Source organism: Myxocyprinus asiaticus, chromosome 3 (assembly GCF_019703515.2).
Source record: "Myxocyprinus asiaticus isolate MX2 ecotype Aquarium Trade chromosome 3, UBuf_Myxa_2, whole genome shotgun sequence".
Classification (NCBI taxonomy): domain Eukaryota; kingdom Metazoa; phylum Chordata; class Actinopteri; order Cypriniformes; family Catostomidae; genus Myxocyprinus; species Myxocyprinus asiaticus.
The window spans coordinates 26,888,495-26,960,583 of NC_059346.1; the positions used below are offsets into that span (position 1 = coordinate 26,888,495).

General features: G+C 38.6%; 2 protein-coding genes and 1 pseudogene across 3 annotated transcripts; 2 read left to right on the plus strand and 1 right to left on the minus strand.

The window, feature by feature from the left end:
* Positions 1 to 6,293: 6,293 nt before the first annotated feature.
* LOC127420520 (myosin heavy chain, fast skeletal muscle-like) lies at positions 6,294 to 42,752 on the plus strand (annotated as a pseudogene).
* Positions 35,086 to 45,564, minus strand: LOC127422325 (uncharacterized). Of its 2 annotated transcripts, none has more exons than XM_051665762.1 (2): positions 45,324 to 45,564; positions 35,086 to 37,787 (listed from the first exon to the last, which is right to left on the minus strand). In XM_051665762.1, the coding sequence occupies exon 2, from the start codon at positions 37,525 to 37,527 to the stop codon at positions 36,574 to 36,576; it is 954 nt and encodes a 317-aa protein (XP_051521722.1). In that variant the 5' UTR covers positions 37,528 to 37,787; positions 45,324 to 45,564; the 3' UTR covers positions 35,086 to 36,573. The 2 variants fall into 2 exon arrangements, with proteins under 2 accessions (XP_051521722.1, XP_051521733.1); XM_051665773.1 differs by lacking the exon at positions 45,324 to 45,564 and adding an exon at positions 41,511 to 41,538.
* Positions 45,565 to 59,176: 13,612 nt separating this feature from the next.
* Positions 59,177 to 69,946, plus strand: LOC127422430 (myosin heavy chain, fast skeletal muscle-like). The gene is made up of 39 exons (XM_051665949.1): positions 59,177 to 59,383; positions 59,498 to 59,641; positions 59,726 to 59,882; positions 59,984 to 60,011; positions 60,115 to 60,226; positions 60,402 to 60,494; positions 60,645 to 60,708; positions 60,799 to 60,897; positions 60,987 to 61,090; positions 61,653 to 61,791; positions 61,912 to 62,030; positions 62,137 to 62,286; positions 62,365 to 62,535; positions 62,626 to 62,926; positions 63,318 to 63,388; positions 63,476 to 63,563; positions 63,676 to 63,793; positions 63,881 to 64,004; positions 64,105 to 64,241; positions 64,336 to 64,591; positions 64,720 to 64,962; positions 65,075 to 65,251; positions 65,332 to 65,477; positions 65,583 to 65,673; positions 65,767 to 66,156; positions 66,258 to 66,384; positions 66,503 to 66,621; positions 66,735 to 66,931; positions 67,013 to 67,196; positions 67,287 to 67,452; positions 67,576 to 67,700; positions 67,842 to 68,150; positions 68,259 to 68,462; positions 68,541 to 68,666; positions 68,771 to 68,941; positions 69,062 to 69,166; positions 69,291 to 69,386; positions 69,495 to 69,626; positions 69,833 to 69,946. The coding sequence occupies exons 1-39, from the start codon at positions 59,177 to 59,179 to the stop codon at positions 69,845 to 69,847; spliced, it is 5,805 nt and encodes a 1,934-aa protein (XP_051521909.1). The 3' UTR covers positions 69,848 to 69,946.
* The last annotated feature ends 2,143 nt before the right edge of the window (positions 69,947 to 72,089 follow it).

Here is a 72,089-nt window from a genome sequence, read left to right on the forward strand (position 1 = left end):
GTAAATATATTACACATTGCACCTTAAAGGGACACAGTTTTCCAGCAACTGCAAAGAGCATCAAAAATTAGCACTTGTGAAAAAACATGCAGTATTTTCACAAATACGTCAGAAATGAATGTTCTGATTGGTGGATTAGTTTAGTCGGACTGTCTGTCACGTTCATGCGTGTTTAGAGAGAAGCTCTGTACACTTTTAAAATAAAATAAAAAACATAATTCACTCAACGGTGCTGTGGCATCGCATTAGTAGATTGAAAGTTCCGGGTCATCACTGGTGACTATAAAGATGGTGCCACCAATTCTTTTGTTGTTTTTGTTTGTTTGTCCTGTGTTTAGCAATCTTTTTCCAATCAGTATTACCAGGGATGAACTGCTGAACATTCAGCAGCACATACCAGACAATCTTTTCCCGGTTTTTGACTATTCGGATGCTTTGCTGGACATTAAGTCGGTGGCGCAGATGTGTTGTTTAAGAGACACAGGCAAGGGAAACGAGCTGGCGCACTGGTCAGGCTTCATCAACGTGGCTTTGGAAGAGCGCTGCCGAGTATTCATCTAGCGAATCTCCACTCTCTTCCTAACAAAATGGATGAACTACATCTCCTCACCTGTACAAACAAGGACTTTTCAACCTCTGCTGCCTTGTGCTTCACAGAAACCTGGCTGAGTGAAGCCATTCCGGACAGTGTGTTACATCTGCCGAGCTTTCAGCTGTTCAGAGCAGATCGCATCGCGGAGTTAACGGGAAAACGAGAGGCGATGGAACATGCTTTTACATCAATGAAAGTTGGTGTACAGATGTAACAACGTTAGAGAAGATGTGCTGTCCTAATTTAGAAGCACTCTTTATTAACTGTAAGCCTTTCTACTCGCCGCGGGAGTTTTCCTCATTTATTCTGGTGAGTGTTTATATTCCTCCACAAGAGTGTGTGAACGCAGCGCTGCAACAGCTGGTTGATCAGATCATAGACATGGAACAACAGTATCTGGACTCAGTTATTATTATTCTTGGGGATTTTAACAAAGCAAACCTCACACGTGAACTGCCCAAATACAAACAGCACATTACATGCCCCACCAGAGACAGAAATACACTGGATCATTGCTACACAACAATAAAGGATGCATATCGCTCTGTCCCTAGAGCAGCTTTGGGACTCTCTGATCACTGTCTGGTTCATCATCTTCCAACCTATATGCAGAAACTAAAACCAGCTAAACCTGTAAAGAGACTGTAAAGAGATGGACCAATGAAGCAGAGCTGGAACTACAAGCCTGCTTTGACTGCACTGATTGGAGTGTTTTTTAGGCTGCAGACACCAATCTGGATGAGCTCACAGATACTGTGACATCATATATCAGTTTCTGAGAGGATATGTGCATTCCTACTAGGACTTATTTAACATACAACAATGACAAACTGTGGTTTACAGCAGAACTCAGGCTGCTTTGTTAGGCAAAAGAGGATGCTTACAGAGGTGGGGATAAAGCCTTGTACAATCAGGCCAGGAACACACTGAATAAGGAAATCAGAGTGGCTAAAAGAAGCTATTCTGATAAGCTGAAAAACAAGTTTTCAGCTAACGACCCTGCATCAGTGTGGAGTGGCCTGAAACAACTTACTAACTACAGGATTCCTACCCCCAACACTGTAGAAAACCAACAACTGGCTGACGACCTGAATGTGTTCTACTGTAGATTTGAAAGGCCTAATCTCACACCCCACACCCGCTCTGACCTTCACTTCACACAAACATCAACACCTCCTCCAACCCCCCTCCTGCTACTCAACCTGCACTTAAGATCTGTGAAGAAGAGGTATGCCATGTTTTCCGAAAACAAAATACAAGGAAAGCACAGGGCCCATACAGTGTTTCACCAACTTGTTTAAAATCATGTGCTAATCAGCTGGCCCCCATCTTCACACTGATTTTCAATAGATCACTGGAGCAGTGTGAAGTCCCATGCTGCTTCAAATGCTCAATCATCATTCCTGTCCCACAGAAACCCAAAATCACAGGACTTAATGACTGACCCATCGCTCTGACGTCTGTGGTCATGAAATCATTTGAGAGACTGGTGTTGGCCCACCTGAAGGACATCACTGGACTTTCTAGATCCCCTTCAATTTGCTTATCAAGCAAACAGGTCTGTGACTATCCTGCAACATCTGGCAGACCAAGGACATATGCAAGGATCCTTTTTGTGGACTTCAGTTCAGCTTTCAACACCATCATTCCAGCTATTCTCCAGACTAAATTACACCAACTCTCTGTTCCCATGTCTATCTGTCAGTGGATCACTAGCTTTCTGATAGACAAGCAGCAGCTAGTGAGACAGGGGAAATTCACTTCCAGCACATGTACAATCAGCACTGATGCCCCCCAGGGATGTGTGCTCTCCCCACTACTCTTCTCCCTGTATACAAATGACTGCACTGCCAAGGACCCCTCTGTCAAGCTCCTGAAGTTTGCAGATGACACTACTGTCATCGGCCTCATCCAAGATGACGATGAGTCTGTATACAGAAGGGAGGCTGAATAGCTGGCTCACTGGTGTAGTCAAAACAATCTGGAGCTGAACACGCTCAAAATGGTGGAGATGATTGTGGACTTTAGGAGGAACACCCCAACATTGAACCCCCCTCACCATTCTAAATAGCACTGTGGAAGCAGTGGAGTCATTCAGGTTCCTGGGCACTACCATCTCACAGGACCTGAAGTGGGAGACCCACATTGACTCCACTGTGAAAAAGGCCCAGCAGAGGTTGTACTTCCTTCACCAGTTGAGGTAGTTCAACCTGCCACAGGTGCTGCTGATACAGTTCCACTCAGCAGTCATTGAGTCTGTCCTCCGCACTTCAGTAACTGTCTGGTTTGGTGCAGCTATGAAATCAAATATCAGAAGACTACAAAAGGACAAATCGGAATGCTGAGAGGATTATTGGTTGTCCCCTGCCCTCCCTTCAAGAACTGTACACTTCCAGAGTGAGGAAAAAGTCTGGAAAAATCACTCTGGATGCCACTCACCCAGCCCAGTACCTTTTTGAACTGTTGCTTTCTGGCAGGCGCTACAGAGCATTGAGCACCAGAACCATCAGGCACAGGAACAGTTTTTTCCCTCAGGCTATCCATCTCATGAACAGTTAAAACTGCCCCATTGAGCAATAATTAATGTGCAATACACAGCTTAGTCTATTTATATTTATCCAACATACCACACTTCTTCTGCCATTACATTCACTTGCTTCTGTATATAACAGATTTGTATACTGTACATACGTGTATATATATATATATATATATATATATATATATATATATATATACACAGTTGTGCTCAAAAGTTTGCATACCCTTGGAGAATTGGTAATATATGTACCATTTTTAAAGAAAACATGAGTGAGCAGGCAAAACATATTTCTTTTATTTCTTATGGGATTCATATTCAACTGTAGGTTATAACAGAATGGCACAATCATAAAACAAAACATGGCAACAAAGAAAAAAAATGAAATGACCCCTGTTCAAAAGTCTGCATACCCTTAGTTCTTAATACTGTGTATTTCCCCCTTTAGCATCAATGACAGCATGCAGTCTTTTGTAATAGTTGTCTATGAGGCCCCAAATTCTTGCAGGTGGTATAGCTGCCCATTCGTCTTGGCAATATGCTTCCAGGTCATGCAAAGTCTTTGGTCATCTTTCATGTACCGCACATTTGAGATCTCCCCAGAGTGGCTCGATGATATTAAGGTCAGGAGACTGTGATGGCCACTCCAGAACCTTCACCTTTTTCTGCTGTAACCACTGGAGGGTCAACTTGGCCTTGTGCTTAGGGTCATTGTCATGCTGGAAAGTCTAAGAGTGTCCCATGCACAGCGTTCGTGCAGAAGAATGCAAATTGTCTGCCAGTGTTTTCTGATAACATGCTGCATTTGTCTTGCCATCAATTTTCACAAGATTCCCCGTGCCTTTAGAGCTCACACCCCCCCCAAAACATCAGTGAGCCACCACCATGCTTCACAGTGGGGATGGTATTCTTTTCACTATAGGCCTTGTTGACCCCTCTCCAAACATAGCATTTATGGTTGTGACCATAAAGCTCTATTTTGGAATCGTCACTCCAAATTACAGTGTGCCAGAGGCGTGTCAATGTGTTGTCAGGCATATTGTAACTGGGCTTTTCTGTGGCATTGGCGCAGTAAAGGCTTCTTTCTGGCAACTCGAACATGCAGCTCATTTTTGTTCAAGTATCGTTGTATTGTGCTCCCTGAAACAACCACACAGTCTTTTTCCAGAGCAGCCTGTATTTCTCCTGAGGTTACCTGTGGGTTTTTCTTTGTATCCCGAACAATTCTTCCGGCAGCTGTGGCTGAAATATTTCTTGGTCTACCTGACCTTGGCTTGGTATCAAGAGATCCCCGAATTTTCCACTTTTAATAAGTGATTGAACAGTACTGACTGGCATTTTCAAGGCTTTGGATATCTTTTTATATCCTTTTCCATCTTTATAAAGTTCCATTACCTTGTTACGCAGGTCTTTTGACAGTTCTTTTATGCTCCCCATGGCTCAGTATCTAGCCTGCTCAGTGCATTCATGTGAAAGCTAACAAACTCATTGACTATTTATACACAAACACTAATTGCAACTTAAAAAGCCACAGGTGTGGGAAATTAACCTTTAATTGCCATTTAAACCTGTGTGTGTCACCTTGTGTGTCTGTAACAAGGCCAAATATTCAAGGGTATGTAAACTTTTTATCAGGGCCATTTGGGTGATTTCTGTTATCATTATGATTTAAAAAAGAGCCAAACAACTATGTGATAATAAATGGCTTCATATGATCACTATCCTTAAATAAAAGACAGTTTTTTTGCATGATCAGTCATATTTTCAAAATCAATGCCAAAATTTCTGCCAGGGTATGCAGACTTTTGCAAAATATATATATTGTCCTATTGTGTGTTTATATATATATACACTTTATTTTCTATTCACTTTTTATTTTTATTCTATTTTTTATTATTATTATCTCTTGTTGCTGTATTGTTTGTGCACAGGACGCTTCTGTCACCAAGACAAATTCCTTGTATGTGAATGCATACTTGACAATAAAGCTCATTCTGATTCTGATTCTTATTTTAGGTGGGCATACACAAAATCCTAAGAAAGATATGTTTGCATAGGGCGTATGTCTGCATCTGCCCTAGACTACACTACTGATTTGATACAACTTTTATTGCTTAGAGGATAACACTGAAGAGATTAGACATTACCTGAATGAGTTTGGTGAACATTAGACATACTTTCAGTAGTTTGTATGTTAATGTCATCTTGTGTTGAAGCAGTAAACATATTTGGCTTGCTGTCCGTACACTGGACGGCTCGGAGCTCGAGACTCGACTCGAGTCCTGATTACCCCCCCAGACTTTACTTATTTAGATAATGATCTAGAGAATATGTGGAGATGGGGTGGAGGTGGGATGTCAGGAGAGTTCTCACAGGAAGCAGGTAAGCAGTGGTTTATATACTCCTGCTTGTGGACTGTGATTTGTCAGATTAAAATTAACATGCTCATCCCGAACCTCTGTTAATTAACTCCATTAGTTGAGAATAAAGAGGGGTAACCTCTAGCTTTCAGTAACCTCTAATGTACTGTCAGATTTGGTGACCCTGCTCTTTCTCTATACTTCACTATATACCATAAGAATAAATCTATTACAGGATAACACAGAAGAGATTAGACATTACCTAAATGGTTTTGGTGTTCATTAGACACATTTAGTTTAAATTAAAGAGGGGTAACAGATTTCGGTAAGCTCTAATGTACTGTCAGATTTAGTGATCCTGCTGTTTCTCTATACTTTGTCATACAACAGGAATAAATATTTAAGAGGATAACTCTGAAGAGATTAGACATCATCTGAATAAGTTTAGTGATCATTAGACACAGTTGAAATTAAAGAGGGGTAACAGATTTTGGTAAACTCTAATATCAATATAATTTAATATTCCACTGTCAGCATTGGTGTACCTGCTTTTCATTGACCAATGTGGATATATTAGCAGAGTAAGTGTGGTGAATAGATGTAAGATGAAGAACAAAGACAATAATACAAATAAATGTATTTCGTGCATAAATAAACGATAAAAAAAACAGGATAATACAAGTAATTAAGAACAACAATAATAAAAGTAAAATACACAATGGCATATGGAATGCTTGTCGTGGCATGCGCTGTTTTGGCAGCACAAGGGGGACCTACAACATATTAGGCAGGTGGTTTTAATGTTGTGGCTGATCTGTATCTACGTAAGCCTGAGAAGGAGAGAACTGAGGCTCAGAGCAAGCCCTTTGCTGCTAAGACCACCTGCTATGTGGTTGATAATATAGATCTGTACGTCAGAGGAACAATCAAGAGCAGAGATGGTGGCAAAGTCACCGTTATTGTGCTTGACACTAAGGAGGTGAATTGAACTTATTGCATGTAAACAAGATGCTCAATACAGTACTCATTGCCATTTTTCTCTGGTAAATCTAATATATGCTGGATGACATTTATAGGAGAGAGTTGCTAAGGAGGATGATGTGCACCCAATGAATCCTCCCAAGTATGACAAGATTGAGGACATGGCCATGATGATCCATCTCATTGAACCCTCTGTGCTGTATAACCTCAAAGAGCGTAATGCAGCATGGATGATCTACAGTACATAAATATGAACATAGTTTTATACCTGCATTTTGCTGGGAACTTGCTCTTTCTTCTTGTCACCCACCTCTGCAACTGTGGCAAAGTACTGGATGACACGTTTGGTGTTCACAGTCTTTCCAGCACCAGATTCTCCACTGGTTTATGAGAGATAAGACAGAAGATGATTAGACGTGCAATTTCCATGAGAAGAAAATATAATTGTTCTTTTCATCTCATAACAGTAGATACATATGTAATCAGGACAGACAGGTTTTATCTGTCTGTAAATTCAAAGATAATCATAGTGACTCACCTCAATCTGGGTGGCGGAGGACGAATCTCAGTTGCCTCCACGTCTGAGACCATCAATCCGTGCATCCTATCACGTGGCTTGTTGAGCGTATTACCATGGAGACATAGCATGTATGGAGGCTTCACGCTATTCTCCGCGGCATCCACGCATAACTTACCACCTGCCCCACCAAGAGCGAAAACCACATTATAGTGACCACGAGGAGGTTACCCCATGTGACTATACCCTTCCTAGCAACCAGGCCAATTTGGTTGCTTAGGAGACCTGGCTGGAGTCACTCATTACGGCCTGGATTCAAACTCACAACTCCAGGGGTTGTAGTCTGCTTCAAAACTTACTGAGCTACCCAGGCCCCCGATAATCATTTTTAATAATTGTTTTAGAAAAACTAAAATTCAGAATTCCACAGATCTTACCAGTATGCATGAACTGATTGTCAGAGACAGAGAAGATGTGGGTGGGGCCTCCATATGCCTTTTGCCTCTGTTGACAGACACCACTTCTGCATCATACACTGGGAGCCACTTGTAGGGGTTCACAGTGGCACAGAACAGTCCAGATTAGGTCTGAAATGAGCAGAGAAGTGGTCAGATTATAGCATCACAGTCAATATGAACTTGAAAACATTTTTGTCTTTTATTTTTGTTACTTACGTACAGTGCATCCGGAAAGTATTCACAGCGCTTCACTTTTTCCACATTTTGTTATATTACAACCTTATTCCAAAATGGATTAAATTCATATACCCCATAATGACAGCGTGAAAGAAGTTTGTTTGAAATCTTTGCAAATTTATGAATTAAAAAATAAAATAAAATAAAATTAAAAAAAACACATGTACATAAGTATTCACATCCTTTGCTCAATACTTTGTTGAAGCACCTTTGGCACCAATTACAGCCTCAAGTCTTTTTGAGTATGATGCTACAAGCTTAGCACACATAATTTTGGGCAGATTCTCCCATTCTTCTTTGCAGGACCTCTCAAGCTCCATCAGGTTGGATGGGGAGCGTCGGTGCACAGCCATTTTCAGATCTCTCCAGAGATGTTCAATCGGGTTCAAGTCTGGGCTCTGGATGGGCCACTCAAAGACATTCACAGAGTTGTCCCGGAGCCACTCCTTTGTTATCTTGGCTGTGTGCTTAGGGTCGTTGTCCTGTTGGAAGATGAACCTTCGCCCCAGTCTGAGGTCCAGAGCGCTCTGGAGCAGGTTTTCATCAAGGATGGCTCTGTACATTGCGGCATTCATCTTTCCCTCGATCCTGACTAGTCTCCCAGTTCCTGCCGATGAAAAACATCCCCACAGCATGATTCTGCCACCACCATGCTTCACTGTAGGGATGGTATTGGCCAGGTGATGAGCGGTGCCTGGTTTCCTCCAGACATGACGCTTACCATTCAGGCCAAAGTGCTCAATCTTTGTTTCTCGTGGTCTGAGAGTCCTTCAGGTGCCTTTTGGCAAACTCCAGGCGGGCTGTCATGTGCCTTTTACTGAGGAGTAGCTTCCGTCTGGCCACTCTACCATACAGGCCTGATTGGTGGAGTGCTGCAGAGATGGTTGTTCTTCTGGAAGGTTCTCCTCTCTCCACAGAGAAATGCTGGAGCTCTGTCAGAGTGACCATCAGGTTCTTGGTCACCTCCCTGACTAAGGCCCTTCTCCCCTGATCACTCAGTTTGGCCAGGCGGCCAGCTCTAGGAAGAGTCCTGGTGGTTCCAAACTTCTTACATTTATGGATGATGGAGGCCACTGTGCTCATTGGGACCTTCAATGCTGCAAAAAAATTTCTGTACCCTTCTCCAGATCTGTGCCTCGATACAATCCTGTCTCGGAGGTCTACAGACAATTCCTTGGACTTCATGGCTTGGTTTGTGCTCTGACATGCACTGTTAACTGTGGGACCTTATATAAACAGGTGTGTGCCTTTCCAAATCATATCCAATCAACTGAATTTACCACAGGTGGACTCCAATCAAGTTGTAGAAACATCTCAAGGATGATCAGTGGAAACAGGATGCACCTGAGCTCAATTTTGAGTGTCATGGCAAAGGCTGTGAATACTTATGTACATGTGATTTTTTTTCGTTTTTTATTTTTCATAAATTTGCAAAGATTTCAAACAAACTTCTTTCACGTTGTCATTATGGGGTATTGTTTGTAGAATTTTGAGGAAAATAATGAATTTAATCCATTTTGGAATAAGGCTGTAACATAACAAAATGTGTAAAAAGTGAAGCGCTGTGAAAACTTTCCGGATGCAGTTCTTTTACATAATATATAATTATTATATTGAAAATTGCCAGCTGAATTAGTAAAAAATCTGCACCTTTTGTAAAATATTTGTAACTATACCCTTTGTAAAAAAAAAAAAAAAAAAAAAAAAAAATCCTGACTAAATTTAGACACGAAGCGTACAATACATTAAAACACTTCACACAATACAGGGATCTCTTGAAGACCAGATCGCTGCCGCCAACCCTCTGCTTGAGGCTTATGGTAACGCCAAGACTGTGAGAAATGACAACTCCTCTCGTTTTGTAAGTTCACCAGTTTTTATTTATACAGAGCACTTGGTCAGTTGTGCTGGATTTGCACAGTAACAACGTTATTTTGTTTTAAACTGGGTAAATTCATCAGAATTCATTTTGGCACAACTAGAAAACTGGCAAGTGCTGATACTGAGACATGTAGGTGGACATGCGCTTAATTTATCAATCGGTATATTTTTCTTTGTCTATCGCTCTTCAGAACATGACTTTATTACTTTCTCTGAACAGATCTCTAGAGTGACATTCCTGCTCCCAGATGAGAGAGGCTACCACATCTTCTAACAGATGATGACCAACCATAAACCTGAGCTGATTGGTGGGTGGACACATTTCATTCAAAGCCATTTTTTAAAAATTGAAAATAATATTGTTAAATACTTTGTCATAAATGCTCTGCGTATTTTACAGAAATGACACTCATTACCACCAACCCCCTATGACTTCCCCATGTGCAGTATGGGTCAAATCACTGTGGCAAGCACTGATGATAAAGAGGAGCTGGTTGCAACTGATGTGAGTCATTGTTAATACGATTACTGACATACAGTATTCCACGTAAAAATGGCAGATCTAAGTAAAAATATATATATATTTTAATTTCCAGACTGCTATTGACATTTTGGGCTTTAATACTGATGAGAACATGGGTATCTAGAAGTTCACTGGAGCTGTGCTGCATCATGGTAACATGAAGTTCAAGCAGCGTGAGGAGCAGGCTGAGCCTGATGGCAATGAGGGTGAGAATACATTTTTTGATGTGTAATCCCATTTAAGAATGCTTTGATTGAGATATTCCTTTCTATTTGCAAAAAGGAAAGAGTATTTCCTATAGTTTTCGGGGCAATAAATGGGATGCATTTTAAAATTTTGAACTAAAAATGGCAGAGGCTGACAAAGTTGCCTACCTTCTGGTCTTGAAATCTGCTGATATGCTGAAGGCTTTGTGCTACCCCAGAGTGAAGGTCAGAAATTAGTATGTGACCAAAGGTATGTAGTAACTTACTTAGTATGTCCAGCTACGTATGTGTTAGACCTAAAAATTATGAGTGAATCTGACTATTATTGCAAAAGCAGAAGGATGTTGGAATAAAAATAACGGTATTTTATCCACAGATGTACAACTCTGTTAGTGCTTTAGCCAAATCTATATATGAGAGTATGTTCTTGTGGATGGTCGGTTGTATCAACCAGATGTTGGACACAAAGCAGGCCAGACAGTTCTACATTGGTGTGCTGGATATTGCTGACTTTGAGATCTTTGATGTTAGAATTATTCTTTTATCCAATTTTAATGAAAGTTGACACAAATTCAGTGTTCAGTAAATGTTTATCTGTCTCTCTCTCTTTCTCTCTCTCTCTCTCCCCCCAGTATAACAGCATGGAGCATGGATCATCTTCACCAATGAGAAACTGCAACAGTTCTTCAACCACCTCATGTTTATGCTGGAACAAGAGGAATACAAGTAGGAGGGCATTGTTTGGGAGTTCACTGACTTCGGCTTGGACTTGGTTTCTTGCATTGAGCTCATTGAAAATGTTTTACTAGCTTACTTCTAATTTTTTATAATTTACAGTTCTCAAAATGTGAAACTTTTAGTAATAATTGTCTTTCATTTACAAATAACCCATGGGTATCTTCTCCATCCTTGAAGAGGAGTGCATGTTCCCCAAGGCTACAGACATTTCCTTCATGAACAAGCTGTATGATCAGCACCTTGGCAAAAGCCTGCCAAAGGCAAAGCTGAGGCCCACTTCTCTCTGGTTCACAATGCTGGAACTGTGGACTACAACATCATTGGCTGGTTGAACAAGAACAAGGATCCACTGAATGAGTATGTTTTGCAGCTGTACAAGAAATCTTTGGTCAAATTTCTGGCTACTCTCTTCCCGCCTGTTGTTGAGGGTAATTTTATATATTACAAGTGCATATTAAAAATACAGAATGAATGAATTAGCTAATTTCAATTGGCAATTTGGCTTATCATTTTACTGTTTGTAGAGACACTACCAAGAAGGGAGGCAAGAAGGGTGACTTCATGCAGACCGTGTCCTCCCAGTTCAGGGTATGTATAGATGATGTTGAAATTGATTTAACAACAATATTGCTGTATTTGAAAGTAAGTTCCCTATCTGTCACTTACTCGACGTTGTGTCGTTGTAGTGACACTAGGGGTCGCCCTTGGGAGCCCCAAACAACTCTGATCTTTGAGAAAAGGCCAATGGGAATTAGCGAGTGGAATTTGCATGCCACTCCCCCAGACATATGGGTATAAAAGGAGCTGGCTTGCAACCACTCATTCAGATTTTTTTTTCGGAGCCGAGCGGTTGTGTTTCAGCAAGCTGAATTCCTTCGTCAATCCATTCACCTCGAAAACTGTTGGATTTACAGCGCATTACAGCGGCTTCTCCCCCTCTTGCACCGGTGGTGTGCAGAGAATGCCCCTGGGCACTTCAGCAGCTAAAAGAGTATATTCTTCCTAATAAAAGAGTATATCTGCCTACTAAAAGTGTAGCACTCACGGAGAGCGTCTTTTTAAAGATGCCTTTCTGTTTGTGTATAATTCCTGGTTGCGGTCATTACCTCTCCGCTTCCAACGGCCAAGATCGCTGTCTAACATGCTTGGGCGCTGCCCACGCGGAGACAGCGTTTGTGGACGGGTCATGTCCTCACTGCGAGAACATGACCATGTTCAGAGGTGTTTGGGGCTGCCAAGGGTGACCCCTAGTGTCACTACATCGACACAACGTCTCGTTCCCTCCATCAGGGAACGGAGGTTATGAAATTAACCAGGACGAACTCCTTTTTATCCTCCACAGGAGAATTTGGGCAAGCTCATGACCAACTTGAGGAGCACTCATCCTCACTTTGTGCATTGTCTAATTCCCAATGAGCCCAAGACTAATGAAGGACTTTCAGATTTTTAAATGTGAATTGTTTATAAACAAAGCTCTTCATATAAACTATTTTTATAGGTCTCATGGAGAACTTCCTGGTTATCCACCAGCTGAGGTGTAACGGTGTACTGGAGGCTATCAGAATTTGCAGAAAGGGCTTCCCCAGCAGAATCCTCTATGTTGACTTGAAACAGAGGTAAATAGGACTGCATGAAAATACTACTTCCTGTCGCTTGCCATCATGAAGTTTTTACTTGCAGTGCCCCCACATCAATTTTATTGGTTACCTGTGGCATTGTTATTAATCCCACAAATAAATCTTAAATTACTACTTATACTGTATACTGTGTCACTGTTTTCATACAGCAGAGAAAAAAATTGTTCAGCATTGTCTACAGTATACTAAACCTCTTCTGGTAGTAAATGCAGCATGCTACTCTCTCAGTTACAGTTAGATGAAGAGCAGGGGGTGAATGCCAGGGTTTAAGGCAGTTTGATGTCTACCAGAACAAAACTAGGGCGCAGATGGAGGCCCAATATGAGTGTGAGGTGCAGAAGTTGGAACACAAGGTGTCCTTGCATCAGGCTCACTTGGAACAGAAAGTGGGTTGATGTTTTTTTTTAGATAAACCTTTATAACTGATAGGTTAGATTTATAGGCCCATGTACTGGTCGCTTAGTACACCAACATGGTAGTGCAACTAGCTATTAAAAATTAGAAATCCTGTCTGAAATACTTAGCAAAATATCTATCCAAACCTCTGACTGGAGGTACAGGCCAATGATGTCTCTATTTTGTTTACAGAAAGGGGCAGATCTATAATTTTTGTTATGGGGTGGCAAGGGAGTGGCATGCAGACTATGAGGGGTGGCAACACCAAAGCAAGGGCCCATGCATAGTTCTTATGGATGAAGGTACCAAGATTCATTGCCACAAATACTAGTTCATTACTTGAAGTCACTATCAAATTACAAATGTCCATTAATTTGCGATACAACTGCATTTCCATAGTAACCATTTTTATTTGCCAACATTAAAACATTTTTTTTGCAAAATAAAAAATAAGTAACAAAATGCATATCTCCAGAGCACCAAGACATTGTCTATTAAACACATCAACAAATTCTAAACGTTCCTAAGCTTCACATATAGAACTGGTAATCTGGACTAAACATCACCACCAGTAGTGTAGTCTAGAGCATACGCTGTATGCCCACCTATCTTTCTTAGGATTTTGAGTATGCCCACCTAAAATAGGTAATGATAAAAATGGCCGCCAGAACAACGACTAGGCTTTTGACCCAGAACTTTGCAATCTACTAACACGATGACACAGCACCGTTGAGTGAATTGTGTTTTTTTATTTTATTTTAAAAAGTGTACAGAGATTCTCTCTAAACGCGCACGGAGCTGCGGGAGTGCAGCTGATGGCAGGGGCAAGCCAGACATTCTAACTAATCTGATCCACCAATCAGAACGTTCATTTCAGATGCGATTGAATATTTGCTAACCAATCATATTTTCTGTTTCAGTAAGGGGTGGGACATTTCCAACATCTAATGCTGTAAATGTATTTCCCTGCTAAATGTAAAAAAAATATATATATATATATATATATATATATATACACTGCCAGCCAAAAGTTTGAAATAATGTACAGATTTTGCTCTTATGGAAAGAAATTGGTACTTTTTATTCACCAAAGTGGCATTCAACTGATCACAATGTATAGTCAGGACATTAATAACGTGAAAAATTACTATTACAATTTGAAAAAAAAAAAAAAAAAATTCAGATATTCGTAAACTACTTCAAAGAGTTCTCATCAAAGATTCCTCCACGTGCAGCAATAACAGCTTTGCAGATCCTTGGTATTCTAGCTGTCAGTTTGTCCAGATATTAAGGTGACAGTTCACCCCACGCTTCCTGTAGCACTTGCCATAGATGTGGCTGTCTTGTTGGGCACTTCTCACACACATTACAGTCTAGCTGATCCAACAAATGCTCAATGGGGTTAAGATCCATAACACTCTTTTCCAATTATCTGTTGCCCAATGTCTGTTTCTTTGCTCACTCTAACCTTTTCTTTTTGTTTTTCAGTGTCTATTTCTTTGCAGTTCTTCCCATAAGGCCTGTACCCCTGAGTCTTCTCTTTACTGTTGTACACAAAACTGGTGTTGAGTGGGTAGAATTCAATGAAGCTGTCAGCTGAGGACATGTGAGGCATCTATTTCTCAAACTAGAGACTCTGATGTACTTATCCTCTTGTTTAGTTGTACATATGGCCTTCCACATCCCTTTCTGTGCTTGTTAGAGCCAGTTGTCCTTTGTCTTTGAAGACCGTAGTGTTCACCTTTGTATGAAATCTTCAGTTTTTTTGGCAATTTCCAAGCATTGTATAGCCTTCATTCCTCAAAACAATGAGTAACTGATGTTTCTTTTTTGCCATGTTTGACCCAATATTGACCTTAAGACATGCCAGTCTATTGCATACTGTGGCAACTCATAAACAAACACAAAGACAATGTTAAGCTTCATTTAATGAACCAAAGAGCTTTCAACTGTGTTTGATATAATGGCAAGTGATTTTCTAGTACCAAATTAGCAATTTATCATGATTACTCAAGGATAAGGTGTTGAAGTGATAGCTGCTGGAAATGGGGCCTGTCTAGATTTGATCAAAAATGACTTTTTTCAAATAGTGATGGCGCTGTTTTTTACATTAGTAATGTCATGACTATACATTGTGATCAGCAGTATGCCACTTTGGTGAATTAAAGTACCAATTTCCTTCTGAAACAGCAAAATCCATACATTCCAAACTTTTGGCCGCCAGTGTGTGTGTGTGTATATATATATGTAAAAAAATAAATGTCTCTTTTTTTTTTTTTTTTTTTTGGCCTTTTACTGCTGTTGGTGGTGCCTTTTTCTTGTGATACCATTTCAATTTATATTTCTAGATAGTAAAACAATTTTACTGTACTCAGAAAAGCACATTATAGTACACAAATAAAACAAAAAACCATTAATGTGTATGTAGGCTCTATGGTAATCCTAGATAACTTGTTAAAGTGAATATTACCACACTCATATTAGCTATACAATGCAGCAGTTTATTGCATACTATGTATGTATTAGTTTTAAAGTATTAACAATTTTCATAGTAAAGATGAACACAAAGTTAGGTCTAAATAAATATAAACTGTACTGAAAATCTTACTGTGGGGGGGGGGCTAGTGCTGCAAAACTCATGAATATTAATTATGCTATGCACAGTAAAAGATTATTTTAAAATACCCGTTTCAATCGAAGGTCATTCTTAATGACTGATTCAAGCACCCAAATATTTCACATAATGTGGTAATTTCATCTCTACATCAGCCACTGTCAGCCTTGGGATTTTGTTAGTCAGTAGATGAATATGTAGATCAGCACTTTGATTAAGAACATGACTGACTGATCTAGTAGTAGCTTTTTGCCTTTAGTTTTTAGAGGTTTTGGATTCTAATTCACCCAAATATAACTTTTCAATAAAACAAGATTATTTCTGTACGTCAGTGGATGGATGTTACACTTTAAAAACGCAATAACAGATGCAGGGAGATGAGACACACAGACACATTTATAGAAAGTTCTGTATATGAAAAACAGTGAACTACGAAATTTAGACAGCGACAACCACAACCACAACCACAAACGCTCCGCTCCGCTCCGCTCCGCTCCTCTCCTCTCCTCTCCTCTCCTCTCCTCTCCAGCAGTAGGAACCTGGGGGGAAAATCCCGTCAATATGAACCTGAACGCCCGTGACCGAGATGACGCAGCTCACGAAGACACGACACAGCCCTGAAACACTCAGTTTATATAGGGAGGAACCGCACTCGCACCGGTGCGCGCCATCAACAATCAGCTCACCTTACCGCACATCTGAGAGCAATTAAGAGAGAGGGAGAAAAGAAAAAAGGGCAACACACACACTCTAAATACACACAAACAATACGGCCAAAAAGGCCATCACAATGGGGGACACGGAAAAGAGCACGAGCTGCTGAAAAACCACCGAAACTAAACGACACTGTTAACAGCCACAACAGACCTTTATAATAACATTCAAAATAACACATTCCAGAGCCGGATCGCCAGTCGAAACACACACAGATGAAATAGAAACTCCTACTCAAGAACTGGAGATGTTTCATCTGGATTATACACATACCTGACAAAAGTTATTACAAAAAGAGGTGAGGACACGTCCAACCCATCTCAACCCATAACTGTCAGCGATGTATCTAATAATCATTAAGTGAATACTTGGAAACAACTGAGAAATTAATCTTTTACCTCTTTTTTTCCACGTATTTGTCCATGTTGTCGTTGTTGAGCAACTAAGCTCATCAACCCGCGAGAGCCCAAATCACAGTACACATTTTAGCATCTTCTGAAATTAGTTGAACCTTATATTATTAGAAACCTTATAAATAAGAAGTTGTGACAATGGGTCTATTTTTATTTTTTATTTTTTTGTTTCTAATTAATTAACGTGTGACCCAATTTTACAACCCTGCATAATTTATCGCACATTTGCCCCCTTTGAGACAAATCATCTGACATGCAGTCCCTCTATTGACCACAAGATGGTGACATTCCTTCAGTGGTTCTCAACCTTTTTGACTCCAATGACCCCCAATATTCAAGACTACATCCACACTATTCTGTTTTTGTTGGAAACTTAAAACTGAGTTTTTCTTACCTCCAGAGTATTCTAATAAAACCTTTTTATGAACAGAATCTAGGTGTATCAAAATATAAAAATTTTTGAAAAGTAATTGTGAATAATTTTGTGATTCCAGAAGTTAAAGTGTGTTATTTAATAAAAACAACAGGGAGTTGCATTAAAATAAGATGTAGTACATCTTGATTCTAGCAGTTTTTAACATTTTAATAAAGTTAAATTATTATTAATTCCAGTCATCTTGGGGCCCCCTTGGATGTCTTCTGAGGCCCCCAGTAAGCCTAGGCGGCCTGGTTGAGAACCACTGCCTTAAATAAACATAGAGTGCATTCAGAAAGTATTAAGACCCCTTCATTCTTTTCACATTTTTTTGTTTCAGCCTTATGCTAAAATGCTTTAATTTTATATTTGTTTTCACATCAATCTACACTCCATACCCCATAATGACAAGCAAAACCCAGATTTTTGATAACTTTGCAAATGTATTAAAAAGAAAAAAGTGAAATATCACATTGACATAAGCATTCAGACCCTTTGCTCAGGTGCATCCCATTTCTCTGGATCATCTCTGAGATGTTTCTACACTTTGACTGGAGTCCACCGGTGGCAAATTCAATTGATTGGACATGATTTGGAAAGGCACATACTTGTCTATATAAGGTCTCACAGCTGAAAATGCAAATCAGAGCAAAAACCAAGCCATGAGGTCAAAGGAACTGCCTGCAGAGCTCAGAGACAGGATTGTGTCGAGGCACAGATCTGGGGAAGGCTACAAAAAAATTTCGGCTGCATTGAAGGTTTCCAAGAGCACAGTGGCCTCCATAATTCTTAAATGGAAGAAGTTTGGAACAACCACGACTCTTCCTAGAGCTGGCCGTCTGGCCAAACTGAGAAATATGGGGAGAAGGGCCTTGATCACTCTGGTTGAGCTCCAGAGACCATGTGTGGAGATGGGAGAAACTTGCAGAAGGACAACCATCACTGCAACACTCCACCGATCTGGGCTTTATGGCAGGGTGGCCAGATGGAAGCCTCTCCTCATTGCAAGGCACATAAAAAAGCACCTAAAGACTCTCAGACTGTGAGAAACAAGATTCTCTGGTCTGATGAGATGAAGATTGAACCGTTTAGCCTCAATTCCAAGCATCATGTCTGGAGGAAATCAGACACCACTCATCACCTGAGCAATACCATCCCAATGATGAAGCATAGTGGTGGTAGCATCATGCTATAGGGGTGTTTTTCAGCGGCAGGGACTGGAGGACTGGTCAGGGTTGAAGGAAAGCTGAACGCAGCAAAATACAGAGATATCCTTAATGAAAACCTGGTTCAGAGCTCTCAGGACCTCAGACTGGGCCAAAGGTTCACCTTCCAACAGGACAATGACCCTAAGCACACAGCCAAGACAATGCAAGTGTGGCTTAGGGATAACTCTGTGAATGTTCTTGAGTGGCCCAGCCAGAGTCTGGACTTGAACCCAATTGAACATCTGGAGATACCTAAAAATGTCTGTCCACCGACGGTCCCTATCAAACCTGACAGAGCTTGAGAGGATCTGCAAGAGTTCAGAAATTTTACTATCTTCCCTCCACTGGGTTCAGCTAATTGCAGAAGATGCATTGGTGACACTTGGAAGGATATACTAAATTAAAAGGGTGTTGAACTTTTGCATATAAATAGTTAATCATGTCATTACATTGCGTATGTTTCATCAAATTAATGCTTTACTTTTTAAACTTCAATAAGCATGCCAATTGGCCACTTTTTGATTCACCCCATTGAGTCGAGTTTTTTTAATCCTTTCAACAAAAAAGTTAGTTCAGTCACCATTTCTGCAAATTACATCTTTTACATCAGTAAGTGGCTAAAAATGTATGTCTTTTATGTGTTATGTGAGTCATTAACCCTTAAATGCATGGGAATTTCACCAAACACTCTTTTTTATTTGAGTCTTTAGAGACCCAAAACTTACCTGTCAGTGGTTATCTGTCACAAATGGATATACAAATTGTCCAGAGAGTGTCAATGTTTTTTTTTTTTAAAACAATTAGAAAATAATAGAATAAAATATATTTTGAATATATTTTGATGCTTTATCATATGTCAACGAGAAAATGCAACAAATCAGGACAAATCTAGAACAGTGTTACTTTAACACTGAAATTTCATGAGACGTAACTGGCTGACAAACACATATTAAGCTACATATAACATATATGATATGCAAAAGATACACATAAGATAAACATGTATTTTTTTCAGGCACTTATTGAGTCTAAATAGATGCACAACTTACATCATTTCAGAAGTACACCCAAATGACAATAGCCAAATCATACTGTTCATGTGTTACACTTGCTATAGTTTACGTTCATGTTGTTTCTTCATCAAATAGCAATGTCAAATGTAAATCAAGTCAATCACTAATACAACAGCGCCACCTTGAGTAAGAAATAACATATGAAATAATGATAATTCACCATTGTTAATAATTCATTGCTGCACAGAAAATCAACATGATATAGTGTTTATTTGTATGAATATAGTACTCATTCCTCTTGTAATAAACAAAGAAATAGATAACCTGTGATAGTAAACTTATATAGATATGAAATAATCATAAACATATAATTTATAGAAGTGCAAAAAAATAAAAAAATAAAATGACACTCTTACATACCTAGGGTCTCTAATGACCCTATACACTTTTGGTATAAACATTTTATTTTAATTTTTTATATTTTTTATTTATTTTTTAATTTTTTTGTGCAATTTTACAGGGGGTGGAATGAGGTCCGGGGTCACTAAAGACCCGAAGCAGTGATCTACTATAACAACCTCTGCGTTTTTACCATAGGAGAGAGCTTAACGGTCAACTAGCGTGTTACGACAGTAAGTCACCGTTTGCGGATACCATACAAATGAATGGGGAGAGCCATAAACTACCTGTTGCAAAATTGTCCTTGACTTCTCTTATAAAACAGCAATTTTATCTTAGTAAACTCTACACATAGTTCATTCTAAATGGATTGTTAAGAGTAAAACATGTTGAAGATTAGTGGAGGGGGGTCAGGGGGTCAATTCATGAACTGTGATGAACTGTTTCCTCACAAAAGCAGTTTATTTAGCGTCGGGAAGCATCTCCTCCATAGACACCCATTCAAAAAGAACGGCCACTTGTCTCCTCACCAGTGTACCAACTATTGAATGTCTAAGGGACCACCGCATTATGCTATATTATGCTAAGCTTGTAGGCTGACCTATGTAGAAGGGCTCTGTCCAAGGTATGCTTTTAAAGGAATAGTTCACCGAAAAAGGAAAATTCTCTCATACCCTTATGCCATCCTGGATGTGTATGACTTTCTTTCTTTAGCAAAACACAAATGAAGATTTTTAGAAGAAATTCTCAGCTCAGTAGGTCCATACAATGCAAGTGAATGGGTTCCAACATTTTGAAGCTCCGAAAATCACATACTGTATGTCCACATAAAAGTAATCTATATGACTCCAGTGGTTAAAATTATGTCTTCAGAAGCGATTTGATAGGTGTAGGTGAGAAACAGATCAATATTTTTGTCAATTTACTATATTTACTATATTTTTACTATTTACTATAAATTATCCTCCCTGCTCGCTCAACCTCCACTTCAACTTTCACTTTCATATCCTTCTTGTGTTTTTGGTGATTCACATTCTTCATGCATACGCCACCTACTTGGCAGGGAGAAGAATTTCTAGCAGAAATAGACTTAAAAATTGATCGGTTTCTCACCCACACCTATCATATCACTTCTTAAGATATGGATTTAAATTGAATGGCATCTATGCTAATATTATTTTATTTGTTTCCCTGTCTCACCCTCAGAACTCCTATCCTGAGGTCACCAGATCCGGCCAGATCCAGCTCCGTTCCTGCTTGGTGTTGGACTCCACTGCTACGTGTCGCTGTGTGATAATGACTAATAGCAGCCGGTGCCAGCCAAACATCACTTCAGTCTATTACAATGGACTTCAGAGGATGAACTGATGCCAACTCCAACCATAAGACATGGGATACTTCATATGCCATTGCCTGAACCTTGGACTTAGTATAGACCTCACCGAAATTACCAGCCAGGTTGAACTGCGATGCACCTAACTGATCTCTGCCTGCATCACCTCGGTCTAATGATGGATTACACTCTTGAAATGGAATACATAGACTATCAATTAATTGCAAACAAAACCCTTCATCAGCCAACTAACGAGGACAATTGCATCTATGTGAACTTCTGCAGTTAATCCAGGATGGACTACAAAGACATTAGTCATTAATCTTACAGTTCATACAAAATCTTTGTTTTAAACACTGGCCCTTAACACTTACTTAGTTTAATAATTTTAAACCATGACTTGCACTATACATAATAATATTGGCATTATATTCATGATGTTAGCCAGAGGGGAACTGGCCCCCACAGTGAGCTTGGTTTCTCCCAAGGTTATTTTTCTCCATTAACCAACATCTTATGGAGTTTTGTGTTCCTTGCCACAGTCGCCTTCGGCTTGCTCACTGGGGTTATAAATACAATGATTATTTAATTACTTATTTTTAAACAATTCACAATCGTATTTTATCAAACTACACAATGATGACTTTAAGACATTATAGATATTACAGTTTTATCTTCTGTTAATGCTTGATCTTCTGTAAAGCTGCTTTGAAACGTTGTGTGTTGTGAAAGGCGCTATACAAATAAAAATGACTTGACTTAACTTGACATTGAGTCAACTGATTCATTACAAACAGCGATTCGTTCACGCCGTAAGAAAGAAAGTGAACAAAAATGATTCATTCATTTGCTAAATAACGAACCACGTCCAATGTGTTGTATGTTCTGATGTGCTTGCAACTGACAATTTAAAACATGTGAAACTTATAAAAACACCAAACACTCCTGTTCATAGATAAGACCGTTGACTTCTGCCGTAAACAGTCCAAAACAATACGGTAAGTTAAGGTCTATTAGTGTGTATAATAACTTGTTTAAATTGTAAGCCAAGTGTGATAGCATTTCTTTTGCAATTGATTAAAGGTTGAGAGATGTCCCACAGTAGACAAACAGAGGGCGGCGGCGCATGTCCTGAAAGTTTGAAAGAGTATATTTTGGCATACTTTATAGAAGGGAAGAAGGCATATTTGGACGTTGTCACATGGTACCTGCTACTTTTCTCAGGGTTGGTCAGACTGGACCTAATTATTTTTTTCAGTCACATCAGTCACAAAAACAATGGAGAATTCAGTTTTCAGAGCCCCCATGCACTCCATGGAGGAAGACAACTTTGTGTCCCATAAGAAATAGTTATAAGCGAGTAACATTTGCCAACCTGTGAGATGGACCCAATGAGTTCTCGTGCAGTTACACTTATCCCCCACACGAGGGAGCAGGGTAAGCTTTTAAAACACACACACACACACACACACACACACACACACACACACACACACACACACACACACACATAATAATAAAAATAATAATAACAATAATGCTTATTTGAATTTACTATTGGCCTGTATATGGTACCAGTCAAAAAGTTTGGACACATCTGAATGCAAGAGTCTTGTGATCTTCAAGAACTTTTCATCTAAAGGCAATGAACCCATTCTGATAGAATAACTTATCATGCAATTACATAGATCGACCGCATGAGGGAGCAGGTTTAGCTGTTTGACCAAACAGTATACATGCATACAAATACTAAGAAATAAAAAATAATATGGCTTATTTTAATTTACTATTGGACTATATGCTGTACAGTACCAGTAAAAAGTTTGTACACCTGATTTCACATGATCTTTAAGATTTTTAATCTGAAGGCTTCTGTTTAAATTCCTGAATTTGCTTAAAAATAACTATTATTTTTAAGTTTTTAAATAATATATTAATTAATAATAATGTTTTTTTGTTTTTATTGTTTTTTTTTTTTTTTAAAGACAGCTTCATCATGAAGTTGTTTAATTGAATGCAAAAAGTGTTATCAAGGCAAAGGGGAGCTACTTTGAAGAACAAAATAAGAAATACATTCAGAAAATTAAGAATGAAAACTCAAATGGAAACTTTTCTAGGAATAGGTAGTGTTGGTAAAGTTATTTAATATCATTCTCCATTTTGTGGACAGTGTCTCCCTATTATGGGCCTGAGCTATTAAATGTTAATGTATGCTGATCTTTGCATTTTCAAGCAGCAGTAAATGAGAGACACACTATTGAGGCCCCTATCATGCATAAATTACTGAATATGTTGGTACACTGCATGTGTAATTGTATCACATGCATGGTTTAAAAAAATAATGCCAGAACCTCTTAACTCCCTTCATTTCTGCACTTTATAGAAACTGTGATCAAATTGAATACATACATATGATCAAGGTGACAATTCTTGTTATAGAAAATATATTTGATGGATCCATAAACCATCAAAATGTAATCTCATTTGCATTGCAGCAGTCCACTTAGTACCTCTAATAAGTATTGAAGTTATAGTCTTTGAAATCTAGAAGTTTGCACTATTAAAGTTTAGCTAAATTTACACCGTTCAATACTGCAGTTAACTAAGTTATGCCATGCGCATGTATGGCAATCAGTTGGTGCTGAACTAAGCTTGCAGCTGTTTGTTCGGTCTCCTTATGTTTGTTTTAGATGTTAGCAGTTGACATGGTCGGAAATAAATGTAGCTGTGACAGCGAAAACGTGATAGGCAAAAGTGGGTGTCAGGTTCACAGGCTTATTGATTTTATGGGTCACTGGGTGCAGTGCTAATTCAATACCTTGTATGGAAAATGACCAATAAATACAAGCCCTGGACATCTTAAGGACAGTGTTGAATAAGAACATATACAACCTTTCCCTTCAAACATGCAACAGAATAAGATAAACAAAAAATATAACATCTAAAACTTGTAGAACATTTTTAACGTTTACATAACATTAACATGGTAATGTTCATGTATATACAGTATATATCAACTCTAAATGAGGGCAGTTTCTTATTTTAACTTCTTGGTTTACACATTTCAGTGAAAATGGTTCAATAAAACTCTATAGAAATTATAATTTGAATAAGCTGTTCATGTTGAAGGACTGTCTGAGCTACTGATCTCTAAGTATTTTCAGAATCATAGCTATTCCAAATGAGAGATAAACATAGTAGGTGGGAATTTGTCAAATGTGTTCATTAAACTTTAAGAGTCCATGAAGCTAAGTTGACAGACTGGACACTTCTCCAATGATTTTTGGCATGTTAGGCTACAGATGTACAGCCTGAGATTTCAGCTGGAGAATCACTGAGAGTGCTTTCATGGTTCATTACAGTAGATTCTGACACACACACAAGGGAATTTAAACGTTAGGACTTTTTGTCCAAGTGCATTTTAATCAAGCCTCATTGTACTAGTACAAATATCTGGTCACCAGGTAAAATTGCTTTACTCACTTTATAGCCTCAATCAAAACAATTGCAAAGTTTTTTTTTAGTTTCAGATGGGGCTGTAATCACCATAGACCTTTGGCAATACTCAGAATAGTGGTCATCTTGTTAACAAGGGCTTTACCGTTACAAATAATCATATGCAGTCCTTTAGTACACACATCTGTGCAAAATTTGTCCTATCTATTGGTCAAAACTATTTTATGGTTGTAGTTCTATTGATAATAAATCAACAAGAATTCACCCCACCCTCCCACCCTTTTGGGGCACTTGCATCACATGTATTTTACATGGAGATCCTGTAATAGATACTGGCCAGAGAGCTAGTATATAAATAGTGCATGTTTCTGTAGACTGTTTGGCTCAGACAAGACTGAGCTACAGGGCACAGGAAAGTTACAGCAGATTATGGCCCTGAGGTTGGCAACATTTGCAGGAAGGTGCAAATAGGATGCCAAGCAAGTTTTGTGAATGTTAAGAACTGTTCTGCCACAAGATTTAAGGAAATAGCTTTGAATGCGGTAAAGAGCTTAATGCTTTAATTTCTTCAAAAATGTTTTGTCAACTTTTGCATGTAATGAATGTGATGATTGTATTATAATTGTAAACCATTGCATTAGTATTGCATGTATGAGAAAAAAATATTATAAAACAATATTTTGCTGTAAATATTGAAAATTATTCTGTAACTGCACCTCATCAAAATATGGGGAGACAGGGGAAAGATATTACACTTTTTACTCCAGTAAATATTTTTCAGGGTAGTTAATTTCTGTTTAGACACATATCCAAGTCTTGCCAACAAAAAGGTTATTGAAAAATGTCCATTGCACAGGAAAAAGATACAGTTCATTTAGCAAATGGTGACCTTTTGCGACATCATGCCCCATATTAACTGTATGGGGTAAGTTGGAACCTGCCCATCAAACTGCTGTTTATTGACACTGATTGAAGAAAAATATCTTCTTTTTTAAAAGTAAAAAGTAAAAAAAAAAATTATTATAGAGGGTTTTGAAACATGAAACAATTTATGAATGTTTTACATAGAAAAATAATTACACAACAGCATGTATGAACGCAAAAACAGGCATTTTGAAATAAGAGTGTGAGGTATTTTATATGTGTGTGATAAGGTCAAAACATTATGTCCAGCCCGAATGTGGAACTGAAGTGGGAGTTAATATGTTGGTTATTGCAGCGCTTTTCCTGTAAATGTAATGATATTCGTTTGGCGCTTTAAATGCGCTAAATATGCTTCCTCATCTGAAACAAGCGCTACTCAAAACCACTCGCGTTCATGCACTCTGCTAGTGCTTTGAGCTCCGAGCACCCGTGACATAAACAGTTAACAGCTTTCAACTGTTTATTAAAGTCTAACATTAATCTCCGACTGTGCTCCTAAATTTTTGACTGTGCTCCTAAAAAAAATATTTTAGGAGTACGAGCGCGATTACACACAGATTTTAGCGTCGAGCCCTGGAGTCTTTTAACCTTAACTATTAATTAAATGTGTGTTTTATTTGTATGGTTTTATTGCATTTGCTTCACATTTCCCTGTTTGTCATGATCGATCGGACCCTTAACATTGAATTTGATGATGTTTTACCGCGTAAACCCCGAAATGTTATAAGAGTCCCATTAAACATGACGGCACCCGCCATGCCATTTGTGCTCACATTTGGTTGTGCCCTCAGAAGCAGAAACTTCTGGAAGAACACATTCCCAAAGGTTATTTACATTCAGGGGCGCACTGGCCATAAGGAGAACCGGGACTTTTCCCGGTGGGCTAGCCGCGAAACGGTGCCGAAATGGGCCGACAAACCCGCCTCAGTGGAGTCAAACGTCAGCTGAAGATAATGACATTGGCTAAATTTATTCAAAAAGAGGTCACACACCTTATGTAGGATTAAATCCTAAACTTAGTGTACTTTAAAGATAGCTTACCCTATGGAATTTACTTGTAAACAAACAAGTTATGTTTAATTCATTCTTGAGGTCTAACAAACATGGGGAATGCAGTTCTGCCTCCATTAATGATATGAACTGTACAGTATATATCGTGATAAATATTGATATCGAACGATATGAAAAAAATATAATGATGTTGCATTACATTGCATATGACATATTGCAGGGTTTTTTCAAAGTCTTTGACAGTAAGCCCCCACTCTGAGAACATTTACAAGATCAGGACCCCCTTGACCCCCCTCCCCCCAGTTTTTGGTAATTTTCTTTTTCAGATTTACAGACATACAATAATGTTGTATAGGCCTTTAAAATAGCAAAGTAAATAATAAATAAAAATAATAATAATAATAATAATAATAATAATAATAAAAATCTAAATATGAGACAGCAGGTACATTCTGGCCACTTATTTTAAGTTTTATCAGGTATTTTCCTAGTGTAATATTATCAAAATGCATCATATTTCAGGTGTTGGAGCATTTCACCAATGATGATCAATAACCTTTAATTCAGTCTGACAGACCAATGTGTTAAACACTGATGCTTGATTAACAGCTATAAATGTTTCTATTAATAATATGAAACCGTATTCTGCATTATGTTTTATTAAAAATACCTGTTTGTCCTCATGACAATGGGATTACTTAGCCTAACTGTTTTTAGTCTATATCTGTGATAACTCGCAGCACGAGCCAATCTCAGTCTCTATGTGAAACAGCACTTGTCACAAACACATGAAGACACATCATCCCGATCATGTTGAACTCGTAATGGACACGTGTGATTTTGTTCTGCTTATTTTCAGATTTTCTGAGCCCTAGATTAACTTGTGCAGCTGTTTTCCACTGAGGTGACAGAAGATGTCAGTTGCAACAGATGTTTAATTGATGGTTTTATTTGCTCACATCACTTACATCATCAACGAGAATCAGAATATCATTCTTACAATATGAATTTAACCAGTGCTTTAAGTCCTGCACACATGAATTTGCACAGAGGAGCCATATACTTGTGCAGATAATAAATAATCATAAGAAACGATGAACAAACTGATTTGATGATGTTCAGGATTGTGAACGCTGACACACATCTGTATACAACTAAACGCTGTCAGGATTTATGCATAGGAAGGTTCCGTGACACTTCACAATCTTTTTACGAGCACTAGAGGAAAGAATTGAGAATAAAATGCTAATTTTCCTGTGTATTTTCTTTGAAGCTTCGGTTTTCATCATCGATTTATTTTTTGTGAAAAAAGATTGTGCATATGAGCTGATATCAGCTCTGTAACAGCTTTGACAGTTTTTTAAGTATGTAGTTTTGACTGCACCCAGCTGCTAAACAATGTGCATAAATCCATTTGATTGAATAAGACGTGATAAAATGCGCTCACCTAAAAGTTGCTGGTTCATGTTTTGGAAAAGTGTAAGTGATGGCCAGACAAGCTTAAACACACACGCTCCTTCGGAACTGGACCATGGATAGCTTGATGGCCGCTGATGCTGTTGCACGTGTCGAGTGTTGTTAAACTCACCGCTGAGTTTTGCCCAGAGAGGGCTCGGATGTTTACCACCGCAATTTTATTAAAATAATTTGGAAGGTCAGATAAAACTGATTGGCTGGCCTAGTTGGATAACTGACTTACATTAAATAAAGACATTACATTGTACCGGGAGACTCTGAGAAGTGGTGGTACGCAAGAAATACTGCCAGTAAACTGTAGAGTAAATTAAGGAAGTGTATATACCGCCCCACTTCAAGCACAGAATTGAACCATATTATGCTGCATTTTCTAAAAAACAAAAAATGTTATCAGCCAACTGATGAGTTGATTACTCAAAGTCCGGTATCATTTCTCCCTTGATATAACACATCTATAGAAGCAGAATATGAATGAATGAGAGAATTTTTAGGGTGATATGAGCTGAAGAAGAACAATTTATAATACCATTCTTGTCAGATTTAACTTGTGAATTCTACTCTCAAAAGTACATTTTCCCCATCATCATATTTTTGTTATGGCTTTTGGATAAACAAGCAAACATAATCAAAACACACTGCCATACATTTCAGGTATAGGTCAACTGTATGATGAAGAAAGGTTTTTAGAGAGAGGTTTATGTGTAGGCATTTGTGGCATAATGTTGATTACCACAATAATTAATTTTGACTTGCCCCTCCTTTTCTTTTAAGAAAGCAAAAATCTGTGTTCCAGTGAGGCACTTACAATGGAAGTGAATGGGGCCAATCTGTAAACTTTAAAATACTCACTATTTCAAAAGTATGGCCACAAAACATACACAATATGTGTGTTAACATGATTAAGTGTGTTAAAATCACTTACTAAACTTTGTGTAAAGTTTTTCCAATTTTACATTTTCGTTGCCATGACGATTTAATGTCAACAAAAATTATGATTTAAACAACTTTACAGCTCAAATAATACATGAGTTTTAGCAGATGAATTAATATAAGTGCTTTTATAAAATTATAAGCTTCACATTTCTGCTTTTAAACTCTCCAAAATCTGGCCCCATTTACTTCCATTGTAAGTACCTCAATGTAACCTCAATTTTTGCTTCTTTTTTTTAAAGAAAAGGTTGGACGAGTCAAAATTATTTTTTGTTGTAATCAACATTATTCCACAAATGCTGTCGACTGAGCTTAACTTGTATTGAACCTGAAATATTCCTTTAACCTACTCTTACACTTCCAAACTATATTTGATGAGTGCTTTAAACTTTGATCATTATTTTCAACTTTACAGTTATTAACAGATTTTTTCTGACAGAGAGTTTACTGAGTGCAGAAGAGTTAAGAAGAGTTAAGAACACTGCCCCATCACCATCAATGGAGCACCAGTGGACAGAGTCAGCAGCTTCAAGTTCCTGGGTGTCCACATCACTGAGAAACTCACATGGTCCATCCACACTGAGGCCATTGTGAAGAAGGCTCATCAGCGCCTCTTCTTCCTGAGACGGCTGAGGAAGTTTGGAATGAACCGCCACATCCTCACACGGTTCTACACCTGCACTGTAGAGAGCATTCTGACTGATATTTTCCCTGTGTTTTCTCCCCCTTTTTCCTCTTTTGCTCCTCCCACACACTCTCCAGCAGGTAGCTGCTCAATAATGAAGAGGGAGGCAGCTTAAAAGCAGATGAGAAACTCACAAAGAGTGAGAACCTTTCCTTCAGAGAGTTCTCCAGAGCGGTGTTCTTTGTCCTGTCCCAGCTCAGGGTGTTGTGTTGTGTTGTGTTGTGTTGTGCTGTACTGCATTGCTTAGTACTCTGTTGATTGAGTAGCTGGAAAGCTTAGTTGTAGCTTTCACAGTTATTATTACTTTAATTACTGTTGATGGTGACTCCAACTTCTAAGCTTGTTGTAGCCTACACGTGGCTTATTTATTGTTTCCTTTGTTTACTATTATTAGTGATTTTCCAACATTTAAACCTGTTGCACAGCTTAAAACACTTTTCAGTTGTTCATGTTTAACTTTTCTATGGAAGCTGTAGGGAGGTGGGAGCCAGTTCTGTTTGTATTACACTGTTTTCTCCTGTTTTTGGCCAGTCAGGGAGTTAGTGTACATTTCTGTTGTTAAGTTGTTTTTCTTTGAACAGTTTAGTTATGGTTTTACTACTGCTAGGCAGATCTCTCTTATGTTTGTTGTTTTGGCCTTTCCCCCACAAGTTGATGCTTCCTCTTTAAGTTGTAATTTAATACTTCTGTTTTCTGAGCCAACAAAATGTTTATAAATAACTCTGTTGACTGTGGTGCAGGGGCAGGATACAGATCATTGCTGTTAAAAACACAATCCTGTTACTCTAAAACCACTAAATATATTACACTGAGGAAGTAACACTAGTGAAAAACAATGTCAGTTTTTTTTTTTTTTTTTACACTTTTTGAGTTGTTTCAGAAAGCAGTAAGTCAAACCAATATGATGCAACCAAGTTGTTTTTAAATATTTTGTTCCATGCTTTGTCATACTATTGGGATAAATACATAATTGGCTACTGTATATAGTAAAGTCTCAAGGTTTACACTTAGTAGTTTGTATGTTTCAATAGCAAGAGTTTGTTCATTGCAGTTTCAACCAAAGGTTGAATACATCATAAGCAATATTTTTATTCATCAGTATTGCATTCTGCCTTGCTTGAAGTTCTTTTTCACATGAGCTTCAAGCTACTTGATTATTTTCAGAGGCAGGAAAGCTTCAGCAGAGATGAACAATGATGAAGCTACAGTAGTTTTACAAAGCCAGCAAGATGTAACTGTACTTTGGATCTCACTTGTATTCCTTTGAAACTTCGAGCCTCTGATTTTTAAAGACACTTTGTGGTTTTCCTGCTTAGCACATTCTTTTTCCATCAAGTCAATGCACTTTTCTTTTCCCCATTCAAAATAATTTCCATTTTAATTCTAATTCCATTGCTAACCATATGCACCATTGGGTAGGATATTTTTAGTAAAGTCAACGTTGCTAATAATCACGCATGGTACCTAATAATTGTGATGGAGGCAATAAACAATACTAACCAGTACTGATCTCAGTTCAACTAAAAAAAAACATTATTAACTATTCAATGAGACCAAGCATTGCAGAACAATCTAAAGTGATGACCTTTCACAACAATTACTGGTATTTACTTTATGCAATCATTTATCAGAAACGCCAAACAACAGCAAACACTCAGTCTGCATGAAAGACACATTTCCTACCAACTACCAAAAAGAGAAAAGACCAACAACTCCTTGTCTTGTATGACACTTAGGTAAGTGTAAACGAATATTCCGTGTTCAATACAAGTTGAGCTCAATCAACAGCATTTGTGGCATAATATTTATTAAAAAAAAAAAAAAAAAAAAGAAGCAAAAATCTGGGTGTGGAGGGGGACGTGGTTGTGTCTGTCAGTGGGGAGAGAGGAAGCGGTAAGAGCCGTCACCTGGTGATTACTGACTCTAAACACCTGTGTCTCATTTCAGTGATGGCAGAGACAAGCTTTAAAAGGCCGGCGGAACGCCAGACTGGGAGAGAGAGACACGCTCGGTTGCGAGCGGTGATGAACACTGGTTTGTGACTGGAGCATTGATGATGGGAAGTGATGCAGAATCAGGAAGTGAGCAGGAAATGGAGGATGAATGTTGTGGCGGTGGAAAAAGGGAATAGTGGTAATAGTAAATGGACCATAGTAGAAAGCTGAAAAAGATGGAAGTCTTCAGGATCGGATAGTGAAAAGGAAAAGCAACAGGAGAAAAAAAAAAAGGAGGAATTCGAGGTAATGATAAAATTCTTGGCAGAGTGTACAAATATATTGAAACCATTGAAAGTGACCAAAGCGTTGAAGGATGCGATAGGGAAAATTGAAAGCGCTATAATGTTAAGAAATAGAAATTTGTTGCTCATTTGTAAGGACGGCAGCCAACAAAAAGTGGCATTAGGTTTAAAGTCATTACTAGGACAGAAGATCGTGTGTACTGTGTTAGATGAAAAGAAATGGGTGAAAGGAGTTATTACAGGGGTTCCAACGGATGTGACAGAAGAAATAATCAAGAGAAATTTAACTGGGGCAAAAGTGGAAGATGTAAAGCGATTAAAGTATGTCAGAAATAGAGAAAGAATGGACAGCCTTTCTATAATGCTGCACTTTGATGAAGAACAAATGCCTGAAAGAGTGTTTCTAGGCTTTGTTAGTTATGCGGTTTGACCATATGTTCCACCTCCGCTTAGGTGCTTTAAATGCCGAAAGTATGTACATGTGGCAGCTGTATGTAAGGGGTAGAATCGATGTGCAAGGTGTGGTGGAGATCATGATTATGGGAAATGTGGACATGATGTGAAACCCAAGTGTTGTAACTGCGGAGAGGAGCATAGTGCAGGTTATGGAGGATGTCAGGTGAGGAAAGAAGCAGTGAAAATCCAGAATATCAAGGTATCGGAGGGTTTGACGTATGCAGAAGCAATAAAGAAGGTTAAGAATACAGTTCAACAAGAAAGTGTGCAAAGTGAGCAATCAGAAATAAATAAAAGTAACAATCTCAGAAAAATTAATGAAAATACAATGCTAGTTGATAAAGTATCATTTGTTGCTTTTATGCAGCAGGTAATAAATTGCTCTACTCAAATGGAAAGTAGAATGGAAAGAATCAAGAACATAGTAAGGGCAGCTGAAAGACAATTGGAAGTAGAAGGTTTAACGGTGGAAATAATAAATGAGAAAATCAAGATGCAGAACTCCCAGGCAGTATGTGGTGGAGTATAATGGTTTTAATAAACATACAATGGAATGCAAGAGGCTTCATTTCAAATGGACAAGAGTTTAAGAAATATGTAGATAATTCTAATAATAAACCACATATTTTGTGTATACAGGAAACTAATACAGGGATATACTACAATACGAAGGGATAGGTGCGCTGGTAATGGTGGTGGGGTCGCCACTTTTGTAAACCAAGGAGTTATAGAATAGTAGATGTAAATAAGTAATATGAATCACTGGTGGTAGAAGTATGGGAAGGGACACAAAGAATCAGAATAGTTAATTAATTAATTTTTATAATCCATGTGAAAGATTAAACAGTGAAATGTTTAAGAAAGTAGGAGGAATGGGAAATCATAAAGTGGTGTGGTGATTTTAATGCTCACAGTACATTATGGGGTTGTAATTACACACATCAAAATGGAAATGTTGGAATGGAAGGAATTAGTATGCTTAAATGATGGTAGAAACACGAGAGTGGATGTAGCTCAAGGACATGTCAGCAATGGATCTGACAATTACATCCCAGAGTTTGGCTAGAAAATGTGTATGGAACGTGATGGAGGAGAGTACAGTAGGTAGTGACCATTCCCCTATAAGTTGTAAAATGGGGGTAGAATTAACTCAAATGACAGAATGGAAGAAATTTCAAGAAATAAGTGAGGCGAGAATGATACATATAAATTACTCTACAGATGATGTAGAGGAATTAAATAGTTAGATAAGTGGAGCTATTAATGTAATTGGAAAGAGTAAGGGAATTAGGAGGAAGAAAGCTGTTCCATGGTGGACAGAGGACTGCAGAAAAGCCTTTCAACAAACAAAATAGAGCACTGCGAAAAGAGAGAAAGTCATATTCATTTAATGATTTTATTGAGTATAAGAGAACTCAAGCAGTAGTCAGGAAAATAATCCGGATAGCAAAAAGGAAGCATTGGAGGGAATTCTGTGACGATATTGGAAAGGAAGTAAACATTAATGAAATGTGGGGGATGATAAGGAAAATGGGAGGGATACAGACTTACAGAAGTATACCTGTTTTAATTAGTGGAGAAAGACAAATCATTAAAAATTCAGAAAAAACAGAAATATTGGCAGAAACTTTTGTAAAGGTACATAGTAATCAAAATATATCAGAAGAAATGAGGTTAAGAAGAGAAAAGAATATAAGAGAAGCTCCTAATATTCTTAATCAAATAAGTCCATCTGGAAACACATTGGATGTAGTTTTTTCATGATATGAATTGAAGCAGGCCATTGCAGGGGTGAGGAATACGTCTCCAAGAAAAGATGAAGTATGCTATGAAATGACAAAACATCTTTTAAATCCATCGTTGAATATGATATTTCAACTTTTTAATAAAGTATGGGAATTGAGAAAGCTCCCTTCTACATGGAAGCACGGAATAATTGTTCCAATTGCAAAGCCAGGAAAAGATCATTCACAACCAACAAGTTACAGACCAATTGCATTAACATCAGACCTTTGCAAATTAATGGAGTGAATGGTTATGTCAAGACTGATATGTTTTAGAATTAAGGGGTCTTTTAAGTCAACATCAGAGTGGATTTAGAAGAGGAAGAAACACAATGGATGCAGTATTAAGTTTAGAAGCAGATATTAGAAAAGCTCAGACTAATAAATAAGTACTGGTGGGAGTGTTTTTAGATGTAGAGAAGGCATATGACATGATGTGGAAGGATGGACTTTTAATTAAACTAGATCGAATGGGTATTAATGGGAAAATGTTTTGGTTAATGGATTTTTTTAGCTAATCGAACTATTCAAGTTAGAGTGGGGTCCTCCTTTTCTAAGATATACAATATTGGCTATGGAACTCCTCAAGGCAGTGTTTGCAGTCCCATTTTTTTTATATATTTTTTTTTTCAAAATAATGATAACTGATATATTTTAAGTTGTCCTAGGAATAGGAAAATCATTACAAGCTGATGATAGTGCCTTATGGAAAAGAGGATGATATATATCACATGTGGTGAAAAGGATGCAGACAGCAATTAAAGAAGAGGAGGACTGGGCAAATAATTGGAGTTTTAAGCTGTCAGTGGAAAAGACCAAAGTGGTGTGTTTCTCAAAAAAGAAGAAAACTCCCTCTGTTAAATTGAAGCAGTATGATCAAGAGTTAGAGCAAATATCAGTTATCAGATTTCTAGGGATTTTGATGGATTCTAAATGAACATTTGCCACACACATCCAAAGAATAATAGACAAAAGCAAGTAAGGTATAAATGTGTTAAGATGTTTGGCAGGGATAGACTGGGGCGCAGATCGGCAGTCTCTAAAAAGAGTGTATTGCGCAATAATAAGGTCTAAAATAGATTATGAAAGTATGGTGTATGGCTCAACATGCAAATAATTGATTAATAAGGTAAATGTTATACAATCCCAAGCATTGAGAATTTGCTGTGGTGCATTTAAAACATCCCCAATATCAGCAATACAAGTGGAAATGGGTGAGATGCCATTGAAAATTCGAAGAATCAAGCTGGAAATGGCATATTGGATATCTATAAAAGGACAGTTAGAATCACATCCAGTCAAAAGAGTTATTGAGAACTGTTGGGAATAGGAGTATATGAACCTGAATAGCTTTGGATGCAAAGCAAATAAGGAGGCTGAACAAATAGGAATAAGTAATATCAGTTAGCCCAACTATTGTCATGTCAGTAACACCTCAATGGGTTTTCCTAATGCCAACAATTGACTTTCAGGTGCTAGACAGAATAAATAAAAAAACAGACGAGTTTCAAAAGACACAATAGTGCATCAGTATTTGGACCAGAAATTTTTCTCAACAATTCAGATATACACAGATGGATCTAAAGATCCTGATTCAGGCAATACAGCCGCAGTAGTGTACATACCATATTTTAAGTACAAAATAGCAAAAAGGACATCAAATCATCTATCCGTTTACACTACGGAAATGCTTGCTATCATAATGGCTCTTCATTGGGTTGAAGAGGTCCATCCAGCTGAAGTGGTGGTATGTTCTGACCCATACTCAGCTCTATCAAGTTTAAAAAGTGGGAAATCATCTACAAGGCAGGATATTTTATTAGATATACTTAAAAGTCTGTATAGGATACATCAGTTAAGAACAGTCATTTCCTTTTTATGGATACCTGCTCACATGGGGTAGAAGGAAATGAGAAAGTTGATCAGATAGCTAAACAAGCTGTAAGACATCATGATATAGACTTTAGTGTATCGTTGAGCAAAATGGAAGTAAAAGGAATAATCAAAACAGCTGTAATAAGAATGTGACAAGGTCAATGGAATTGAGAGATACATCTGGATATTTCTATAATATCCAAAGAGCTGTTGGAGCTGAGAAGAATAGTTATGGAAACAGGAGAGACGATACAATAATATTTAGACTCCGAATTGGGCATTCCTCATTAAATCAATCACTTTTCAGTATTGGCAAACATGAATCCAGTCGTTGCATAAGATGTGGTCTTCCTGAAACAGTTGAACATGTCCTAATAAAATGTTTGTCATATAAGAATGAAAGATCACAGCTTATAGAAGCAATGAAATCTATAGATATTACTCAGCTTTCACTGAAAATCCTACTAAATAAGGATGGAAGAGTATATACATTTTTACTAATATATTTGAAGGACATACATTTGAAAAACAGGATTTAAGAATATGTTTATTTATTTATTTATTTATTTATTTATTTTTACCATAACATCAATGCTCCACACTCCATACCAGTAGGTGGCAGAAAATGCACCAATTGCTGGTTTGCCAACTGCCATAAAACAGTAAAGAAGACCGGGAGAGAGAGTCTGAGACGTGCGCACACACACACACACAAACTGAAGCTGTACACTGAAAAGTTGTTTAAATAATAAAATTGAGTTTATGTTGACTGTTATCATTGAAGCTGTGTGTGTAAATTGAAGTTTTTGCTCGAAAGCATATTTTGAGTGAAGCCTTGAGAATAAATAATACACACATGGTCTGCGACACCGTCTCCCGCTTCCGTCTTGCCACCCACTCCTAAAACTCCTACACTGGGTTCCAGTGAGATGCATAAAATGGAAGTGAAGGGGCCAATCTGTAACCGTTAAAATACTCACTGTTTCAAAAGTATAGCTAAAAGACGTAAATAATATGTGTGTTAACATGATTTTTGTATGATAAAATTGCTTACATTTTCTGTGTGAAGTTATAGCCAATTTTACAACTTCATCCAACTCCAGTAACGCTGGAGGAAGCGACATCCCTTCTGGAAGCCGGCAGATCAGCTGTTCCAGCACCACTTGGTCAACCACTCCCTCGACGTCGCGGTCCCCCGCCAGTAGCCATTTCCGGCAGGAGTCATGGAGACATTGAGAGAAGGCAAACGGGTGGCCAGTCCTCTCCAACTCCATCGACCGGAAGAGATGGCGGTGTTGTTCTGGGCTCCGGCCAACCCGCTGCAGGATGGCTTTCTTCAAGATGTCATAGGCCAGGAGACTAGCTGCCGGCAGTTGTTGAGATGCGAGCTGGGCCTCCCCGGACAACAAAAGGATAAGCCGGGCCGCCCACTGAGCACGCGGCCAATGCCAGATCTCGGCGGTCCGCTCGAACAGGTCGAGGAAGGCTTCGGGGTCATCTTCCGCACCCATCTTCATGAGTGAGGGTGGGTGCAAGGGACTAGTGTTGTCTGGGGTCGCAGCCGGGGCTTTCTCCTGGCTGAGGAGGCTGAGGATCGCCCGAAGTCTGAGCTTTCTGCTTCAAAATAACTCAGTAGCTTCACAATATCTCATTAGCTTTACATTAACTCTTTAGCTTCACATTAACACATCAACTCCTCAGCGGCACTCTAGATCTCTGGCTCTCTCCCTCGATATGGCGCAGGCATGGTCCTTTTATGCCGCTCTCCCCAACCTCACTACAATTAGAGACAGGTGTTAGTCATAATTTGGCTCAGGTGTATGCACCCTTACCGCTCTCTCTCTCCCTTGACGGACGCTCAACCATGCCCCCGCTGTCACAGTAAGATCTAGATTTAAACAAGCTGATTCTGATTTTGTGAAATTCTGGATTTTAGTTTTCATAAAACAATTGCTAAAAATGATTGCCTTTGAATTTACAGAGAGAACCAGTCTGTCTTGATTACGTATGTATCTACTGTTTAGAGATGTTGAGAACAGTTTTATTTTCTTCTCATTGAACTTATACATGTCCAATCATCTTATCATCTCTCATAAACCAGTTGAGAATCTGGTGCTGGAAAGACCGTGAACACCAAATGTGTCATCCAGTATTTTGCCACAGTTGCAGTGGGTGGTGACAAGAAGAAAGAGCAAGTTCCCGACAAAATGCAGTTACGAGATACAAAACTATATTTACATTTATGTTAAAAATGCCAAATACTTTACAAATGATGTTTAGATATGAGACATGAAATAAGTTAAACCTTTCACACAACACAGGGAACTCTTGAGGACCAGATCATTGCCACCAACCCCTCTGCTCGAGGCTTATGGTAATGCCAAGACTGAGAGAAATGACAACTCATATAGTTTTGAAAGTTCACCAGTTTTATTTATACAGAGCGCTTGGTCAGTTGCGCTTGATTTTTGTGTTGCACAGTAACAACTATGTTATTTTGTTTTAAACAGGGTAAATTCATCAGAATTCACATTGGCACAACTGGAAAACTGGCTAGTGCTGGTATTGAGACATTTAGATGGACATGATTTTATTTATCAATCTGTATATTTTTGTCAATCACTCTTCAGAACATGACATCCTTACATTCTCTCAACAGATCTGCTGGAGAAGTCTAGAGTGACATTCCAGCTTCCAGATGAGAGAGGCTACCACATCTTCTACTGAGCTGATTGATAGGTGCACAAATGTTTTTCAATTTCATCTTGAAATGTCAGTGTATATTGTAAAAGGCTTTGTGATAAGCACTCTGCTTATTTTACAACACCAACCCCAATGATTTCCCCATGTGCAGTCAGGGTTAGATCAGAGTGGCAAGCATTGATGATAAAGAGGAGCTGGTTGCAACTGATGTGAGTTTAAAAAACAACTGAAGTATCTGTCTCTTAATTGTTACTGTATATACTGAAAATAATATATGTTTTTCAGACAGCTATTGACAACCTGGGCTTTAGTGCTGAGGAGAAGATGGGCATCTACAAGTTCACTGGAGCTGTGCTGCATCATGGTAACACGAAGTTTAAGCAGAAGCAGCGTGAGCAGCAGCTGAGCCTGATGGGACTGAGGGTGAGACTTGGGTGACTGGGTGAAGAGTTCAAATGTATTATATTAGAATGTGTGCTTCTTACAGTAGCTTGAGACCAGTCTTATTGCTTGTATTTTAGTCTGGGTTTTAAAATATTAAGTCTCATTTGTCTGATCAGTAACTGAAACAGTGTGAAAATTTAAATATGGGCATTTGAATGTGGTGCTTTGATTTAGTTTAGAATGATGCTTATGCTACATTAAATATAGAATTTAATAAAAATATACTGAAGAATAAATTAATAAATAAATTAAGAATGTTTTTTTTCTTTTTATTTTTTCAAATGTATTTATCAGATGCAGAACTCTGCTGATATGCTGAGGGCTTTGTGCTACCCCAGAGTGAAGGTCGGAAATGAGTATGTGACCAAAGGTCAAACCGTGCCACAGGTATGTAATAGTACCATGTGTCAAGCAACGAGAGTTGCTAGCTAAGACAAATGATCACAAAAGCAGAGTAGGTTTAAATAATATTTACACTAAATTCTATTCACATGTGTACAATTCTGTTAGCAATTTGGCCAAATCTACCTATGAGAGAATGTTCTTGTTTGTATCAACCAGATGTTGGACACAAAACAAGCCAGACAGTTCTTCATTGGTGCGCAGGATATTGCTCGCTTGAGATCTTTATTGTAAGAATTTTCATTGTATCTAATTTTAACGTGAGTTGACTCATATTCAGTATTCAGTAAATGTTTCTTTCTCTCCAGTTCAACAGCATGGAGCAGCTGTACATCAACTTCACCAATAAGAAACAGCAACAGTTCTTCAATCACCAAATGTTTGTGCTGGAACAAGAGGAGTACAAAAAGGAGGGCATTGTTTTGGTAGTTCATTGACTTCAGCATGGACTTGGCTACTTGCATTGAGCTCATTGAGAAGTTTTTTTCTGGCTTACTTCTACATTTTTATAATTTGCCATTCACAAAATCTGAAACTTTTAGTAATACACTTCATTCATTTACAAAAGCCCATGGGTATTTTCTCCATCCTTGAAGAGGAGTACATGTTCCCCGAAGCTACAGACGTTTCCTTCAAGAACAAACTGTATGATCAGCAACTTGGCAAAAACCAAGCCTTCCAGAAACCAAAGCCTGCCAAAGGCAAACTTGAGGCCCACTTCTCCCTGGTTCACTATGCTGGAACTGTGTATTACAACATCGCTGCCTGGTTGGACAAGAACAAGGATCCACTGAATGAGTCTCTACCCACCTGTTGTTGAGGGTAATTATATATTACAAATATTTTAAATACAGAATGATTGAAATAGTAATGTGGCTCATTATTTTACTGTTTGTGCAGACTGTGTCCTCCCAGTTCAGGGTAAGTATAGAGGATGGCGAACTTGATATGACAAAAATATTACTGTTTTTAAAAAAAAGAAAAAAGAGAGAGAGAGAGAGAACTCTCTTTATTTTCCACAGAAGTACTTGGGCAAGCTTATGACCAGCTTGAGGAGCACTCACCCTCACTTTGTGCATTGTCTGATTCCCAATGAGTCCAAGACTCTAGGTAAAGTATGAAGTAATTAAGGGCTTACAGATATTCTGACACCAGCACAATATATGATAATGGCCATGTGAAATTTTCATGTATTGAGCTCAATGTGTAAATTGTTCTTTAAAGGTCTCATGGAGAACCACCTCGTTATCCACCAGCTGAGGTGTAACGGTGTACTGGAGGGTATCAGAATTTTCAGAAAGGGCTTTCCCAGCAGAATCCTCTATGGTGACTTCAAACAGAGGTAAACAGGACTGCATGTAAATACTACTTCCTGTTGGAGGGTTATCTCAATGTAAAAATATGAAGCCTTTTGATCAATCTTCCAAAGATACAAGGTGCTGAATGCCAGTGTTATCCCTGAAGGATCATTTATGGACAACAAAAGGCCTTTGAGAAACTCCTGGATTCATCAATGTTAATCATGACAAGTATAGATTTGGGCACACAAAGGTTCATTTTCTGCATTAAAACAATTCATAACCATGCTGTATGTTTTCAGCTATGATTAAACAAACTCTGCATTATTGTGCTGAATTCAGGTGTTCTTTAAAGCTGGTCTTCTGGGTACTCGAGGAGATGCGTGATGAGAAACTGGCTGCTCTGGTCACAATGACTTCAAGTAGCCTCTGTAAGTATGCATTAATGAATTCACTAAAATTTGGCTGTGTAAAATATTAACAGTATGTTCTCCTATTATAAAGCAGTCTTTTTTTCCTCTCAGGAATCTGAGAATCTCTCAGATGCTGAGGAGAGGTGTGTGGGTCTGATCAAGAGCTAAATTCAGCTTAATGCTAAACTTAGAGACAACTGAGAGACTGGAGGATGAGGAAGAAATCAATGCTGAACTCACAGTCAAGAAGAGGAAACTAGAGGATGAGTGCTCTGAGCTGAAGAAAGACATTGATGACCTGGAGCTCACCTTGGCTAAAGTGGAAAAGGAGAAACATTGAGATGATTTAAAGTTTTATTTCAATTCTATTATGCACCTAACTTTTTGTTAAAAAATATTAATTAGAACAAAAGGAAGTAATTTAGTATCCAACATCACACAGGTCAAGAACCTGACTGAGTGACTCCAGCCAGGTCTCCTAAGCAACCAAATTGGCCCGGTTGCTTGGGAGGGTAGAGTCACATGGGGTAACCTCCTCGTGGTCCCTGTAATGTGGTTCGTTCTCGGTGGGGCACGTGGTGAGTTGAGCGCGGATTCCGCGGTGGATGGCGTGAAGCCTCCACACGCGCTATGTCTCCGTGGCAACGCGCTCAACAAGCCACGTGATAAGATGCACGGGTTGATGGTCTCAGACGCGGAGGCAACTGGGATTCATCCTCCGCCACCCGGATTGAGGCGAATCACTACGCGACCACGAGGACTTAAAAGCGCACTGGGAATTGGGCATTACAAATTGGGTGAAAAAAAAAAAAAGAACCTGACTGAGGAAATGGCAGCACAGGATGAGAGAATTGCCAAGCTTACAAAGGAGAATAATGCCCTCCAAGAGGCACATTAACAGACTCTGGATGATCTCCAGGCAGAGGAGGACAAAGTCAACACCCTGACCAAACCCAAGACAAAGCTTGAGCAGCAAGTTGATGGTGTGAGTTGTGGTACAGAGTTATGATTAGGTTATTGAATATTTCAGTTTGAGTATTTTACAAACCACCACTAGAAGAGGAGAGTAAACATTAAAGATAAAAAAGCATATTGCTAGTAAAACCATTATATAATATTGCTAATAATAATTAACATGTTTTTCAAATCAATAAAATAAATAATAATAATTTGCACAGCTTGAGGGTTCCCTTGAACAAGAGAAGAAGCTACGCATGGACCATGAGAGAGCCAAGAGAAAGCTTGAAGGAGACTGAAACTGGCTCAAGAATCCATCGTGGACCTGGAGAATGACAAGCAGCAATCAGATGAGAAACTGAAGGAGTGAGAATTCTAATTTATCACAATAATATTCAAGTTGTGGTTTATTTCAAACGAGTCATAACATTTTTCCCTTTTACACACAGGAAAGACTTTGAAACAAGCCAGCTGCTCAGCAAGATTTAAGATGAACAATCTCAACACTATTTTGACGTCATTCTGAAAATGTTTACATTTACAGGCAAATCTTGAGAAGATGTGTCATTCTGTTGAGGATCAACTCAGTGAACTCAAAGCCAAGAATGATGAGAATATTTGTCAGTTAAATGACTTCAGTGTTCAAAGAGCAAGACTTCAAACTGAGAATGGTAATTATTATTATTTTGAATAATATTCTGTTATCCAGGGCTTTCTTGTACATGAAAACCACATGTCTCTTAGTTGTGGATATTATTATTTTTTGAATGTCATAAATGTTCATACAGGTGAGTTTGGCTGGAGAGAAACAACTCTTTAGCGCATTAAACGGCACAATAATTTTGCCAACGCACCTGATGCAGCAATCGCTCCACATTAAACTATACGCTTATTATGATCTTCTTTGAAGACAACACATTTTTCACTGGGCTGTAAAGTGACATCACTGATGGAGCTCCTCTGTGCTCACCACAAATATCCAACTAATCGATAATGAAATTCGTTGTCGATGATTTCCATTATCAATAATTATCGGTTTTATCGATTATTTGTTGCAGCCCTACACGTAACAATCAAATTTTGTGGTGAAAAAAAAACAAAAAACTAAAAGGTCCTATACAAATGTCATTTTCATTGAGTCAATTTGCACTCTGAATAGATGTCGAGTTCAGTGATATACTGTATATTTTAGGCATGTAACGATACTCAAATTTCACAATACGATGCAAAGCCTTGCCATACAATACAATACTTTTTTTTTTTTTTAAAACACCACCCACGTATGTTTCGCTCACACTCGTGCAAGGATTCTATATACACTTGCAGCCAAAAGTTTGGAATACTGTACAGATCTTGCTATTTTGAAAGGAAATTGGTACTTTAATTCACCAAAGTGGCATTTAACTGATCACAAAGTATAGTCAGGACATTACTGATGTAAAAAACAGCACCATCACTATTTTAAAAAAGTCATTTTTGATCATATCTAGACAGGCCCCATTTCCAGCAGCCATCACTCCAACACCTTACCCTGGAGTAACCATGCTAAATTGCTAACTTGGTACTAGAAAATCACTTGCCATTATATCAAACACAGTTGAAAGCTATTTGGTTCGTTAAATGAAGCTTAACATTGTCTTTGTGTTTGTTTTTGAGTTGTCACAGTGTGCAATAGACTGGAATGTCTTAAGGTCAATGTTAGATCAAAAATGGCAAAAAAGAAACAGCTTTCTCTAGAAACTTGTCAGTCAATCATTGTTTTGAGGAATGAAGGCTATACAATGCTTGAAAGATTTAATACAAAGGTGTTTCAAAGACAAAGGACAACTGGCTCTAACAAGGACAAAAAGAGATGTGGAAGGTCAGATGTACAACTAAACAAGAGGATAAGTACATCAGAGTCTCTAGTTTGAGAAATAGATGCATCACATGTCCTCAGCTGACAGCTTCATTAAATTCTACCCGCTCAACACCAGTTTCATGTACAACAGTAAAGAGAAGACTCAAGGGTGCAGGCCTTATGGGAAGAATTGCAATGAAAAAAAAAAGCCACTTTTGAAACAGAAAAACAAAAAGTAAAGGTTAGAGTGGGCAAAGAAACACAGACATTGGACAACAGATAATTGGAAAAGAGTGTTATGGATCTTAACCCCATTGAGCTTTTGTGGGATCAGCTATAATGTAAGGTGCGTAAGAAGTGCCCAACAACACAGCCACATCTATGGCAAGTGCTACAGGAAGTGTGGGGTGAAATGTCACCTGAGTATCTGGACAAACTGACAGCTAGAATGCCAAGGATCTGCAAAGCTGTCATTGCTGAACGTGGAGGATTTTTTGATGAGAACTCTTTGAAGTATTTAAAAAAAAAAAAAAAAAAATCAAATTGTAATAGTAATTTTTCATGTTATTAATGTCCTGACTATACATTGTGATCAGTTGAATGCCACTTTGGTGAATAAAAGTAGAAATTTCTTTCCATAAGAGCAAAATCTGTACATTATTCCACATGTTTGGCCGCCAGTGTATATGTATTTTAAATAATAAATGTCTGACATTGGCAACAAAACGCAGAGCTCTATAAAAAAGTAACTTAAACAATAGCACTGCATTTATTTTGTTTGATTGTAATGAGAAAAACTCATGAACTCACAATTTTCATGTTTTTCTTGAGAAAAATGTGTTTGTCTACACAAGTCATTTGTATTGAAGCAGCTTTATAGAAAATCATGCCTTAATGTATTAAAGCCCCCAGTGATCAAGCTAAAGTATCTGTAGCAAGGGAAAAACTTCTTTCAATGTCATTTAGTGGTGAAAAAAAAAAAAAAAAAAGGAGGAACTTGACCTCTGGTTTTACGATATTATCAAATATTAACAAGCGGATTGAGCAAAAACCGATCGGCACACATATTACTATTTTTTTGCCCTCTTCCCTGTTTCACTTTGCATGTAAACATTAACGGCATATAACATGTGCACAAGTGTTGTGATTATACCCGTTTACATTTCAACGTCAAAAGCAGAGAATAATAAATGTCATGTAATCGTGGGTTTCTTATGTTGTCAGTTTTTTTGAATAAGCTTGTTTTTGATACTTACGAGCGTCTTGCTCACTGTCATGCTCAGTGTCGTCTGGGAGAGACTTACTGTTAAACGTAAACGTAAATTTGCTGCTGCTGTTTCTGCCTCGCAAATCCACCGATTTAGCGCCGGGACATGACGCCGTTGTTTGGCAAATTCGTCAAGCTGTAACGCTACAATCTACTTGCCGTTTGCCATCGATCTTCTCACCTATGTACTGTAAGTGTTGCTCTGTTTTTCCTGTGAGCGCTCAGCACCCCCTCACAGTGGAGATTGTTTTGCAGCTCTCGATGTTGCGCTGCTCGGTTTTAATTACACTATAATGTGTTTATGTATTGTACGATACATATAGTATTGAATCGTGAGCGTTATATCGTTCTATACAATAGGATACGATATTTTTTACACCCATAATATATATAGATACTGTATTATTGCACAGTCCCCTCATGGGGAAAATATTTGGCTTCGCTTAAGTCAAATTTGCCTCTTTCTTTCCCAGGGCAAAAAAAGAAAAAAAGTCTTTAAAACATCTTAAACTGTATATAGGTTCAGTGTAAAATTACCCTCCTTGCCCTTGTGAAATGCACTGCCATTCAAAAGTTTGGGGTCACTTGACTGAAATGTTTCTCATGATCTTAAAAACCTTTTGATCTGAAGGCGTATGCTTAAATGTTTGAAATTAGTTTTGTAAACAAAAAAAGTATTGTGCCAACATATTAATTTATTTCATTACAAAACTAATATTGTATTTATTTATTTTAATGGATGACTTGGGCCAAATAATAAAGAAAAGCAGCAAATAAGTGTCCAGCATGGGATGGGAACTCCTTCAATACTGTTTAAAATGCATCCCAGGGTGATACCTCAAGAAGTTGGTTGAAAAAATCCTAAGAGTACATTTCTGCAAATTCTAGGCAAAGGGTGGCTACTTTGAAGATGCTCAAACAAAACAGTTTTGATTTTTGGATTTTTTTAGTCACAATATAATTCCCATAGGTCCATTTCTGTTATTCCATAGTTTTGAGTACTATTATTCTAAAATGTAAAACAAAATAAATAAAAAATTAGTAAGTGACCCTAAACTTTTGACTGGTAGTGTAAATCTGTACATATCAGCACATATTTTGCTTTTCAGTGATTTTACAGCATAGAACAGTCACAATGCAATATTTGTATATATAAAAAAGAGATATTTGAAAAAGTATAAAGTATGTATTGAGAGATATTTGAAAAAGAGGCTCTAAAAACAGATTCTGTGAATGTTCTGTTTAAGGAATAGTTCACCCAAAAATGAAAATTTGCTGATACTTTACTCACCCTTAGGCCATCCAAGATGTATATGGCTCTCTTTATCACAACAGTATTTAAGATTTTTAGGAAAGTATCCCAGGTTTTAGCTTTATCCATTGCAAATGAATGGACACCCATTTTTGATGGTCCAAAAAGCATATTAAGGCAGCATCAAAGTAATCCACATGACTCCAGCCGACCAATAAACGTCTTCTGAACCGAAACGATTGGTCATTTTAAGAAACAATTCAATAATTATATACTTTTTAACTAAAATTTCGCTTCAGCCCAGTTCCTGCTCTTGCCAACACGCTTATGTCACGCAAGAGGTTGTAAACTCACCCCTCTTGTGAATTCTGCCCAGCTCTGGAATGTGCAGTGAAATTTTTTGTTAAAAAGTATAGATATATTTAGTATTTAATGTCTTTTAAATCATATGTTACACATAATAATATATAACTGAAGTTATAGTGTAACGATGCGCTGGCAAAGACAATGATGAAGACGATGACAATGAAGTGACGAACCCAAGTGCAGTTTATTTTCCAAACGTGGAATCCCAAAACTCAGACTACAAATATGAACTAAACATAAACATGAACTTGATTTAACTAAAACATGAATTGACTTAGACTAGACTTGACTTAGACTAGACATTGGCTTGGCTTGGCTTGAATTAGACTAGACATTGGCTTGGCTTGACTTAGACTAGACATTGGCTTGGCTTGACTTAGACTAGACATTGGCTTGGCTTGGCTTGGCTTGGCTTGAACAAAACAACAAAGTTACATTCACAATACCTGACACCAGACAATGGCAAACATGAGGGCTTAAATACAAGGACATGGTTAACAAGTAAACAAGACAACCAATCACAAGACTAAACTATAAACAAGATAACAAGACTAAATTAACTTTAGTTTAGTTTTGCAGGACTCAAGATGGCGCCGAGTATGGCTGCTGCGTTGCGAGCTCTGACACAACATGGTAGTGTTTTGTTTGTTTTGTTTACAGTTCTTATGTTTTTTGTCTTGGATGTTGTCTGCCTTATTGTCTACGACAGACAAACACTTTTGGACATTGGTTCAGCAATTACACACCGTAAAAACTGGACTTCAAATTCCTCAATGCCAACCCACTATTTACAAACACGCAAGCGGACCCCTTTGTCTGTGCTGCACGGCCGCGGAAACGCAGAAGGAAAAGGGGAAACAGAGCCGGCGTTCTCATCAGAGTAAGACGCTGTGCAAATCAACCCCTGCTACCCAGTATTCTACTGGCAAATGTTCAGTCTCTGGATAACAAGCTCTGCGAGCTGAAAGCGCGGATCTCTTTCCAACGAGAGACGAGGGACTGCTGCATTATCTGCCTTACGGAAACTTGGATGTCTGCGGAGATTCCAGACTCAGCCATTGAACCCGCGGGGTTCTCCGTGCACCGAGCGGACAGAGCGAAAGACCTCTCAGGTAAAAGCAGAGGTGGTGGTGTATGTTTTATGATCAACAAATCCTGGTGTGATCAGATGAACGTACATTCTATCAAGTCTTTTTGCTCTCCTGATCTGGAATTTATCATGCTTCTGTGTCGACCATTCTGGCTACCGAGGGAATTCACAGCTGTCATTATCACTGCTGTGTACATCCCGCCACAAGCCGACACAGACTGGGCACTCAAGGAACTGTATGGGATTATAAGCAAGCAGGAAACCGCGCACTCTGAGGCCGCGTTCATTGTGACCGAGGAGTTTAATAAAGCCAGTTTCAAATCAGCACCAAAATACCACCAGCACATTAGTTTCAACACACGAGGGGACCGGGTTTTGGACCATTGCTACTCTCCCTTCCGGGATGGCTACAAATCCCTTCTCCGCCCACCATTTGGCAAATCGGACCACTCTTCCATTCTGCTTCTGCCCGCTTACAGGCAGAAACTGAAACAGGAAGCACCCACCCTCAGAACGATCCAGTGCTGGTCGGAGCAATCAGACTCTATGCTACAAGACTGTTTTGATCACACGGACTGGGAGATGTTCTGGTCCGCCTCTGATGACGACATCGAGCTTTATGCTGATAGCGTAAATGTGTTTCATCAGAAAGTGTGTAGAGGACGTCGTTCCGACCAGAACAACACGGATCTATCTGAACCAGAAGCCATGGATTAATAGCGATGTTCGCGCGGCACTTAATGTGCGGACCTCCGCTTTTAATTCCGGGAACATGGAGGAGCATAAACAAGCCATTTAGAACATATCAGAACAGCAAAACATCAGTACAGGAACAAGATTGAAGGACAGTTTAACACCACCAACTCTAGAGGCAGGGAATTAACATCATCACGGACCTGTAGGGCTTTACTGGTTGTTTAGATCAGTGTTACTATCAGAAATAATTAATAATTATTAAATATAATTAAATATAATAATTAATAATTATTTCTGTAGTTATTAATTAATATTTGAATTAATCAATTTAATCTAACTCATTAAATTCTCATATGGGGCTCCAGTAAATGTAGTGTGCTACGTTTAGGAGCAAGTTTGGTTATTAGCAATAATTAATAATTATCAAAGATAATTATTAATTATTGAAATCAATAGAACATTGATGAGAATCAATGTTAGCTTTTTTAATCCTTTAAAATCAACAATTATCAAAGATAATCGTTAATTGTTAACATCGATGAAACATGAATTAAAATTAACACTAGCTTATTGATCATTCAAATTCAACAACCATCAAAGATAATGATCAATTATCAAAAATCAATAGAATATTAATAAGGATTAACATTGACGGGGCACCACCCTGGAATCAGGGACTAATAACCAAATAGTAAAACAGTCTCAATATTAGATTGTTTTCTTAGGAAAATCGACATCCGAAGAATATCGATTTTCGGGAAAAAAAACAATGAATGAAGGTTTGAATCCGAGCACTGACATCCCGTCAGCATGACACAGGCGTATGCAAAACAAACCAAAACACTTCTCTTTGTAATACAAACAAAGTTTATTTATGCAGTAATATCAATTAATAATTAATACAATGCAGTCAATAAACCTCCGACTTACAACTACAAACTAAAGAGTGATATGATTAGATATGGAAATAAAATAATCCTATAACACATAAGGTGTGTGTGTGACAGTGTGTGTGTGTGTGTGTCAGTGTGGTTATTACGAGAGAGAGAGAGAGAGAGAGAGAGAGAGAGAGAGAGAAGTGACAGCCCTAAAGCCGATTTCGCGATAGTGGGAGAGAAAGCAGCTCTCAGTTTATCACTCAGAGACGCGGTTTTACGAGCGGGGCTCGTCAAAGTCCCACGCTATTTGACTCTTTAATGGATGAACTCAGTTGCTGTCTCACCCACGATGGCGAAATTGCACAACAATCCAATTTGGTTGGACCACAATACAGCTAAACAAATTTGTGATAATTAATACCCTGAGTATTAATAATGAGCGGACATGGCGGTCTGTAAACTGTACAAGCAAAAACCTTGAAACACAAGAATAACACACTATAATATTCTATCTCTGCCCAGACATAAACCTCTTACTTGAATCGAATGAGGACACAGGTAGAATGTGTTTTCCTCTGTCCTTTAACTCCGACCCGGTTCCTTGAGGCTCGGGTGATGACGGGAGGCCGTTTCCTCGCTCTGTTGGTGGGCGGTACGGCTGTTGATTCTCGGCGGGCTGGCAGAGAACTCAGAAATGTTGACTTGATTGAAGATGGAAGAGAAATCTTTAATCTCTTCACTTCTGTAGGCAAACGGACGAAGATGCGAATTGCTCGGTGGTCTCCTTCGGATCCGTTAGAGTGTTCGGTTGAACATAGAGTAATCTCAACTCGTCCAGCGAGATGGAGATTGTATGGCTACAGTTTCAAGTCAGACGTTACTTCCTTGTGCCACGAGGTTGCACCGGAGAGCAGCGAAGAGCTGCGTCCACACGCTGCAAACAAAGTCGCTGGAAGCAAATCCCGTAAGCATTTCAGAGGTATTTCAACTCCTGATGATGTCATGTTTAAGGGACGTTCTGTTGTGTGCCTCATCCAATAGGAGTTGAGAGTTCGATCCTTTAGTGAGCAAGGCTTCATGGATTTGTAGTCTGTTTTGGACTCCCTTTGTTTGATTTTGGCGCGATTTTTATCAGTAAGATTTACGACTTGGAATGTGGGGGCTTGAGTTAGTTTTTTACGACTGTGTTAGGCCTGCCTTTGTCTTCTATCTGAATACATGAGGCCCAACAGACTTTAAAGGGAATAAAAACTCCGCCATGAACACTGCTGCCTCTTTCCCGGATGAGCTAAATACTTTTTATGCTCGTTTTGAGGGAAATAACACCGCCCTCGCAGAGAGAGCTCTCGCGGCCAAAGCTAGAGAGGTTAGTTCACTCTCCGTCTCTGTAGCGGATGTAACCCAATCCTTCTGACGGGTGAATATCCACAAAGCCTCGGGCCCAGACGGCATTCCGGGCCGCGTCATCAGAGCATGCGCGAACCAGCTGGCTGGTGTTTTTACGGACATTTTCAACCTTTCCCTCTCTTTGTCTGTAGTCCCCACATGCTTTAAAATATCCACCATTTTGCCTGTTCCAAAGCAATCCAAAATCACTTGCTTAAATGACTTGCGTCCTGTTGCTCTGACCCCCATCATCAGCAAATGCTTTGAGAGACTAATCAGAGATTACATCTGCTCTGTGCTGCCTCTCTCTCTAGACCCATTGCAGTTTGCTTACCGCAACAACCGCTCCACTGATGATGCCATTGCATCTACAATACACACTGTCTCTCCCACCTGGAAAAAAGAACACTTATGTAGCAAATTAGCTTAAAAAGGGAATTATTTATAATTAATTATAACTGGTTATAATTAATAATAAATATTTAGATTAGATCTTAGAATTAACTGTAGCAGAATCGATATTACAATTACTTGATCTGTCCGTCCACCGAGCAGATAATATCATTATTCATCAACTCTTGGAAGATTACTTTCCTGGCCAAGGAACAATAGCCTTCCTACTTATACAGTGCTAGCAGTAGTTTAGCATGTAGCAAGGAGCAACATTCAGTGACTTTGAATTGTGAGCGGAACACAGAGACAATCAATTGTGAATATAAGGGATTTAATAAATGAAACTATAACTAACATACAAACAAACTAAGCAAAACATACATATATAGAATGAAGGAAAGTAAGGAAAAGAGAGAGAGAGAGAGCAAAGAAGGCAGTATTTCACGTCAGTTAACCACAACCTAAATGAGAATCATCAGAGGCACAATTCACCTTAAAAGGGGTTCAAACTTAAACACGCATCTAATCAGTTGTAAATGGTTACTTGCATTGGTTTGTTGCTGAATAAGAGTCTTGATGCGGTAGACAAGGTTCTCGACGATTTCTTTAGGAGTGAGTTGAAGAAGTCCACAGGAAATCCACAAAGTTACTTGAAGGTAAACACTGCCAGAAGGTTAAACTCAAGAGAGAGTTTTGGAGTGTGTTGGTCTCAAGAAGAAGAGTTTTTGAGCAATGATTAGTCTGCGTTCTGGAGTTTTAATAATTCATTGCCGCACCCATTTTGTGGGTGGAGTGGCCAATCAGAGGCATGCACTTTGAGCGGGAGAGACATCCTTTGTCTCCGTTTATGGCCCATTCGCATTTTATTGCTGATCTGGACCGCTAGTGCAGCTTTTAATTCAAAACATAGTAAGAATCGTTCGATGCATTTCACGATCACATGGTGTACATTATTGTGTGAGAAATAAAGGGAAGATCATTTTGATACCAAGAAGGTAACCTCCAGACGATATTAAAGCAGAGATACACTCATACACTTGAATATAGGCATTTAACGTCTAACTAATACAAGTAAAGGGTTTTAACTAAGTTAATATAATAGGGGAATATACATACAACACATGCATATAGCAGATACATTTATAACTGCTTACTATGGCCTAAAATAGAGAAAATGTCTTTAGGTGTGTGTGTGACGTGTATTGGAATTACTGGAGACAGACAACTGCTCTGGTGCCTGGCACGGGGGGGGGGGGGTCACCCCCTTTCTGTGGAATGTGTTTGAAGCTTGATGGAGACACTCCAGGGGCGACCTGTTTTAGCATCCTTTGATAGTGATAAAGACCATCTGCAATTTAGCACCCATATAAATGTAAACGCGGAGGCCAGGTCAGTAATTTATATGCAAATGTCAAAAGGCTAAAAGGGTTTTTTTCAAACAAAGTGTAATTAGCCATCACTGATCTTACACAGACGTTACACTTATGTGAGAATGTTGTTTGTAGGCTACAGCTCAGCATTCAACACCATAGTGCCCTCCAAGCTAGATGAGAAACTCCGGGCTCTGGGCTTAAACAGCTCGCTGTGCAGCTGGATTCTGGACTTCCTGTCAAGCAGACGCCAGGTGGTTAGAATAGGCAGCAACATCTCCTCATTACTGATCCTCAACACTGGAGCCCCGCAGGGCTGTGTTCTCAGCCCACTCCTGTATTCCCTGTACACACATGACTGTGTGGCAACACACAGCTCCAATGCCATCATTAAGTTTGCTGATGACACGACGGTGGTAGGTCTGATCACTGACAATGATGAAACAGCCTACAGAGAGGAGGTGCACACTCTGACGCACTGGTGTCAGGAGCACAACCTCTCCCTCAATGTCAGTAAGACAAAGGAGCTCGTGGTGGACTTCAGAAGAAAAGACAGAGAACACAGTCCCTTCACCATCAATGGAGCACCAGTGGAGAGAGTCAGCAGCTTCAAGTTCCTGGGTGTTCACATCACTGAGGAACTCACATGGTCCATCCACACTGAAGTCGTTGTGAAGAAGGCTCATCAGCACCTCTTCTTCCTGAGACGGCTGAGGAAGTTTGGAATGAACCACCACATCCTCACACGGTTCTACACCTGCACTGTAGAGAGCATCCTGACTGGCTGCATCTCTGCCTGGTATGGCAATAGCACAGCCCACAACTGCAAAGCACTGCAAAGGGTGGTGCGAACTGCCAGACACATCATCGGAGGTGAACTTCCCTCCCTCCAGGACATATATACCAGGCGGTGTGTGAAAAAAGCTCGGAGGATCATCAGAGACTCCAGCCACCCGAGCCATGGGCTGTTCTCACTGCTACAATCAGGTAGGCGGTATCGCAGCATCAGGACCCGCACCAGCCGACTCCATGATAGCTTCCTCCCCCAAGCAATCAGACTTTTGAACTCTTGATCTCCCACGATCAAAATACATCAGCACTGCACTTTATTACTCTTACTCTTATATCTCACTGTCATAAATTATATTATTATTATATTATATTCTCTCTTAACAACTTACTATCAACCGACAGCCTGAATGTCAATACAGTACAATACAACCTACTGTACATTCTATGTATACAATATATACTTTTTTTATTGAATAATGTGTATCTATATTGTGTGTATTGTATACTGTACAGTGTATGTTATTATTTGTATATTGTGTTGTATATACACTTCAGTGACATGCTATCACAATACCATTTTTGCTCAGGCATTACAAACGGTTACCCCCATAGGGACTCGATTTACCGGGGGACTCAATTGATCATGACACCGGCTATCTGGATTGCTTATATTTACTGTTTATGCTTTGTTACACATTATTCTATTTGTTGTTCATTCATGTCAGTTTTGGTCCAAGTTCCCCTCAAAAAACAAAACAAAAAACACTGTAATATCAAAATACTCTCATTTCTGGATTTAGTTGTTTGTATATGCTCATTGATAGGTGCACATATCTATGGTTATCCCAACTCACTACATCCCATTCATTCATGCAATAGTTTACAACTCCCCATTAATCAAACAGAGACATGTTTGGTGATTATATCATTTAACCAATACATTCTGGTGATGTGAATTAAAACACATCAATTAAAACCTCAGTAAACAGTCAAAGTAAGTTTTTAATACACATTTGAGTGATTTTGAGAACAAAGAGTTCAGTTTAGCCAAATGTCATGTCAAAAATATTCAACCCCCAAAGTCAATCATTTGTGGAGCATCCTTTATCCTTAATAACAGCAAATAAATGTTTCAGGTAAATGTTCTCAGGCTTCGGACACCTCTCTATTAGAATTTTTACACATTTCTCATGAGCAAAAGCTTCCAGCTCATTGACATTCTTTGGTTTCTGTGCTGCCACTGCTTCCTTGAAATCCCAACAAAGGTTTGCAATGGAATTTTAATGATGGACTGAAAGGGCCATTTAAGGACATTCCACGACCTATCCCTGAACCAGATTTTGGACAACTTGGATGTATCCTTGGTGTTATTGTCTTGCTGGAAAGTCCAGTGATCACCGAGCTTCAATTTACACACTGAAGGCATCATATTTTTCATGCCAAAATGGCCTGATACCGGAAAGAATCCATGTGTCAGTCACATAGTCAGGATAGCCGTTTCCTGCAGCCGCAAAACACCCCCATAACAGGACTGACCCACCTCCATGCTTGACTGTGGGGATGGTGTCGTTCTTGTCATCACCTTGTCATCTTACTCCAGACGTACTGCTGACCCATGGGTCTAAAACTCATTTTCAGTTTAGTGTCATACATCTATAAAACCTTCTTCCAGGACTCCATAGGTCTTTCCTACTTCTTTCCTATTACTTCTTGAATATTCAAGTCAGCATTTCCCTTGGTGAAGTTTTGCTTTCTTCCACATCCCAAGAAGGTTGCTGTTGTACCATATTTAAAAAATGTATGAGTGGTGCTGCCAAATTTGTCTATTGGAAATTGAAGTGCCTTGGAAATGTACTTTTAGCCATGACCTTTCTTGTGTAATGAAATAATCTCCTCTATTAGCTTTTGAGACAGCTTATTTTTAATTGCATTTTTTGAATAGAAATACATTTTTGCTTACAACGTTAAGTGCCATTGCAGATTGATGACTTAATTTTGTTTTAAAACAATTGTGTAGCCTTACATATTTAAGAAACAGCTACATGCAATAGGGGTTGAATAATTATGACATGGCTGTATTTTTTAAAAATCCTGCTATTTAGAAATATTAAGTTATATATTCACACTATGACTTTGAATGTGTCACTCAACTGATACAGATGTAAAGTTTAAAAATTCTGGGTCATCAGAAAAGCTTACCTTTGTAAATCCTTACTGTCTTGGGGGGGTTGAATAATTTCGATTGCAACTGTAACTCAACATTTAAACCGCCATTTAATCAGTTGCAGCGTGTGTTTCTCTCACCTCTTCCTGCTTCCAGAGACTCTTCCTAGGAGTGGCGTGTCCTACTGAACCCCCTTTGTTAGGCTAAGGGGGAGTCCATTTTACCAGTAGGAGGAAGCATTGCATTTATTGTTGCCTTTGAGTTTGAGTTTTAAATGTATGTGTATTCGTATGTGAATTGTTCTTGATTTTCTATCACTTTGATAACGTTTGTTTTTTGGTTAATTTGTCACTGTTTTGTATTTTTTTTTTTTTTTTTTTTTTTACATATTTAAGGGTTTCATTTACCTTCACTCCCCACTGAATGGTTTAGACCCTCAGTTGAGGTGGGAAAAGTTTTCTATTTAAGTCAGTCTGCTTTTGACCATGGGAAGAGAGGAGGGGAAACCCCTGTCTGAGTGTCTTTTTCTATTTTTTAGACTTTATGTATAAATGAGCACCCTTACCACCAATCACAATAAAAACATCTTTTTTGGATTATTCCTGTGAATCCTGTGCCTCCTTATCACCTCCCCTTGACCCTTTCCGGGACATACTATGACAAGGTTGCACATAGTGGCAAAACAGTTCCATGCCTAATGTTTCTTTTTAGATTCTTTACTGAAGCATTATGTTCCTGCAAGGCAATGCCTTTGGAATTTGATGTAGGCTATACTCAATACTTGACTGAAAATTAGTGACAAAGACATGTTTGACAACTAATTGCAACAATGCAATATTTTTTAATTTTTATTTTAATTTTTTTGCTGAATGTATTGTATAAGCTCTAAATAACCGATTGGATCTCCTCTCATTTAAATTTAGTATGCTACACACTTTAACATCCCTGTTTTTTTCCACTCACAAATTTCACAATAGTGAGACTGACTACAATCATCCAAGAACACATTTATGGAATATTTATAATTCACCTTAATTAAGTTTTACGATACCCTGTATTAGCCAAATTATTGTGTATTGAACATAAGTTGCAATGAACCAACCTCCTCCTTAGGACAGAGCTTTATTTTTGTCTTATGACATACAGTATTTATCTACTATCTACACCTTTGCAAGCATAAACTATATATTGGCTATTTGTATAAAAATAGCCATAGGCTACTTGTACCTTTACCGACTGTGATTAACAGTCATCTTGAAAGAAGAACATGATTCCCTGCTGTTAAACAAGAAATGAATGATCTAGCCTAATAATTACATCAACTAAACCCTAGAACAGCATTATTTAATTCAACAGAATTTGTAGTTTTAAACATAGTCTTTAAGTTTGAAAAAATCATTCAAAGATTAACAGTGTAACTAGGGTGCATCTCAGTCAGCTCCCTTGATCAGTAGTCAGGGCACTGATCAGGGAGTCGCCATTTATAGGGCTGTCTTAATCATTCAATCGTTCCAATGCACGGCAACGTTCGCTCCCAAAACATTCCCACAATGCACCATAAAAACCAGGGAGCATCATTGCTCACTATATTCTTTAATGAAAACGTCACTATGCCTTCTGAAGTTTTTTGATTCGTTAGAAGACGAGCACAAGTGTAAAACTATAAACTCAAAGCCTTATTTTCTCTTTAAAAGAGATGTTGTTTGCAATGTATTTCATCCATAATGACTATGAAAGGGCAACAATCTTTTAAATATTAGAGTTGTTAGAAGAAGGATTACCAGTGGCCGAATTCAAGTTCAGGATATACTGATTCATGACATAGGCAGCTAGGGAACGGATTGAGACACAGGGAGTGACATAAAAGAGACCAAGAGAGAGTGATACAGTATAAATGGAAACATTGCAGTGTTGCTGACATGGCAAATGACTGAAACACTGAATCTTTCCCCTTGTTGGGTGATAAAGTCTAACCATCCCAATCATCAAAAGCATCAGTTGGCACAAGGTATAAATAGATACCCATGTCATACACTGGGAGTGAACTTTTATGGTATATTGCATGTCAAATATTTTACATACCTTTTTCATGGCTTGCCTGTTAAATTAGGTGTCTGTGCTTGTGATAAAAATAGAGATCTTAAATGTATAATTTTTGTTTCTTATGAAGATATTCTTTTTGAAATCTATATTCCAATTTGAGAAATAATTCCTCACTTAATAAAAGCCATGGCATGCATACCTTCCTTTCTAGGTTCTGTAAATGGAAATTATTTTTCTTGGTAGTCAAGTTGATCTGAATGAGTATAAATGTAAATACTGTAGATATTATAATATGATTATAACTAGGTATTATAGCTTTGTTGTACTTAATTTATCACTTGTTATTTAATCTGAATGTGGGGACTTTATTGAACTATTTCTTTTTGTGCAGATATTAACACCCAAGTTGTCAAATGTCATACCTTTATCATACCAAGTGTGTCATTACTGAAACGCTGTCATATCTGTTTCTATATGTGAATGCACAGCATCTTACCATACATTAAGACTCTAATGCGTGTCTATACATAGCATTTATATATAGCATATATAGCATATGCTTAGTGTGCAAGTTGGCCTCAATATAAGTGTGAAGGAGATCACAACCAGCCTCAGAGGAGACTAGAGGGGTTCCAGCTTGTGGTAAGATGCTCAAGCACTTTGCAATTGATAATGCTGTTGACTGAGATTGTAAAAAAGTAAATAAAAATAACACTACAGCCATTAGACAGAATAAACCTTTTGATAATATATTATTAACTTGAAATCAAATTTTTTATGATACACTGTAAATACAATTAAAATGCTCTGGTGTTTAAAGAGTACGTATGTTACATTCACATGCAGAGATGACTAAATGTAGTTTATGTGTAACTGTATTTTTGACAGGTCTGTTGAAGTTTCATCTGGTCTCTCGGAGAAGGAAGGTAGGTGGCCCATACATTACATTGCTGTATTGAAGATGCAGATGGATATTAGCAGTCTGTAGTCAAATGTATGAATGTATGTTTATGTCAGCTGTTTGTCATATGTCAACTGTGCTGATGTTTTTGTTAAATGAGGCTTATGTTTTTCTCCGGACAGATTTTGATTCCTGACATTTTCTCACACATGTACTGTCTAAAACCTAAATCTGTAATATACAGAACTGTCTGGAAGACAGTGAGAGATAAAACATGGATTTAAAAGGATATTTTTCCATTTTGTCTTCATCTGTGTATTTGTGTTTATTTAATCAAAGACTCCATAAATTAAGAACAAGTGTTTTCACACAATTTTTTGTATCCCTTTGTTGACATTTGCATTTTAGTAATAAACAGCTAAACTAAGTGAGACTCTTAGTGAATACAGTGTATGAATTGCATATTTGATTGCTATAATGATTCTTTTCCCATTTTTAGTAAGCCGCCACCATGAGTACGGATGCAGAGATGGCCATTTATGGCAAGGCTGCCATTTACCTCCGTAAGCCTGAGAAGGAGAGAATTGAGGCTCAGAGCAAGCCCTTTGATGCTAAGACTGCCTGCTATGTGGTTGATCCCAAAGAGTTGTATGTCAAAGGAACAATCAAGAGCAAAGATGGTGGCAAAGTCACTGTTATTGTGCTTGACACTAAGGAGGTGAATTTTCCACGATTCATTAAAAAAAACAAAAAAACGTAATTCTCATCTCAAACCAATCAGTTACATAGTCTTGATAAATCTATTGTACTGTTTGCTTTATGACATTTATAGGAGAGAGTTGCTAAGGAGGATGATGTCCATCCAATGAATCCTCCCAAGTTTGACAAGATTGAGGACATGGCCATGATGACCCATCTTAATGAACCCTCTGTGCTGTATAACCTCAAAGAGCGTTATGCAGCATGGATGATCTATGTGAGTTAAGAAGTTACATAAAACAGCATTCAAGTTCACTTTGACTATGATGCTGTAATCTGACAACTTCAATGCTCATTTCAGACCTACTCTGGACTTTTCTGTGCTACTGTGAACCCCTACAAGTGGCTCCCAGTGTATGATGCAGAAGTGGTGTCTGCCTACAGAGGCAAAAAGCGTATGGAGGCCCCGCCCCACATCTTCTCGGTCTCTGACAATGCCTACCAGTTCATGCTTACTGGTAAGATCTAGATTCTAAAAAGGTGATTCTGATATGTGGAATACTGGTCTTTAGTTTTCATCAAACAATTACTTAAAAAGTTATTGCCTTTGAATTTACAGACAGAGAGAACCAGTCTGTCCTGATTACGTATGTATCTACTGCTATGACATGTAAAGAACAGTAAAATTTTCTTCTCATGGAACTTGTACATGTCTAATCATCTTCTGTCTTATCATCTCTCATAAACCAGTGGAGAATCTGGTGCTGGTAAGACTGTGAACACAAAGCGTGTCATTCAGTACTTTGCCACAGTTGCAGTGGTGGGTGACAAGAAGAAAGAGCAAGCTTCTGGCAAAATGCAGGTATAAGACATAAAACTATTTTCATATCTTTATGTGATATGTATTATTTTAAATGATACAGTGTCTCAAAATATATGATTACTATATTGAGCATTGCCAGCTGAATTTGCAATGTACAAATCACTGATTGCAAACATGAGATGGAAAATAAATGTAAATCCTTGGCACGAAACAGGGATCTCTTGAGGACCAGATCATTGCAGCCAACCCTCTGCTTGAGGCTTATGGTAATGCCAAGACTGTGAGAAATGACAACTCTTCTCGTTTTGTAAGTTCACCAGTTTTTATTTACGTGCAATACAATTGGAATGTTCTATTAAATTTTTCTATACACTGTTGCCTAAAAAGTCTGTTCATATTTTATATAGCCTTCTGTCTTTGCACAACAGCAACTCAAATGTTATTTTGCTTTAAACAGGGTAAATTCATCAGAATTCACTTTGGCACAACTGGGAAACTGGCTAGTGCTGATATTGAGACATGTATGTGGACATGCTTTTAATTTTTCAATCTGTATATTTATCTTTGTCTATCACTCTTCAGAACATGACTTTATTACATTGTCTCAACAGATCTGCTGGAGAAGTCTAGAGTGACATTCCAGCTTCCAGATGAGAGAGGCTACCACATCTTCTACCAGATGATGACCAACCATAAGCCTGAGCTGATTGGTAGCTACACAAATGTTTTTCAGTTCCATTTTGAAGTGTCAGTGTATATTGTAAAAGGCTTGGTGATAAGCACTCGGCTTATTTTACAGAAATGACACTCATCACCACCAACCCCTATGACTTCCCCATGTGCAGTCAGGGTCAGATCACAGTGGCAAGCATTGATGATAAAGAGGAGCTGGTTGCAACTGATGTGAGTTTTAAGGACAACTTAAATAAGGGGCCTGGGTAGCTCAGTGGTAAAATACGCTGGCTACCACCCCTGGAGTTCGCTAGTTCGAATCCCAGGGCGTGCTGAGTGACTCCAGCCAGGTTTCCTAAGCAACCAAATTGGCCCGGTTGCTAGGGAGGGTAGAGTCACATGGGGTAACCTCCTCGTGGTCGCTATAATGTGGTTTGTTCTCAGTGGGACGCATGGTGAGTTGAGCGTGGTTGCCGCGGTGGATGGCGTGAAGCCTCCACACGCGCTATGTCTCCGTGACAACGCGCTCAACAAGCCATGTGATAAGATGCACGGGTTGACTGTCTCAGATGCAGAGGCAACTGGGATTCGTCCTCCACCACCCGGACTGAGGCGAATCACTATGTGACCACGAGGACTTAGAGCGCATTGGAAATTGGGCATTACAAATTGGGAGAAAAAGGGGAAAAATCCCCCCCCCCCCCCCAAAAAAAGAAAAAAAAAGGACAACTTAAATATACAGTATGTCTCTTAATCATTACTGTATATACTATAAATAATATATATTTTTTAGACTGCTATTGACATTCTGGGCTTTAGTGCTGAGGAGAAGATGGGCATCTACAAGTTCACTGGAGCTGTGCTGCATCATGGTAACATGAAGTTTAAGCAGAAGCAGCGTGAGGAGCAGGCTGAGCCTGATGGCACAGAGGGTGAGACTAAATAGTTCTTATGTGTTATCAAGAATGCTTTGAGGGATCTTGATTTTTTTTTTTTTTCAAGGTAAGAAACATGATTAATGTTTTTTGCAACAAAAAAAAAATTAATTGCAGAGGCTGACAAAGTTGCCTATCTTCTGGGCTTGAACTCTGCTGATATGCTGAAGGCTTTGTGCTACCCCAGAGTGAAGGTCGGAAATGAGTATGTGACCAAAGGTCAAACCGTGCAACAGGTATGTAGTTGTATCAAGTGTCAAGCAACAAGAGTTGCCAGCTAAGGCAAATTATTGCAAAAGCGGAGTAGGTTTGAATAATATTTACACTAAATCCTATTCACAGGTGTACAACTCTGTTAGTGCTTTGGCCAAATCTATCTATGAGAGGATGTTCTTGTGGATGGTCATTCGTATCAACCAGATGTTGGACACAAAACAAGCTAGACAGTTCTTCATTGGTGTGCTGGATATTGCTGGCTTTGAGATCTTTGATGTAAGAATTTTTATTGTATACAATTTTAATGTGAGTTGACTCATATTCAGTGTTCAGTAAATGTTTAATTCTCTCCAGTTCAACAGCATGGAGCAGCTGTGCATCAACTTTACCAATGAGAAACTGCAACAGTTCTTCAACCACCACATGTTTGTGCTGGAACAAGAGGAGTACAAGAAGGAGGGCATTGTTTGGGAGTTCATTGACTTCGGCATGGACTTGGCTGCTTGCATTGAGCTCATTGAGAAGGTTTTTACTGGCTTAATTGTACATTTTTATAATTTGCCATTCTTAAAATCTGAAACTTTTTAATAATACTCTTTAATCATTTACAAATAGCCCATGGGTATCTTCTCCATCCTTGAAGAGGAGTGCATGTTCCCCAAGGCTACAGACACTTCCTTTAAGAACAAGCTGTATGATCAGCACCTTGGCAAGTGTGCAGCTTTCCAGAAACCAAAGCCTGCCAAAGGCAAAGCCGAGGCCCACTTCTCTCTGGTTCACTATGCTGGAACTGTGGATTACAACATCGCTGGCTGGTTGGACAAGAATAAGGATCCATTGAATGAGTCTGTTGTGCAGCTCTACCAGAAGTCTTCTGTCAAACTTCTGGCCACTCTCTACCCACCTGTTGTTGAGGGTGAGTATATTCATTACAAGTGCATATTTAAAATATAGCTCTGTCAGGATCACTTTTTTCAAATAATATCTTACATCTAAAATCAGTGTGGGGAGAGCAGTAATTCACTGCAGAATTACATTACAGCTTGGTACCATTATTTCACAGATGTGCTTTCAGAAAAGAAGTGAATCTGGGGATGGAGGGGGGTGTTAAAGCAACCTGGAGCAATGCAATAGAAAGGCAGCTTAAGAATGAAGAATTGAGGACTTAAAAAGAATTGCTCTGATATTTGTTACCGTCATAATTCAGCTGACTGCAAAGATTGACTGAAGTGGCCTGCCTGAACTAATGCAATGCTTAATAATTATTGAATTATACAATCTGGGTCATTATTTCAATGTTTGTGCAGAATCTGGCGGTGGCAAAAAGGGAGGCAAAAAGAAGGGTGGTTCCATGCAGACTGTGTCCTCCCAGTTCAGGGTATGTATAGAGGATGCTAAACTTGATATGACAACAATATTGCTGTGTTTGAAAGAAAATTAGAAAATGTCTTTATATTTTCCTCAGGAGAACTTGGGCAAGCTCATGACCAACTTGAGGAGCACTCATCCTCACTTTGTGCGTTGTCTGATTCCCAATGAGTCCAAGACTCCAGGTAGAGTAATAAAGGGCTTAGAGATATTCTGACTTCAACACAATATACTGTATGATAATGCTCATGTGAAATGTTTATGTATTGAGCTCAAGGTGTAAGCTGTTCTTTATAGGTCTCATGGAGAACTTCCTGGTTATCCACCAGCTGAGATGTAACGGTGTACTTGAAGGTATCAGAATCTGCAGAAAAGGCTTCCCCAGCAGAATCCTCTATGGTGACTTCAAACAGAGGTAAATAGGACTGCATGAAAATACTACTCCCTGTAGGAGGGTTATCTCAATGCAAAAATATGAAGCATTTTGATAAATCTTCCACAGATACAAGGTGCTGAATGCCAGTGTTATCCCCGAGGGACAGTTCATGGACAACAAGAAGGCCTCTGAGAAACTCCTGGGATCCATCGATGTTAATCATGACGAGTATAGATTTGGGCACACAAAGGTTCATATTCTGAATTAAAAAAATTAAAAGATTCAATAATCATGCTGTATGTTTTCAGCTATGATTTAAATCAACTCTGCATTATTGTGCATGAATTCAGGTGTTCTTCAAAGCTGGTCTTCTGGGTGTTCTTGAGGAGATGCGTGATGAGAAACTGGCGGCACTGGTCACAATGACTCAGGCTCTCTGTCGTGGTTACCTGATGAGGAGGGAGTTTGTGAAGATGATGGAGAGGAGGTTAATCATATAATTAATAAGGATGTCTGCAATAATAATTGTGACAAGAGTAAATAATGATATTTATGACATTTATTGGCAAAATAATTCACAGGGAGTCCATTTACACCATCCAATACAACATCCGCTCATTCATGAATGTCAAACACTGGCCATGGATGAAAGTTTACTACAAGATTAAGCCTCTGCTGAAGAGTGCTGAGACTGAGAAGGAGCTGGCAACCATGAAAGAAGACTTTACAAAATGCAAAGAAGATCTTGCCAAGGCTGTAGCCAAAAAGAAGGAGCTTGAGGAGAAGATGGTAGCACTGCTGCAAGAGAAGAATGATCTGCAGCTTCAAGTAGCCTCTGTGAGTGAATTGAGGAAAGCATTCATTTGGATTATTTCATAAGAAACTTCAGATACAGTAGGCAATGAGCACAAGCTTTTAACATAATATGTATCTTGACTTATTCATATTTTGCTTCCATAAATCAGGAATCTGAGAATCTCTCAGATGCTGAGGAGAGGTGTGAGGGTCTGATCAAGAGCAAAATCCAGCTTGAAGCTAAACTCAAAGAGACAACTGAGAGACTGGAGGATGAGGAAGAAATCAATGCTGAACTCACAGCCAAGAAGAGGAAACTGGAGGATGAGTGCTCTGAGTTGAAGAAAGATATTGATGACCTGGAGCTCACCTTGGCTAAAGTCGAAAAGGAGAAACATGCTACTGAAAATAAGGTTTGTGACAAAGTTGATTTAATATTTTATTACATTTCAAATGCACAATAAATTTCGTTCAAGAATATTAATTATAACAAAAGGAAGTAATATTGTATCAAACATCACACAGGTCAAGAACCTGACTGAGGAAATGGCAGCACAAGATGAGAGCATTGCCAAGCTTACAAAGGAGAAGAAAGCCCTCCAAGAGTCACATCAGCAGACTCTGGATGATCTCCAGGCAGAGGAGGATAAAGTCAACACCCTGACCAAAGCCAAGACGAAGCTTGAGCAGCAAGTTGATGATGTGAGTTACTATTTCAACATGTCCTTAATTCTTTAAATTCACATTTTTGCTTTGGACATTTATTTATTGTTTTCTCATAGCTTGAGGGTTCCCTTGAACAAGAGAAGAAGCTCCGGATGGATCTTGAGAGAGCAAAGAGAAAGCTTGAAGGAGATCTTAAATTGGCCCAGGAGTCCATTATGGACCTGGAGAATGACAAGCAGCAATCTGAAGAAAAACTGAAGAAGTAAGTAAAAACATAAAATAATTAGAAATTATATTGTTATGTTTGTGTTTTATTGTTTTATGTATGTTATTGTTTTACAAACGAGTTATTATTGAACTCCCACAGGAAAGACTTTGAAACAAGCCAGCTCCTCAGCAAGATTGAGGATGAGCAATCTCTTGGAGCTCAACTCCAGAAGAAGATCAAGGAGCTTCAGGTATTTGGAATTTTTTGGAACTTTTTTTGGTTACATTGTTATTTGTTTAAAAAAAATCAAGATCAGAAATGAATTAATTACTTGCCCCAGTAGGCTCGTATTGAAGAACTGGAGGAAGAGATCGAGGCTGAGCGTGCTGCTCGTGCAAAGGTGGAGAAGCAGAGATCTGATCTCTCCAGGGAACTTGAAGAGATCAGTGAGAGGCTTGAGGAGGCTGGAGGAGCAACTGCTGCTCAGATTGAGATGAACAAGAAGCGTGAGGCTGAATTCCAGAAGCTGCGTCGTGATCTTGAAGAGGCCACCCTCCAGCATGAAGCCACTGCTGCTGCCCTCCGAAAGAAGCAGGCCGACAGTGTGGCTGAGCTGGGAGAGCAAATTGACAACCTCCAGCGTGTCAAGCAGAAACTTGAGAAGGAGAAGAGCGAATACAAAATGGAGATTGATGATCTCTCCAGCAACATGGAGGCTGTTGCCAAAGCAAAGGTATGCAACAATGAAATGCAAGATAATTTAATGAAAAAGTCCACACCCACAAAGCAATCCACAATATTTTGACATCATTCTGAAAATGTTTACATTTACAGGCAAATCTTGAGAAGATGTGTCGTACTGTTGAGGATCAACTCAGTGAACTCAAAGCCAAGAATGATGAGAATATTCGTCAGTTAAATGACCTCAGTGCTCAAAGAGCAAGACTTCAAACTGAGAACGGTAATTATTATTATTTTTGACTTATCTTCTGTTATCCAGGGCTTTCTGGTAAATGAAAACCAGGTGTCTCTTAATTGTGGATATTATTATTTTTTGAATGCCATAAATATTCATGCAGGTGAGTTTGGCCGTCAGCTTGAGGAGAAAGAGGCTCTGGTTTCTCAGCTGTCAAGAGGCAAACAAGCTTTCACTCAGCAAATTGAGGAGTTAAAGAGACATATAGAGGAGGAAGTGAAGGTAAAAAAAGAACTAAAAAAACAACTCTTGGAAAGAACTTTGTGCTGACTGATCTGAGGAATCAGTTAATCACTGACTTTTAAAATGCATTAAACATAAATTGTATTTTTTAGGCCAAGAATGCTCTGGCCCATGCTGTGCAGTCAGCCCGTCATGACTGCGACCTGCTCCGTGAGCAATTTGAGGAAGAGCAGGAGGCAAAGGCTGAGCTGCAGCGGGGAATGTCTAAGGCCAATAGTGAGGTTGCTCAGTGGAGAACCAAATATGAAACTGACGCTATCCAGCGCACAGAGGAGCTTGAAGAGTCCAAGTATGAACATCAGAAGAGTTAAACCTGTTAATATTTGAAAATGTTTGCATCATAAGATTAATGTTGACAAATTCATGACAGGAAGAAGCTGGCTCAGCGTCTGCAAGAGGCAGAGGAACAAATTGAGGCAGTGAACTCCAAATGTGCCTCTCTGGAGAAGACCAAACAGAGACTCCAGGGTGAAGTGGAGGACCTCATGATTGATGTGGAGAGAGCCAATGCTTTGGCTGCCAACCTTGACAAGAAGCAGAGGAACTTTGACAAGGTAAATTATTTAAGTCTTTCTGTGATATGACTTTGATATGAGTCTCTTTAAAAAATAGTTTAACCTGACCCTGAAATGTCTCTACCCAAGGTCCTGGCAGAATGGAAGCAGAAGTATGAGGAAGGTCAGGCAGAGCTGGAAGGTGCCCAGAAAGAGGCTCGCTCACTTAGCACTGAGCTGTTCAAGATGAAGAACTCCTATGAGGAGAGTCTGGATCAACTGGAGACACTTAAGAGAGAAAATAAGAATCTGCAGCGTAAGACCACAACTGTTGAATTAATTATTAACTTTAACACTCTAACAGTGTTAAATCAATACTGGGAATTCAATGTGTGTACTGTTTATAATATGCTGATACTATTTTCTTTTTCTTCTGTAGAGGAGATATCGGATCTGACAGAGCAGTTAGGTGAGACTGGTAAAAGTATTCATGAGCTGGAAAAGGCCAAGAAGGCAGTGGAAACTGAGAAGTCTGAGATTCAGACTGCCCTGGAGGAGGCAGAAGTGAGTTTCTGGAGAGAATTGTATTGTAGATGAATATGTATTATTTTGTTGTAATTCTTGCTAAAAAACTGTAGTACCATCCTGTCATGTTAATGAATGTTTTCATTTTGAAATTAAATTTTTTTTTTTCACATTTCATAGGGCACCCTGGAGCATGAGGAGTCCAAGATTCTTCGTGTCCAGCTTGAGCTAAACCAGGTCAAGAGTGAGATCGACAGGAAGCTTGCAGAGAAGGATGAGGAGATGGAGCAGATCAAGCGGAACAGCCAGAGAGTCATTGAGTCCATGCAGAGCACTCTGGACTCTGAGGTCAGGAGCAGGAATGATGCCCTGAGAATCAAGAAGAAGATGGAGGGAGATCTTAATGAGATGGAGATTCAGCTGAGCCATGCCAATCGCCAGGCTGCTGAATCCCAGAAACAGCTAAGAAATGTTCAGGGACAACTCAAGGTATGTGACCTCTCTCTGGTATTCAGTTGTATAAATAAATAAGTATTATGAACAAAATTGAAAGCAAAAAATCTATTCAGGGAGCCATCAAAAAATTGTTGTGTACAGGATGCCCAGCTGCACCTTGATGATGCCCTGAGAGGACAGGAGGACATGAAGGAGCAGGTGGCCATGGTGGAGCGCAGAAACACTCTGATGCAGGCTGAGATTGAGGAGCTGAGAGCTGCTCTGGAGCAGACAGAGAGAGGCCGCAAAGTGGCTGAACAAGAGCTGGTGGACGCCAGTGAGCGTGTTGGACTCCTGCACTCTCAGGTAATCATTACACAAAATTTATCTTAAAACACAATAACAATATTTTCACTTTATTATGTACTATTTCCTCTATTTCAGAACACAAGCCTTCTGAACACCAAGAAGAAGCTTGAGGCTGACCTTGTCCAAGTTCAGGGTGAAGTTGATGATATCGTCCAGGAAGCAAGAAATGCTGAGGAGAAGGCTAAGAAGGCCATCACTGATGTTAGTTTTTAAGTTATAAAAATTACAACCATTTAAACTAAAATCAAAGTTCACCTTTTGGAGTGCAGCAAATACTCTCACTGATTTTTTTATGTGCTAATTAGGCTGCAATGATGGCAGAAGAGCTTAAAAAGGAGCAGGACACCAGTTCTCACCTGGAAAGGATGAAGAAGAACCTGGAGGTCACAGTAAAGGACCTGCAGCACCGTCTGGATGAGGCTGAGAATCTGGCCATGAAGGGAGGGAAGAAACAACTCCAGAAACTGGAGTCCAGGGTGAGATTTTATTTATTTCCAAGTTTATAGTCTTGATGTGGGTAATGTGAAATATATGTTATGTTATGAAATATTGTATTTTGTTTGGATAAAATTAGTTTAACAATATGTATCGTGTAGGTCCGTGAGCTTGAGACTGAAGTTGATGCAGAACAGAGACGAGGAGCTGATGCTGTTAAAGGTGTCCGCAAATATGAGAGGAGAGTTAAAGAACTCACATACCAGGTATGACCATACCTGACCATATCCATGCATTAATTCTCACAAAATTATTTCCACAAAAGTGTATAAGCTGTACTTATAGTAAAACCTTTCAAATAAATCCATAAAATATTTGTAATATTTGTAGACTGAGGAGGACAAGAAGAACATTACCAGACTCCAGGATCTGGTTGATAAGCTGCAGCTGAAAGTCAAGGCCTACAAGAGGCAGGCTGAGGAGGCGGTATGTAAAATATATCTGAACATTTGATTCTGTAATTTTCTCGCTTTCTACTTAATGTAATATTAGCATAGCATAGTTCATAAACATGCTAAAAACAACCTTTTTTAGGAGGAGCAAGCCAACACTCACCTATCCAAGTTGAGGAAGGTGCAGCATGAGCTGGAAGAGTCTGAGGAGCGTGCTGACATCGCTGAGTCTCAGGTCAACAAACTCAGAGCCAAGAGCCGTGATGCTGGAAAAGTCAGTTGAATAATATTCTGATATATAGTAATATATGAGTGTCTGTACTCAGTAAATTCTGTTTTACATTTACTAAGTTCAGTTTATTCTACATTTTTCTATGCAAATAATAAGGACAATATATACAGTTGTGAAGCTGTATTAAGCTTATGCTTTATGACTGTTTACAAGATTTATGTCTAATTTGCTTCTTTTTTCTTTCATAGGCCAAAGAAGAGTGAACACCTAAAAACCACCTACTGAAGTCATATAATATGATTGTTCAGTAGAATTACCTTTAAAATTCCTTTTGAAATAAATATGTACATACTGTATCAGCATATTAATTTGTTTTAGAGTGCTTTTATTCTCAAAGGAAATGCTTTAAAATCCGTATAAAAAAGGGTATTAATGAAAATATTACTTACATTAATGACAAATATCACTGAACTACTGTATTTCTGTGGAGTTCTGCAGTATGGTTTCAAGTTAATGGCTTCCCTAGGACAGTTAATGAAAGAGCCTGTTCATGAAGTCTTCCTTTATTAATGGCAGACAATTACAGTTTTACATTTTTTTTGGAGTTAAAATGTCTATTAGAACTCAAATTTGGGTGACTAGCTACCTGTAAACGGTTAAGAATCTACTACTAAAACAAGACTGCCATTTCAGTGCAATGTTCAGTGAACTGGCAATAGGAGAGTTACTCAAATCTCAATTCTGCTTTGAATATTGTGTTCTCAAACTTGTTTAGTGTATTGTACCTACAATTTGTGTAAGGCAAATTGTTTGAATGAAAAGTGTATGCAAAAGGCTGCCATGGAGAAGAGAAAAAGGACACAAGCTTTCAACTGGAATGGTTGAAAAATAACTTAATTAATTTAAGTAAAAAATTTTAATTTTTTTAAATAATTCATGCATGTGAAAAGATTAGCAGAACATGAAAAGACTGTAGGATTTGGAAACAGGTTTAAACCGAAGGTTTACAAATAAGGCTTAAAAATAAGGCTTAAAATGAGGCATGCTAACAAATGTGTGTTTAGCACATTCATTTATAGATCATTAGCATACATGCTAATTCAAATATGTTTTGTCTTGGATGATTATTTGCCTTTCAGGAAGAGCAAGCCAATGCTCACTTGTCCAATTGAAAATGAGCTGGAGGAGGCCGAGGAGTGTGTTGAAATAACTAAATCTCACAAGCTCAGAGTCAGAGTTTCAGAGATAATTTATCTTCTCATGAAAAGCACCACAAGTGCTAAATTAATCATGTTGTGAGCCATGAAATATTGTCTATATACTATACTGTATTAAACCATTTGCTAAATATATTTAAATAGCAATACATTGCTTTGTGTTTACTAAACAGCTGGGTCTGAAGCAAATACAAAGGCAATCCCTTCATATGCCACAAATGGTTTCATCAGGTCTCTGGTGTAAATCTAGGTAACCCTCCACAACATTAATGCATGTTTTCTACATTTCCTTTTTGTATTGTATTTTATCTTATACAACTTTCTCCCTGAAACAAAGTGCAAATTAAGGCTATTAAACAAATACAGTATAAATGTATGAATAAAGGCTAGGCTACAGTGGCAAGATGTTGCAGGTTACAATAATGAACAAACACAATCTATTTTCACTAATAACACACAAGTTATTGCATTGTTCTTGTACATGTTGAATACATGATTCAAATATTCACAGTGTAGGTTGGAAAAAAGTATGTGAACCCCTAGGCTAATGATGACAAAAAAAAAAAAAAAAAGCTTATTAGAATCAGGAGTTGTCAAACATGGATTATCCCAAGTTTATAAGGATAATGTCAGGGTGGCTGTGCGCCAGCTGAAGCTCAGTAGAAAATGGTGTGCAGCAGGAAAATGACCTTAAACATAGAAGTAAATCCACTACAGAATGGTTTCAAAAAAAGAAAATCTATCTTTTGGAGCGGCCCAGTCAGAGCCCAGATCTTAACCCAATAGAGATTCTGTGTAATGACCTCAAGAGAGCCATTCACACCAGACATCCTAAGAATATGGCTGAGCTGAAGCAGTTCTGTAAGGAAGAATGGTCCAAAATTCCATGCAAACATTGTGCAGGTATAATCTTCAGCTACCGGAAACACTTGGTTGAAGTTATTGCTGCCAAAACAGGATCAACCAGTTATTAAATCCAAGGGTTCACTTACATTTTCCACAGCACTGTGAAAGTTTAATGGGATGTGCTCAAAAAAGACATGAAAGATTATATTTGTTTGTGTGTTGTTAGTTTAAGCACATTGTGTTTGTCTATACTTGTGAATTTGATGAAGATGAGATCACATTTTATGATCAATTAATGCAGAAAAACATCTAATTCCAAAAGGTTCACATACTTCTTTTTGCCACTGTATAAATGCAGGACAGTTTAAATCACTAAATTATTATTAATAATAAAAAATAAAAAAAGTGTTTACTGATAAGAAAATGTTCTGCAGGACATTTT

Excerpts from the sequence above, each read along its gene's own strand:
- LOC127422325 (XM_051665762.1), bottom strand. The coding sequence starts at position 37,527 with ATGAAGATGGGTGCGGAAGATGACCCCGAAGCCTTCCTCGACCTGTTC.
- LOC127422430 (XM_051665949.1), top strand. The coding sequence starts at position 59,177 with ATGAGTACGGATGCAGAGATGGCCATTTATGGCAAGGCTGCCATTTAC. Across the intron at positions 60,227-60,401 it reads AAGCTTCTGGCAAAATGCAG|GGATCTCTTGAGGACCAGAT; the intron begins GTATAAGACATA and ends GGCACGAAACAG. Across the intron at positions 60,495-60,644 it reads ATGACAACTCTTCTCGTTTT|GGTAAATTCATCAGAATTCA; the intron begins GTAAGTTCACCA and ends TGCTTTAAACAG.